Raw genomic sequence first — 72089 nt, forward strand, 5'->3', positions numbered from 1 at the left:
TGTAGGGTGTACTTTAATGTGCACTTGGTCTTCTGTGGTTTATACAACTGATGAAACAGTATTGGAAGGCTGAAGAAAACTGATCCAGTGTATTTTTTGATATATTTGATGCTTTTTCTAGAGGAAGTGACATCTTCCTCTGATTCCTTCTTTGCAAGCTGCTGCTATATGGATAGGGTTGGAAGGATTGGATTTTTATTGGTAGATGTTGATTTCACCGTAAACACAAAAAGAAAAGGAGTACTTGTGGCACCTTAGAGACTAACAAATTTATTAGAGCATAAGCTTTCATGAGCTACAGCTCACTTCATCAGATGCATGAAGTGAGCTGTAGCTCACGAAAGCTTATGCTCTAATAAATTTGTTAGTCTCTAAGGTGCCACAAGTACTCCTTTTCTTTTTGCGAATACAGACTAACACAGCTACTACTCTGAAACTGTAGACACAGAAACTGATGGAAATATTATGCTATCTATAATAATAAATAAATACAGATAAGCAAAGCAAGAAAAATATTGTTTGATTTAAGGGTATTTACTTTGTATGTTTTGACATGTGATGTTGACAATTTGTGTTTTAACTTTTTGAATCTCAGAATCTATTGTCATTAAATTGTCTGACCCCATAATTTCTTGCAAGTGTGAAAATTTAAACTGATAAACATAGGGTAAGCATTTTATCGATCTTTTTTGGTAGTTAGCAAAAAAAACCCACCAACAACTTGATATTAAATACTTGCTAGATAGCAAAAATCTGGGTTTAAAAGACAAAATTCTAGGTGATACACCTAAGACTGCTTAATACATCTAACCTAAACCAATCACATTTCTACCTAGAAGTGGCTTCCTTCCAGAACACAATTTTTTTTTATACACCAAAGGGAGTTTAATAGAGTGGGCACTACTCTTATGCCTTTCTTAGGATGGTATCTAAAGACTGCTCCTTGTGTAAACCTCTGCTAGGCCGTGCACGATTTCTCTTTTACATAAACACACAGTCAGGTGTTAGGGTCAGTTGTTATATCCAGCAGACACTATCTTTTCTTCACCTACTGTATTAACTTGTGTGTGTGTGTGTATTTTAAGCCAGGCCTTAGTGGCAATAAATCGGTCCAATTGAGTCACCATTGTCCAAGGCATCTGAACTACTGAAATATTGTAGATCCTACAGAGAGTGTGAAATCACTTGAGCCTAGCCTGTGTGTGTGTTGGTGTAAGTAAAATTAGTAAGCTATTTTTTTTAAAAAGCACAAATTAAAAAAAATACAATTGATTTAATACAATGGATAAATTACAATGGATTTAATTACCATTTACATACAATGGATTTAATTGCATTCAGAGATTAATTTGGCTGAAAAGTTGTGCTTGTGTTAGTCAGAAATACTCACCTCTACTCTTAATATCAGCATATCTTAATAGTTGCACCATGGTCTTCAAGCAGTAATGGTTTTATTGATTTATATGGTTTGCCTATGCTCACTAGCTTCATGAACAAAAATATAATTTTTTTTAAAAATGTTTGTATAAATGTCAATACAAATGCCAGTAAAAACAATTCCTCAATCCATTAAGGGCAAAAATAAATCCTGAAATGTTTGGCTCAATCCTTTTACTTGGAAAAACCCTGTTTAAAAATGCAGTCTATTAACTTTCCTGAATATTATTTTTATCTGCTGTAGTGTGTGGGCTGATTCTAGACATTAGGCTCCTAACCAAGATTTCTCTGTAGCCCTACAAATAGAGGGACTATCAGCTGTCCTCAACTGTTTGGGGTAACAGAGTAGCAGCCGTGTTAGTCTGTATTCGCAAAAAGAAAAGGAGTACTTGTGGCACCTTAGAGACTAACAAATTTATTAGAGCATAAGCTTTCGTGAGCTACAGCTCATCCGATGAAGTGAGCTGTAGCTCACGAAAGCTTATGCTCTAATAAATTTGTTAGTCTCTAAGGTGCCACAAGTACTCCTTTTCTGTTTGGGGTAAAGCACACAAGAAACCCATGATCCAAGCCAAAATTCAAAGTGAACACCTTGTGGTAAACTAAAAACCAGTGCAATCTTTGGAGTACAGATGAACTACATTAAATATACTTAATGGGCAGTTGTATTCTGCACTAGCTGAAATTTCAAAATGGCATTCAGTGGCCTCAAGTAAGGCACTTTGCAGTAATTGGTCTGCAGATGATAAAGGCATCAATAACTATGGTGAAGTTACAATCCCTTAGGCAAAACCTGTGGCTCCAGTGAAGAGGGGAAAAGGCTTCTGCTGCTCTGTGGATGTTTAGACTCAGCTAAGGCCCCAATAGGGACCCTTAGGTTATATATACCCTTAAGTGTTTGTAGTATATCTCCAGGTTGTAAAGAGCACCTCTCTGCGATTACTTTTGTTTAATTCCTTGCACTCACCAAAATCACCTCGATTTAATCTAAGATGAGTTTCAGCTAGTTAACTGATTTACACTTGAGCCCTAATCTTGGTCAGTGGAATAACCAAATTACACTTTGTCAGTGTCATGGATGTACATATGCATATCTCCAGCATATTAATAACACTGCAACCTAATCATCTCACTATCTGTCTAGTAGGTTCACATATACATTGAACAGGATGGGTTACGGATAGAGTACTGTAGTTTCCTACAGGAGAGTGTCCTGGGGCTAGGTGAGCAGTTCCTAGTACATTGCCCAGTATGATGCTCTACTCTGGGTCCTTTCCAGGAGGAAAGAAGATAAACTTAATCACAACTTCTCCTATCCCTGCCAAAGCATAAAACAACCTCATGGTCAATGATATCAAACTCAACAGAGAGAGCAAAAAAAAGTCAGCATGGACATCTGGGGCCCCATTGAAGTCAAGGGAAGTCTTGCCTTTGATTTAAATGGAGACAGGATTTCACCCATGGTTTTTAGTCACAAGGGAGATTTTTGTCCAACAAGAAATCAATCTCTATATCATAAGCCGGAATCGTTGGAAAGCATTAAGGTAAATTCACTATTACAGATAATGCCAGAGCTGGTTCACCACAGTTTTCTCTGAGTGATAATTGGTACAACTGTCACCACTGACTTCCTGAGGAAACTACAGTCCATTGGTGATCTTCCTAAAAACACCATCCTAGCCACTATGGATGTAGAAGCCCTCTACACCAACATTCCACACAAAGATGGACTACAAGCCGTCAGGAACAGTATCCCCGATAATGTCACGGCTAACCTGGTGGCTGAACTTTGTTACTTTGTCCTCACCCATAACTATTTCACATTTGGGGACAATGTATACCTTCAAATCAGCGGCACTGCGATGGGTACCCGCATGGCCCCACAGTATGCCAACATTTTTATGGCTGACTTAGAACAACGCTTCCTCAGCTCTCGTCTCCCAATGCCCCTACTCTACTTGTGCTACACTGATGACATCTTCATCATCTGGACCAATGGAAAAGAAGCCCTTGAGGAATTCCACCATGATTTCAACAATTTCCATCCCACCTATCAACCTCAGCCTGGACCAGTCCACACAAGAGATCCACTTCTTGGACACTACGGTGCTAATAAGCGATGGTCACATAAACACTACCCTATATCGGAAACCTACTGACTGCTATTCCTACCTACATGCCTCTAGCTTTCATCCAGATCATACCACACGATCCGTTGTCTACAGCCAAGCTCTACGATATAACCGCATTTGCTCCAACCCCTCAGACAGAGACAAACACCTACAAGATATCTCTCATGCATTCTTACAACTACAATACCCACCTGCTGAAGTGAAGAAACAGATTGACAGAGCCAGAGGAGTACCCAGAAGTCACCTACTACAGGACAGGCCCAACAAAGAAAATAACAGAATACCACTAGCCATCACCTTCAGCCCCCAACTAAAACCTCTCCAACGCATCATCAAGGATCTACAACCTATCCTGAAGGACAACCCATCACTCTCACAGATCTTGGGAGACAGGCCAGTCCTTGCTTACAGACAGCCCCCCAACATGAAGCAAATACTCACCAGCAACCACACACCACACAACAGAACCAATAACCCAGGAACCTATCCTTGCAACAAAGCCCATTGCCAACTCTGTCCACATATCTATTCAGGGGACACCATCATAGGGCCTAATCACATCAGCCACACTATCAGAGGCTCGTTCACCTGCGCATCTACCAATGTGATATATGCCATCATGTGCCAGCAATGCCCCTCTGCCATGTACATTGGTCAAACTGGACAGTCTCTACATAAAAGAATAAATGGACACAAATCAGACATCAAGAATTATAACATTCAAAAACCGGTCGGAGAACACTTCAATCTCTCTAGTCACTCAATTACAGACCTGAGAGTGGCTATCCTTCAACAAAAAAACTTCAGAAACAGACTCCAACGAGAGACTGCTGAATTGGAATTAATTTGCAAACTGGATACAATTAATTTAGGCTTGAATAGAGACTGGGAATGGATGAGTCATTACACAAAATAGAACTCCCCCCCCACCCCACCCCCTACTGTTCCTCAGATGTTCTTGTTAACTGCAGGAAATGGCCTACCTTGCTTGTTACCATGAAAGGTTTTCCTCCTCCCCACCCCCCGCTGCTGGTGATGGCTCTTCTTAAGTGATCAGTCTCCTTACAGTGTGTATGATAAAACCTATTGTTTCATGTTCTCTGTGTGTGTGTATAAATCTCCCCACTGTATTTTCCACAAATGCATCCGATGATGTGAGCTGTAGCTCACGAAAGCTTATGCTCAAATAAATTTGTTAGTCTCTAAGGTGCCACAAGTACTCCTTTTCTTCTGGCACAACTGTATAACTGTTTTCTTGATGCACTCAAGAACACTTTGAGGGCTCCCCATTTTTCATGGAATGGCTTGTGAAACGCTTTTTCTGCCTTAAAATTTTCCATAGATGTTCCAGGGCTACCATTTCTGTTTTTTATATTTATATATATATATATAAAACCAATCCTCCTTCCCCTGCCACTAATCTTGGGAATCTGATTCTCTGTCAGAATTTTTAAAAGCTGCTTACCAAGAAGGACCAAGTTCTGTTCCTATCTCTGCCACTAATTAATGTTTATAAAAATACTGCTCTAATATTGGATTAAGGTACTACTCAATAGGAGTTTGGGTGGCAAAATCAGGCCCTTTGAGAGGGAGGCTAAATCATGTTGCAGTTTAAAGTACCAAACAGCAATAAACAACAATGTTCAGGTATTGTTTCCTCCATTAACAGTGCTTACCTCCTTAGCTCTGTTCTTCTTTTTGGGGAAGAGTTTGGCTCAACTGTCACAGTATTTTTGCCTTTGTAAAAAAAAATTGATGCACACTGCTGCATTGTTGTAGAATTGACACATTTAAATCGTTACAGTTTTGCAGTGCTAATTCCACAGAGCACAGTAGTAATAAATGAAGATGAATCTACAAAATCTATGCGAGAGTCTGCAACATGACAGTCACTGTGATGCCCCAAATGTAGTTGAAGATGTGAATTATATATGTGAAATTATTCACTCTTAGCAGATCGTTTGCTTCACCATCCCTCTTGGCATTAGGTATAATTAATAAAGACTTTAGAGCCTCAGGAACAATCATCACAGTCTTTCAGACAGTGTTACATAAAGTATGTTGAATTGGTAAAAAGAGGTCAACATGTGGCATTGCAGTGCCTGGAAGTAAAAAATAGTACTTGATAGAGATACACAAATATTTACAGTGAAAGCTGTTGCAGTTACCTTCTTTATGATGATGGCTCAGCTTTTCCATTTTCCAGCAGTGTTTTATCTAGGAGGCTTATTAATCTAGTATAGTTCTATTAGAGATTTTTATTTCTGAACAGCAGTTCTGAAGAGATCATAGGTTTGTCCTACACAGTCTCTTGTGTGTGATTGCAAATTAACTAGCATTCCTTGATGTACACATTAAGAGATGTCGCACTGACTTTGGAATGAAGATCAATATTATTTGATCGCTGAATCCTTTGTCTTGTTGCAAGAGGAAAGTTGCCTAAAGAAAGCATTATATTTGCACAAGGAATACAAAGGATTGGAAACAGCAAAACACAGATCTCTAATAAGTCAATTTGCAATGAAGATAAAAATTTGAGAGAAAATCAGAAATGTTCCAGTTAAACTGTTAAATGTAAGGAGGCTATCTTTCTAGAATGCACTGTAGATAGATCCCTATCATTTAAGGTATTTTGATCTTTCTTGATTAGACTGTCTTACATGACTGAAGTGAATTATAATAATTAAAACCTAGGGTTTTTCCTTGCAAAAAATAGAATCACCCAATTGTTTACTTTTAGATTTACTTTGAAATCTCCTGGAACATGAGTTGACATTCCTGTCTTACCAAAAAGAAAGGATTGCGTAAATGGAGAGATTATCAAGGTACATGTGAAATGCTACTTAAACTCTCTCTTATACAATACAGATTTGAAAAGTTTGGCTTCTGAAGGACACAATACACTTTTTTAGAATTGCAAGGAACTTTTGATAACAGGACTCCCTATGACTTTAATGAGAATCTTCCATCTAAGTGTCCCTGCACTGCTTTGGTACTGGATTACTTTTGCCACAGCACCTATGCAAAATAATGAGTCAATTCTACCACCATTTTCTATACTGAGTAGTACTGTATTATAGCCCATATTCTAATATTCAGTTTTAGTATCCTACTCATTGATATATCCCATTGATTTCAGTGGGAATATTCAAGGAGTAAAGTACTATTTGCGATGAACTGAGTATCAAATATATACTTAGTCATCCCATTGAAATTGGTGAGTAAGTAGTGCATATACATTATGATTTTGGACAATGTGTCCTTGTCACATCAAAAATCCTACGTAGGTACAGTGGCAAATGTAATTCACTGTTATCAAAGAAATGCATAGATTTTTAGATGCAAAATTCATGTAAAAGTCATTGAGAACCTTACAATTTCTTTGCATCTCTTTAAAAAAAATATTGCTCAGTGATGAACTTTTCAGCTATGTGCTGTGTAAAAGTTAAAAATAGTATTTTAGAGTTACTTTATCAATCTCTTCTTTGAGAGCTCAGTACTTTCAATGGGACTGTTGGGATACTCACTATGTCTTACTATCCAAACAGTGGGTAAGATTGGCAGACTTGGGTCCAACAGTTGTAACATCCATAGGCTGACTTGTTGCTGGGCTTTGGCTGTAAGTCAGTAGTGCAGCAGTTAGTGGCTCTCCTAGCTGGAAATTAGTATTTAATTTTAGATTTTTTAGCTGATGCTTCTTGTGTTCTTCCACCATAATCACAGGTTTTTCCACATGATATGGCCCGGTCCGTAGCCCTGGTGTACGGTTCCTCTAGGAACCTGCAGACCAACAGATGTTCAATGGTTTGTGTTTCACTGCAGTCATGTGTCTGGGTTGTTGGACTTTTGACCTGCCAACTCTTGTTCGGAGGTGATTGAAACGTCTCCAGGTCAACCAATGTCAATGTGCATTTTTGACATCCTTATTGAGTATTTCGGGCTGTGTAGTGGTCAGTGAGTTTTTTGAAGAGGTTCCATTGCAGCTAGGAAGTTTGTGCACTATTTCAGATGGCTAATGGCCGCTGTGTGGCCCTGTAGGGGATATTTGGTATCTTCAACATGTCACAATAGTTCCATTTTGTTTATGACCGCTCTCCGATATCTGGGGGAGCAATTCCAGAAAGCACACACAGGCTGTTCACATTTTAGTTTTTAGAGATCTTGTGTTGTAGTGGCAGCTGTCATTCAGTACAGGTCCACTTTCTTTGCAAGAGCCAATTTTTTCCACACCAGAATGTGTATTTCAAAGTGACTGTGCAGCTGCTCTTAGTGTTGCTTGGTTGGTTCCCCACTTTGAATTTGCAAGGTTCCTAAGTATGTTGTTCTGGGTGCTAAATTTGCCTTTTGTCTTCTCCAGGTGTGCCTTGAAGGAGATAGTGGGGTCTAGCTTCACTCCAAGGTAGACAGGGTTTCAGTCATTGGCAAGTGGGCAATAGGCAATCCCATTCCAGATTATGTCAAGTTATTTATTGGCTTCATGATTCTAAAGATGGAAGAGACTCACTTGTGTTTTGGTTGGATTGGTGCACAATTGGATCTTGTAATAGACCGAGAGCCAGACAGCACTGATGTTAGCATAGCCTCTATCTGGGTGAAAACCTTGGCTTGGTCGTTGGCATAGTTAAAACTTTTTGTGCTGAGATGGATTGGTTGATCATTCTTGTAAATGTTGAAGAGTATTGGTCATAGGAGGAGTGTTCACATCCTGGCTCCTATCAGATCCTGTGAATTATGCTGAATACACTGATGATGATTTTAGCTGAGAAGCCAGTGCTTTGTTACACCATAAACACTGTGACAGATCATGTTTTACCACTGTATTATGAATAATTTCGTAATATGAAATAACCATTGTTTGAAAATATGAAGTGGTAGAAAGTTCAAATCTGGATATCAAGTACACTTTCTCAAGGCTACTTATAGGGATGACCATTATTAATTTGTGTTTTTCCAGGCTGATTTTGCCTTTCCAAACTGCATTTGATGACTGTCAAATCTTTCTTTTTCTCTGGAGATATATAAAGGATCAACATAAGCTTTGACATAAAGTCATGATGAACATTTATGAAGTCAGCCAGCTTCTTTAACGCTGTTTAATTAAACTAATAAAGCCACTGTTTTGGACCACTTGTATCTGTGTCTGTCATGAATATGTAAAAAAATCTATGGCTGGCCTCATGATCATTACTGTTGTACAGTGCAAACTGCAGTCATTTGAAATTTCATGGTGACCTAAGGGATAGAACTTTGATTGTCAGACAGGACAAGTCTCCTACTTGACCCAAAACGTTATGTCTGTTAGCAATATAGAGCCTGTCACATAGATGACCATTTCTGATTTTATCCAGTAGATGGCATTGATATACATTCACAATAGCATGTTCATTACAGTATCAACTCCATGACCAGTTCTAGCTTCTAGTTCTGAAAATCCTAAATGAGATACTATGTTGTCTGTGGATGATATAGTTTATCATAGTACTGATATTGGCCAACATTAGTTAAAACATTGGCAAACCCTACAAAAGATTTTTCTTGTTTTGAGGTGAAAGAGTAATATCAGTTAAATAACTTAGTTTGCACCACCACATTTCTAGAGTCTTTTTAGCAGGAAAGAATTATTCAGGCAGCTTTCCATCAGGGTGGAGTTGCATGTTTCTTTCTGAGTATAGCATAGGATCTGTAGTCTTCCACTGGCTATAACTTTCAAAGTACTGTTCCTGTTGGGGGATGAACATTCAAGAAAAAAAAATGGAAAAACACTGGTTGGAACTATTTTTGAAAATCTTTTTAGTCCAACAATGTACAATACATTTGTTAATACATTCAGATTTTCATGTCATTTCACTTACTTTTAGCTTCAACTTTCTGTTTTATGTCTTTCATTTTGGGCTTCTACCTTTTCCCCATCTTCCATCTTTATTCAATCTGTCTCTTTTCTTACCTTCATTTACACTGTAAAAAGAGTAGGTAACATTTTCTGTGATAAAGTGGATGCTGCCTAAACAGGACAAATAAAGGGTTTTTACTGTAATTATTTGAAGGCTACTAATTTTAAAAGTGTAATTCAAAACTTCCAGATTGTTTTCATTGAATAGACCTCCAAAGACATTACTGAAACACAGTCACCATATTGAAATATTTTGGAATTATTTGATAGGCAGATTTGATCATTCCTTGAAGCTACAGGTCAAAAAGTAATTCACTATCTTACACCCCCTATAGGATAGCTGATCCTGGTGGCTACTAAGTTCTCCCAGTTTCTAACTGGTTCTACACTCTGGCATGGAAATGGTTGCTTTGTGTGTATTACAATCTTGTCTGCACTAGGACTTTTTTCCAAAAAAAAATCCTATTCTAGTTCCCACTGATTCAACTCCATTGTCAGTAGCAGTGGTAGGAATACTAAAGCAAATTAGGTACTGGCAGGTGCTATGTTTTAAGCATCGTGCTCTCGAGGAAAAATTAGGAGTGTGGCCACTGGGTCTATGATTATTCAGATGTTATGTCTAGAAATCCATATATAATGGATGAACAGATCCATCCATCCATAGCAGATGTTGCAGCTGCTATTCTAGTTCAGAAAATGGACTAGCTACTAAATAGAGGCTGTGAAGTTCCTTTGAGCCCTACTTGTGACTTGTGGATTGCATTATGCCCCCACAATATTATTCCATCTCTCCCCAATCTCTCATTACAAAGTTAGTTGTATTATACTATAAGGTGCTTAGGGCAGGGATTGTTTCTCACTCCATTTTGGAAAGTGCTATTTAAACAGACCGTGCTATATAACTACACTGAAGGTAAAAATGTCATTGTGAGAGGTGTGATGAATTTCATATCCTTCATGCATTTATCTCACATACACAAGTGAATCTGTCACAGATAGTTTTTGCACTAGCTTAATAGATTTTATTAGTGAGTGGCACAATGAGGATTGTGAATTGCACTGCATGTGCAATGCCTAGATACCGTGTTGACTGCCATACATAAAAGACATCATGGACAAAAGTTGGGAATATTACAGAAATTTGAAAGCTTTGTCTGGGGAAAAAAGACACTGAGAACCATGCTATTCAGCCTCATACTGGTGGATGTTAAGTATCAACTGCAGACTGTAAAATATGAATGACTCAGTAGTTTGAAAATGATACAAGTAATATGTTAATTTATCTGTTTCATTGTTTGATCTTGTTACTTATGTAAGCAGGGTCTGAATGAACTCTCCCCTGACAGCTCTAGTTTGGGAGGGGGAGAGATTTCAGGAGCAAACTTTATTTACATGAACACACCTACTCTCCATAGGTATCTAGCAGACAGGAGTTGGGCAGTTCCAAGTGATCAGCTTTGGTTGGTGTTGGGTTACAAATCACTTTAGTATTAAATGCAGGGGTAGTGAAATGTTATCAATCTTGTTACCTTCATTGTATGATAAAAGGGGAGCAGAACTGTGCTGAACTTGTCCCAATTGAGGGGTCACTCTCAGCTGAAAGGGACTTGATAAACCGGGGGCTTGAATGCCAGACCTCTGTGAAAGTAAGAGGGGTGGGGATAGGTGTCCCAACCAGGAGGTAGGGAATCTCCCTAAGGTATCCAGGCTGGTTTAATCTGTTCCTCCCTCTGTTCAAAGACCAAGCTAAACAGGCTTCATTAGGAGCCTTCTTGTTATGTTAGTGCTCATATGAGAGCTGAAATCACATGCGATGGCACAGTATTCCTGTCCAGCCTGCACAGAGCTGAAAATCACTGAGACTGATGTGTGGAGGTCACAGAAGAGAGAGGCAGCAGAAGGTGACTGACAGTCGGCTTGTGAACAAGTGGCTGGTGGGGTGGTGAGCAGAACGAGCGGCTGGTGGGTCGGCTAGCGGAGAGGAACCACAGCTGGCGAACCAGAGCAAGTGCTCAGATGGCAAAGCAAGCAAGGTGCCTTCTTCCCCAGATGGGAGGTGAACTCACACAGATGCCCCTCTGAACCCTGGGTCCTCACTGACTAAGGACTACCACTTTATGAGTGGGGTATGGTGAAGGAGTAGAGAGGAGTACAGAAAAGGAACTTTTGGTTGTAGAACGCAAGAACATGAGGCAGAAGGCACTGCCCCACACACTCTGGGATGGGTGTCCTGCTCAGTTTTATAATTATGAATCCTGCTTGTGACATTTTTCCTCCTTTCATTAAAAGTTTCTTTTCTATTCTTAGACTCTGTGCTTGCAAGTGGGGAAGTATTGCCTCTCAGGGGCACCCAGGGGTGGTTTGTAATTTTCCAAGGTTACTGAGTGGGGGCTCAAACCAGTTCTGTGCTGTATTGTTGAAAAAGAACCCCTCGATATTGAACCCAGCCCTGGTTGCTGCCAGTTCCACCTGGCAGAAAGGTTACACTTACACACTATTATGTTTTACTAAGTGGAAAACTTGAGCTTGACTCCTTGACTTCAAATATCCCTTTCCAATCTAGGAGACACTAGGATGCTCTGAACTCTCTTCTAGTAGGCCTAAGGTGAGCTTTGATTTGCTCAATGGTGGCATTTATTGGCTGAAAAAATGCAGCATCAATAAAATTCAGAAAGAACTGGCTCGTTCAGGAGACTATGGATCCACCAACCCTGTATTAAATTTAGCGGGTTCATGTATGGACATGGAACCATTATTTTTTCTTGTCCTGAGCAGATTTTATGATTGGATACCTCAGTTATGGATGACAGTAGTAAAGCGGTTAGTGTCAGGAAAAATTTTCTTTGTTTTGAAAGTCCTTACTTTCATGCATTTGTATAAAACTGTTAATGTGCAAAGCTGTGTCTGTGTTTGCATATGCACATGTGAACGCACATGCTCACAACATGTCTGTCAAACGCTCTCGCAATTCTGTGTGTGTGTGTGTATATGTGTATATATAATGTGTATAAAATAAATAGACACAGATTCTCCCCTGAATCATAAGAATGGCCATACTGGGTTGGACCAATGGTCCATCTAGCCCAGTATTCTGTATTCCTACAGTGCCCAATGTCAGATGCTTCAGAGTGAATGAAAACAACAGAACAGGTATCGAATGATCCATCCCCTGTTGCCGAGTCCCAACTTCTGTCAGTCAGAGGTTCAGGGACACTCAGAACAGGGGATTACACCCCGATCATCTTTGCTAATAACAGTTGATGGACCTACCCCCCCACGAATATATCTAATTCTGTTTAGAAATCAGTTACACTTTTGGCCATCACAAAATCCTGTGGCAATGAGATCCAAATATAGACTGTCCATTGTGTGAAGAAGGTACTTCCTTATGTTTCTTTTAAATCTGCTGCCTATTAATGTGATTGGGTGACCCTGGTTCTTGTGTTATGTGAAGGAATAAATAATGCTTCCTTATTCACTTTCTCCATGCCATGATTTTTTTTCCTAAGATGAACAGTCCCAGTCTTCTTAATCTCTCCTAATATGGAAACTACTTCATGCTCCCTAATAATTTTTGTTGCCTTTCTCTGTACTTTTCCAAGTTTTAATACATTTTTTTTCTGAGATGGGGTGGCCAGAACTGCATGTTGTATTCCAGGTGTGGGCATACTATGGATTTATATAGTGGCATTATGATGTTTTCTGTCTTCTTATCTGTCACTTTCCTAATGGTTGCTAATCTCCTGTTAGCTTTTTTTTGAATAGTGCTGCACATTGGCATGTTTTCAGAGAACTAACCACAATGATTCCAAGATCTTTCTTGAGTGGTAACAGCTAATTTTAACCCCATCATTTTGTATGTGTAGTTGGGACAATGTTTTACAATATGCATTACTTTGCATTTATCAACATTTAATTTCATGTGCCATTTTCTTGCCCAATTACCTAGTTTTGTTAGATTGGGAAGAGTTACAATGCAATCAGCTTTGGACTAAACTATCTTGAATAATTTTGTATTGTCTGCAAATTTTGCCACCTAACTGTTTACCTCTTTTTCCAGATGCTTTATAAATATGTTGAACATCACTGGTCCCAGTACAGATTGTTGAGGGAACACACTACTTACATCTCTCCACTGTGGAAAACTAACAGTTTATTCCCACCATTTGCTTCCTATCTTTTAACCACCTACTGATCCAGTAGAGAATCTTTCCTCTTATCCAGTGACTGCTTACTTCGCTTAAAAGCCTTGTCAAAGGGTTTCTGAAAGTCCCAGTAGTCTATATCCACTGGATCACCCTTGTCTACATGTTTGTTGACTCCCCTCAGAATTCTAAAAGGTTGGTGAGGCATGATTTCCCTTTTCAAACGCTGCGTTGACTCCACCTTCCTCCCCTCCCCCCAATATTGTGTTCATCATTTTGTCTGATAATTCTGCTCTTTACTATAGTTTCAATCAATTTGCCTGGTACTGAAGTTAGGCATACAGGCCTGTAATTGCTAGGATCATCTCTGGAGCCATTTTAAAATATTTGGTGTTACATTAGCTATCCTCCAGTCATCTGGTACAGAGGCTTTTTTTAAGAGAGATGTTATGTGCCACAGTTAGTGATTTCATATGTGAGTTCCTTCAGAGCTCTTGGGTAAATACCGCTGGTCCTGGTGACTTATTACTGTTTAACTTATTAGTTTGTTCCAAACCTCCTCCTATTTACACTTCAATCTGGAACAGTTCCTCACCTAAAAAGAATGTCATGGTTGTGGGGAATCTCTCTCACATCCTCTGCAGTGAAGACTGATACAAAGAATTCATTCAGCTTCTTCGCAGTGGCCTTGTCTTCCTTGAGTGTTCCTTTAGCAACTCCATCGTTGAGTGGCCCCACTGACTGTTGGGAATGCTTTCTACTTCTGATGTACTTAAACATGCTGTAAGTTTTTGTGCCCTTTATTTGTTGCTCTTCACATTCTTTTTTGGCCGGCCTAATTATACTTTTACTCTTGCATAAACTCTGGCAAGTCTCTTTTCTATTTTCCTCAATAGGATTTGACTTCCATGACTGATGATATATATCTATGTCATGTATATGTATTGTGTAAAAGAAGTAGCCATATATTTTTATTTGTGAAAATAAAAATAACACATGACATTCAAAACATGGACATGGTGGTCCTATATTCCTATACAATTTATCAGAATTTTCAGTGGAAGAATACAATATGTGCTATTGACTTGACTGCTCCATGCATTCATACAAGATCTAAGGCTCCAATATTAGAACAACGGCATACCAGAATGAAATCAACTTGCAATATTTGAATGACACACAGTGAAAATAATTCTCAAAAGTTGCTATGGTGCTTTCACAATAGCCACTTTTTCAAGTGAAATAATTCCATTGTTGTTTAAAACACTGTTTTGTTAGCTACCATATATTGCACTGACAACTAACACCTAAAAAGTGACATTTTTGTCCTTTTGAACTAAACACATGCTTAACTTGTTTTAGGGGCTGGTCTAGAAAAAAAATCATGTAGGCTGAGAAGCTATGTTCCAATTAGTTTCAGCATGATGCAAATAAAAATGCCTGAGCTGTAAACCCCTCAAAACCAGACTTTATAGTGGAAAAACCTCAGACCTTTAATAAATACTGTGCAGTTATAGTACTCTTATTAACACTGCTAAAACAGAGAAAAAAAGTGAGTTTTATTCATAAACTGCTTCTGATTTTGTTGCATCTTTTCTTTTTCTCCATTTTTCTGTCCCATTTCACTGAGATCTGAAAGGTCTGTAGATTTATCTTGTGCCTGTCACTTTTCTTCACATGACTTAAAAATAATTAATTGCAGTGCTCAGTGATGATTTATGATTTCCACTGACGTAATTAATGATAGTCGTCAAATTTTCTTCTTAATTGAAGGAGTCACAACAAACTTTTCATATTATATGTAAAAGGAGAGCACAATAGCTAGGGGAAATTAACAATAGAGTTTTCATTTTATATAAGCAGGAAATGGCAAGAGCATTAGTACTTTAGAGTGAAGCAAAAGTCAGAGATGGAAGAAAGGCAAGAGCAGAATTACTACGTGTGATATGAAGAGCAATTTGGATAAAATAAAAAACTGGATTTATCATTAAAAGAGTCACTCTTTTTGAGGTCTGAAAAACAAAATGTTGGTTTAACTTTGGTGGTGGTATTCCATATCTTTTTCCCTTTTTCTCTTTTTATCAAAGGAATAGAATTGCAAGTAAAAGTAGAATTGTTAGTAAAGCTATTCTCAGGATGAATGTAACCTGACCAAACCAACGAAATATTTGAAACCTTTCTTTTTTTAGAGGCTGCTGTGGGGTATCCAACATGATTTCTAAACCAAAGCAGTTTGAATAGGCTTTGGATAAGCTTGGAGCTTTAGGATGTTTATTCAAAGCAAACATCAGAAAGTTCTGAGTCACCCAGTCAATAATTACATTGCTCAGAGCATCAGTACATTACAGAGGATGATTTGCCTCCCAATTCAGTTTCTCGCTAGGCTTTAAAAGTAGAAAATTAGAAAATGACATAATTTACATTACTGTATTCTGTGAAAAGCAGAGAAAATTTTCCAGGTGGTTGTGGTAATATTTTATATGTTTAATCCATTAGTGCTTAGGAAAAATTCATACCCATAGTACAAAAAAAGTTTAAAATGACATTTTCTCTCATTAGTCATTCATTAGAATAATATAATTATCTTGGAACTCGAGCAAAGTAACTATTAAATAGTTGGCATTTCTGTACATTCTACTTTTATAAGAGAATAAGTACAGTAGAACTATTTGAACACAAGTATTTTTTTTTAAGCAACAGTAGATGAGTCAAATGTTGCAAACTTGATTTGAGCATTTTATGGTACTCCAGTCAGCTGCCTATTAAAAGTGTGATCAGGTAGTTTAGACTGTGACTAGCTGTGTCAACAGAAGGAAAGTGGAGGATTAGTCTCTATGGCAACAAAAAAGTATCCCTGTTTGTAGACAGACAAATTCTGCTACATCTGAAAAAGATTGACAGGTCTATTCCTTTGCAACTGACCCATAGAAATTAGCAAGTAAAAGTTATTATACTGGGTTGTATTGAAGGGTCCTCAATATCTTAAAGTGCTCTTGTAAGTTTTTCTGCAGTATTTGCATGAGAAACCTGGTAGGAATTGTTTCTGAGGTTTATATCTATGGGTTGATAGATTCTTTGTGGCGGAGTATTGCTGTTGAGAATAACTTAATTTTCAGTTCTCTGTATGACAGAATTGTTGGAGTATGGATTGAGGGGAAAAATACACATCAAAGGACCCAGGCTGAATTATATGCCACATTTAAAAACCAACAGTCATTTTTGGAATATTATAACTGTATGTTCTCAATGTAAGTTTAAAATTTTCTTCTCCAATTAGCTAGAAGTAATTACAATCTGGAGTTAGATTTGATGCATTCCCAGAGTTTCTGTAACTTAACCAGGTAACCTTTCTGTTTTGCTTAATGTTCTTGAGTTGGAAGACAAAGTGCTGTAACTGAAATATTCTACTTCAGAATTAATAGTATTTTTTAAAAGAATGAAAAATTGATGCTCACATGTAATTGTTCATAGGTCTTGTTCTTAGATACTGGCTGCAGAAACTAGATCTCACCTTTAGGCCAATTATTGCAGAAGTATTTTTCAAAAACTCTTTTAATTTAATCAGTGTATTCATTGGCAAAACTCCCATAGACGTTGGATGAAGGATTGGGCTTATTATCCTATTTTTTGAGAAGAAATGTGAAATGGATATAGCTTTCTGTTAGTCACCACCTATTTTTAGGTGGATTCTGCTGCCATCTATAACACTGTATTTACAAATACAATAATTGGATTATATTTTAAAATTGTGATAAGAAAATATGCAGATGAATCATACTCCGGAATAGTTATGTAGACTAAAGAATTTTAAGAAACCACCCTTATGGTAGAAAGTAGCAATGGGTGCACGTTGAAACATTTTAAAGCTTAGCTTAGGTCAAAAAAGGCTCTATAAGTTGACTGATTGATCAAACTTTCTCCGAACTTCTTCATTCTACAGAATCTCAAGCTTTTCTTTATGAATTTCTGCTTCCAGTTGGGCTGGAAATACCACAAGAACAAATTTTCTTGTCATATTTTGGCACATTTCTAACTAGAAACAGAAAACGCAGAGGCTTTTGAACCTCATAGTGTTTGATTTGTATTCAGTAGTTTATAAATAGGGTAGTATCCCTTTAAATACTTTGAGAGTAGTCTACTGCTGCTCACTGTGTTCTGTTTTAGAAACTTTCAGAACTCAAGCAAAGCAGCAGTCTGTGTACATAGCTAGTCCTTGCATGTTGTGTATATTCAGTAAATGCTGTTATTTGGCCTCCACCCTCTGTGTGTGTGGTTCCTGGATATTATGTTTGCTGTGTCAAGAGCAAGAAGACAAAACACATTTGTTCCAAGATTTGGGAGAATATTTGGGTTACTTTTTGTATTTTCACTGGTGCATTCATGCCTATGTAGAAATTTCAGGATGATTTATATAAAAAATTGAATATAGATGCTGCTTTATTTCTAAAAGGAAGTGACCTTAGACTAGCATAACTTTTTTTGTTTCTCATTGAACCCACAAAAGTACAGTATTCAAGATGTTGGCTGCCATGAAGTTGAAGGCGGCTGGATAGTCAGAAAAGCCAACTTACCCATTAGCCTTTTTATGCTTCTGTGTTTGTAGAGACACAACTAAATTATTGGAGAACTATTTTCTATGATTCTTCCAATGTGTGCAGCTCCCACCCTATTCTTAGTCACCAAATAACCCTCTCATTCTGTTGTTTGTATTGTGGTAGCACCTAGTAGCCCTAACATGGACAAAGACTCCATTGTGCTGGTGCTATACAAACCCAGAACAAAAAGGTGGTCCCTGCCACAAAGACCTTACAGTCTTGATCAGGTGTCTCCACAAAACACATACCTTCCAGGGAATCTATCAGTGATAACTCATTAAGTATAGAAAATAGACTTTTTTTAAAAAAAAAAAGTCAAACACCACCTGAAGATTGACCTACATCCTGTGTTTTATATGTCTGATCTGCACTGGCTATTTCTAATTTAGATGTAAGGTCATAGCAGCAGGGACTGTATATTTCTTTTAAAGTTCAGAATATAATACTGTCTGTAACTAATAAGAAATAGTTATTATTGTGGTATTTGGATTTTCTTAAAGCCATGTCAGGCAGCAGGAATTAAAAAAAAATTGATGGCATAGTTCCTAACCCTAATTTTTATACATCACAAGGTCAAGATGTTGGGGAGAATTTTTTTTAAATTGGTATTTTAATTTTAGCCTGTATTTTTTTCTTTTTTCTACTCAAAATCACATGATACAGCCTTGTTAAGACATTGTTTAGAACAATAGCTCACTTCCCCAAAGTACTAATGAGTAAGAGATTTGTGGAGTGAGGAGTCACTTTTTTTAATTTGATGATCATCTTATTTTTCTTGCATTTAAACTGACAGTACAAACATGCAGATCCATATCACTGCTGCTTCTCTGTTTCTGAACAGGTATTTGCATATCCTATCAACGAGCTGATCAAACTGGAGACTGGGATTTTGTGGCTTTTGACACTGTCTGGTGTACTTTTCACCAGCCAATTATTGTTTTCAAGGAGCAGTCACTATCAGAGCTTTCAAGCTTCTTTTTCCACCCCACATCAGGATAGAAATGCTTACAGGGCACCTCCCAAGATTAATTTAGTAATACAAGAAATAACAGGAGTAACTTATAGAATGTACAAATTTAAAGATGTAGTTTGCTATTTGAGTTAGAGAAATATCATTCCTGAAGAGTGATTTATTATTTCAAATATAATGTCACCAGGCAAGATTTTGTATCTTTACCGGTTTTAACTAAAGTTGAGATGTAATCATATTATTTTAAAATGTTTTACACTTATAACCCTTGCAAAGGGCTTTTTTTCTGCTTCTGGTAATTCATAAAAGTAATGGTCTGGGACAGAATACAGGGAAGAAGAATCCAGATGTTGGGGGATTTCAATTTTTTTTAATCATACTGTTGCTATTCTGGAGATGCACGAAGGATTCAACCCTCTGTTAATTATGTGCTGGCCATATACATATACTACAACAAATCAGTTTCCCACATTTTCTTTGTTTAGTGAATTTATATGGGATCCTTTTGGTTGGGATGGGGAGAGGAATAGAAAAGGGAAGATTGTGGTCATTCAGTTTTTGGGTTAGTAGGACATTGGTCCTTTCCCTGAAGCCAAGACTGAATACTGGTTCACTATACTTGTCTGTGCTGATATCATGATACTTTGAGTTATTGATTTTGATTTAAACCAAAATCTCAGATCATGGCATTTTATCCAGGTGTTGATAGTTACATATTTTATATTGTAAAGACTGTAGGAGATATTGCATCTTATGATTACACCTAGACTTAGACCCACTGGAGGGTAGCTATTTCTGAAGCAGTTCCCATACAGCTTGATAGGAACAGATTAAAGCAAAATGTGAACTTCATCCAGAATTCAAATCAAACTAGATCTTGCACAATGACAAGCTTTGGGTTAGAAAAAGCATAATTACTGCTGTGTTAAATTACTTGCTATATTAAATGGCTGAGATTTTTTTGAGTAGATAGCTGGTACTAAAATGTTTACCCATTTACTACTTTCTGTGGTAGGAAAAAAAAATTATAGGAAACCTGTGAAACCTTGGTTGGAGGGGGCACAGAAAAGGACGAGGCAGCTATCTTGTAACATCCCCTTATTTACAATGTTGGGGCAAGTATTGTCTTGCACTGTTATGCACAACAAATAATTATAAAAGAAGCCTTGGAGCAGCTGTTCTTAACACTTTCCCTTCTCTGCAGTTTTACTTGAATGGAGTATGTGGACTCTAGTGTCATGATCTGCTGTAATTTTCAGGCTACATATCCTAGAATTTCATGTAATGCATTTGAGGGAGACATTCGGAAGCATTATCATTTTAGTTCTGCAAAATCAGTATTCTTCCATTAAGGAAATAACATGCATTCCACTTAGTTTTTCGGAAGGGTGCAAATCCATTCTTTAAAAAGTAGTGAATGTACAAAATGTAAAAAAGAGCACAATGATAGCTATTCTTCTATCTCTCTCAAAGAAAAGGAAAAAGCATGCAATTTTGAGAATGACATGCTAGTTAAACCTGGTCAGCTTAAAATTATGTGATTATCACTTATGCATGATTCTGCTAGAGGAATTCCTTGGCTCTCGTTAACATGGAACAATCTCTCTAGACTTCACACACAGCAGACATACACAAGCATATACACATACATGTGTACATGATAGTAACAGTCAGCTGCACATTTCTAACTGCAAAATAATGTACAATCTATAAAGACTCTTCAAGCAAAAGACTGCTTTATGCACCGTATAGCTATTTTATATAGCATTCTGCTGTGTTTTTAAATCATGTTAAAGTGTACTCCAAAAAGTTGTCTCCATTCAAAACAGTAAGAGTGATTATCTTTACTGTAGTACTATAGTAGTTTGTCAGCCAGTCACTACCACAGCACTGCAAGTATGAGTACAGAGCTGACTAGACTGTTCTTCCTATTCTACTGTAACATTGTTGAGTTGTTGATTCAGTTTATAGATATGAAGGAGGCATCACTGCAATAAATTCTGTTACTCCTGATGTAGCCATTTGGCTCAGTCAACTTCAGGTGAAATTGTTGTTGCTGCTCTACCCTAGCCAAAGAAAGAAAAAGAACTGTAACATTGTAGGTTAGCCATAAAGGAGATGGAGTTGGAAGGATGACACCAGAGACAGACTGCAGGAACTGAGGTTGAGGTTTTTTCAAAGCTGCCAAGGGGATTTGGGCACCCAATTCCTATAAAACACTCTGCCTGAAAATTAACTGTTGTCAACCGACAACCAGGCTGCATTTCTGTTCATAACCTCCAACTCCTGGAATTACAGTGCCAGTCACTAAAAGAGGCCATTGAGTAGCATTTGAGCTTGAAACATTAGCATTATAACTGATGCATGTTCAGGTACTTTCAGTATTCCCAGAACATCCTTTTAAGCTCTTGTAGAGGATCAGTGTTCACAGCCAACGTTCAGGGATGAAGAGAGCTGGCAGCTAGGATTACTAGGTGAATGTGAGTTTGAACCTTGCTAAGCTAAGGTGGTTTTTCTCATAAAACACATTATGTTCCCAAACTCCCCCAAATTGTTTCCCCCACATTCCTGCCCCCTTCCCATACACCACCCCTTTCCTTGTTCACCAAGCCAGCTGTTGTTTTGGTCAAAATTCTGTCTTACAAATACACTTCTCCCTACCTGGCTGTTGCTAAATCCTTTCAGCCCTGTAATGAGGGGGTGGGGTGGTAGGGAAGCACTCCTCCCCTCCCACATAAAGTTGCGGAAAGTTTCAGTTTGTGGAGAGAAAAGGGAACTTCCAGCTGTGCAAACATGGAGATTGTGGGGGGAAGAAGGGAAAGAGCCATGCAGCAGCACTGCTGGACATTGGTTCTGAGACAGGAGCAAAGTTATTACTCTTTGGAATTGTCTATGACAAATTTTCCTATCTGTATGTCAGGCTGGCCACTAGGAGGGATTTACTCCAGGGCTGGGGTAATTGCTATGGTCTAAGTCTTTGAGGTGTGTGGGGGGTGGGGGGGAGAAGGTGTTGGGGAAATCTGAACCAAATTCGGGGAATAAAGGAACGGGGAAGCCATTGTAATGCTTATTTGCAAGAGCTTTCCAGTCATGCAGATTCAGGGGAGATTTTTGGATTTGGATTTGGCTTTCTGCAGCAGGCCCAAAGTTCTCCTGAATATATGGATAAATAGTGGCAAGTAAAAGATGCCACCTCAGGCACAGTGTTGCTAAAAACTGCAGCTGTGCAGATGAGGAAGGATTTGAGTGCCTGAAGCAGGATGAGGTGATAATAGAAAGCCTCTGCCCTTATTGTCGTATAAAATTCTACATTAAAAAAAATTCAGATATCTTCCTTTCTTCCTCTCACATGCACATTTCTATTACTTTTTACAGCCACACTGATTTGACAGAAAATGGGTCAAGCAAAAGATGACAATTAAACATGTTGGAAGACTACATGTGACTACATTTTCGCTGAAAGTAAGTAAGCTGTGAGTCAAACTGTAAGCGAAGTATAAGCCTAAGTCTGTCACTCTCACTAGTGGAAGTCAGGAATAACTCTTTTATTTTATTTTAGTCTCTAAGGTGCCACAAGTACTCCTTTTCTTTTTGCGAATACAGACTAACACGGCTGCTACTCTGAAACCAGGAATAACTCTGAAGTCAGTGGAGTTACGCTGGCACATAATCCGCATAATAAGATCAGAAGCAGGCCCAGCACATACTGAAACATGAGTCTCCTGTCTGCTACTCTTCTCGGAATCTGGTTTGTTTTATGTTGACCAGAAGAGCGTCACCAAGTTATGGAACTAAATTGTTCAGGGCAAAATCATGTTCTGTGTTACGAGTGTACACAGAGCCTCATCCTCCCACCATCCCACAGCACATCTATGATAGTAGAATACACTCCTAACACACTCTTCAGTGTCAGGAGTTCAGCGAGGCATCTCGCCACCTGCTAGTGCTCCACGGCCCTACTGTACCATTCTGCCTATTGGCTGTGATGTGATTCCTAAATGTCTAATTATTTGCTGCACCTTGGAGCATCCTTGAGTTTGGGTGGGTTGTGCATTAAGTGTTAATCAAGGACATATGTTTACATGAATATATATAAGATTGTTGAAAAATTCAGTGAAACAGTGATTATTATTGCAAAACAATTATATTGTACTGAACAGGTTTGAGTAGCAGCCGTGTTAGTCTGTATTCTCAAAAAAGAAAAGGAGTACTTGTGGCACCTTAGAGACTAACAAATTTGTTTGAGCATAAGCTTTCATGAGCTATAGCTCACTTCATCAGATGCATTTGGTGGAAAAAACAGAGGGGAGATTGATATACACACACAGAGAACATGAAACAATGGGTTTATCATACACACTGTAAGGAGAGTGATCACTTAAGATAAGCCATCACCAGCAGCGGGGGGGGGGGGAGGAAAGGAGGAAAACCTTTCATGGTGACAAGCAAGGTAGGCTATTTCCAGCAGTTAACAAGAATATCTGAGGAACAGTGGGGGGTGAGGTGGGGTGGGGGGAAGAAATAACATGGGGAAATAGTTTTACTTTGTGTAATGACTCATCCATTCCCAGTCTCTATTCAAGCCTAAGTTAATTGTATCCAGTTTGCAAATTAATTCCAATTCAGCAGTCTCTCATTGGAGTCTGTTTTTGAAGCTTTTTTGTTGAAGGATAGCCACTCTTAGGTCTGTAATCGAGTGACCAGAAAGATTGAAGTGTTCTCCAACTGGTTTTTGAATGTTATAATTCTTGACGTCTGATTTGTGTCCATTCATTCTTTTACATAGAGACTGTCCAGTTTGACCAATGTACATGGCAGAGGGGCATTGCTGGCACATGATGGCATATATCACATTGGTAGATGCGCAGGTGAACGAGCTCTGATAGTGTGGCTGATGTGATTAGGCCCTATGATGGTGTCCCCTGAATAGATATGTGGACAGAGTTGGCAACGGGCTTTGTTGCAAGGATAGGTTCCTGGGTTAGTGGTTCTGTTGTGTGGTGTGTGGTTGCTGGTGAGTATTTGCTTCAGATTGGGGGGCTGTCTGTAAGCAAGGACTGGCCTGTCTCCCAAGATCTGTGAGAGTGATGGGTCGTCCTTCAGGATAGGTTGTAGATCCTTGATGATGCGTTGGAGAGGTTTTAGTTGGGGGCTGAAGGTGATGGCTAGTGGCAGTCTGTTATTTTCTTTGTTGGGCCTGTCCTGTAGTAGGTGACTTCTGGGTACTCTTCTGGCTCTGTCAATCTGTTTCTTCACTTCAGCAGGTGGGTATTGTAGTTGTAGGAATGCATGATAGAGATCTTGTAGGTGTTTGTCTCTATCTGAAGGGTTGGAGCAAATGCGGTTATATTGTAGATCTTGGCTGTAGACAATGGATCGTGTGGTATGATCTGGATGAAAGCTAGAGGCATGTAGGTAGGAATAGCGGTCAGTAGGTTTCCGATATAGGGTGGTGTTTATGTGACTATCGCTTATTAGCACCGTAGTGTCCAGGAAGTGGATCTCTTGTGTGGACTGGTCCAGGCTGAGGTTGATGGTGGGATGGAAATTGTTGAAATCATGGTGGAATTCCTCAAGGGCTTCTTTTCCATGGGTCCAGATGATGAAGATGTCATCAGTGTAGCACAAGTAGAGTAGGGGCATTAGGGGACGAGAGCTGATGAAGCGTTGTTCTAAGTCAGCCATAAAAATGTTGGCATACTGTGGGGCCATGCGGGTACCCATCGCAGTGCTGCTGATTTGAAGGTATACATTGTCCCCAAATGTGAAATAGTTATGGGTCAGGACAAAGTCACAAAGTTCAGCCACCAGGTTAGCCGTGACATTATCGGGGATACTGTTCCTGACGGCTTGTAGTCCATCTTTGTGTGGAATGTTGGTGTAGAGGGCTTCTACATCCATAGTGGCTAGGATGGTGTTTTTAGGAAGATCACCAATGGACTGTAGTTTCCTCACGAAGTCAGTGGTCTCTTGAAGATAGCTGGGAGTGCTGGTAACGTAGGGCCTGAGGAGGGAGTCTATATAGCCAGACAATCCTGCTGTCAGGGTGCCAATGCCTGAGATGATGGGGCGTCCAGGATTTCCAGGTTTATGGATCTTGGGTAGCAGATAGAATACCCCAGGTCGGGGTTCTAGGGGTATGTCTGTGCGGATTTGTTCTTGTGCTTTTTCAGGGAGTTTCTTGAGCAAATGCTGTAGTTTCTTTTGGTAACTCTCAGTGGGATCAGAGGGTAATGGCTTGTAGAAAGTGGTGTTGGAGAGCTGCCTAGTAGCCTCTTGTTCATACTCCGACCTATTCATGATGACGACAGCACCTCCTTTGTCAGCCTTTTTGATTATGATGTCAGAGTTGTTTCTGAGGCTGTGGATGGCATTGTGTTCTGCATGGCTGAGAGAGACTACTGAATTGGAATTAATTTGCAAACTAGATACAATTAATTTAGGCTTGAATAGAGACTGGGAACGGATGAGTCATTACACAAAGTAAAACTATTTCCCCATGTTATTTCTCCCCCCTACCCCACCCCACCCCCCACTGTTCCTCAGATATTCTTGTTAACTGCTGGAAATAGCCTACCTTGCTTGTCACCATGAAAGGTTTTCTCCTCCCCCTCTCCCCCCCGCTGCTGGTGATGGCTTATCTTAAGTGATCACTCTCCTTACAGTGTGTATGATAAACCCATTGTTTCATGTTCTCTGTGTGTGTATATATCAATCTCTCCTCTGTTTTTTCCACCAAATGCATCTGATGAAGTGAGCTGTAGCTCACAAAAGCTTATGCTCTAATAAATTTGTTAGTCTCTAAGGTGCCACAAGTACTCCTTTTGTTTGTACTGAACAATTTCAAAACAGAGTGGTGGACATTCATTCTTAAAATTCATCCTTACTGAGAGCTAGTCTATCAGAAACAAAAATTCTCCAAAAACAGGGATAATTTGGAATTAATCTGGATGTATAGAGCTAGGAGTAATGTGGCTGGAGTGCAAGTGCTCATGTTCAATAAATTTAGCAGATCCCTCTTTTATTTTAAACAATAAGAAAACCTTTAAATATTACATGATTTCTATTGCTGATGTATCCACTATAATAATCCACTACTTCTGAGTTTTCTCCAATGCAATTGTCATTGAATCTATTCTTGCTAAATTGTCACAATTTAAATGTTTTTTCTTTCTTTTAAATGTAGCCATGTGATTTAAATATTCTGGAGCAATAACTGTAGCAACAAAGGAATAAGGTTTCAATATTTTTTTTAATTTTATGATGTCTATACAAATTATTTCCTCTGTTTAAGAAATACTAAACATCTGACAACTACAACATTGTATACTATCAAATAATACACAGTTAATATTATCCTCCAACAAAAACTTTTTAGCCAGATTTTGTCAAAAGCAGACTTTCTAAATATTTTTTAAACAATTTCCTTTTTAAATTTTTTTACCATGATTTTACCATTATTTTGAAATTAAATATAAGTAAATATGTCATGCTTTTAAACACTGCATAAGGTTGAGAGTACAAAACACTATTCAGACAGAGAAGTCAATGTATTTGTTCTGTCCCATTTTTTGTCGCCCTGTCTGCTTTTTTGACTGTGACAAAATTATTCCCATTGGCGTTGATAGTTCATGGCCATTCAGAGGTCAGACTCAATTCCTCAGGATTTTGTTATTTTATCTATGCTTTAAAAAAGGTATTTTAATATTAAAAGTAGGAGGAAAATAATGCAAATCTGACCAGAAATAGCTGTGCTTAAGGACATACTGTAAAATAAACTGTATAAAACTCTGTGATAATATTTCTTCACACTTCATATCAGAAGGGGGCACTAGTGATCCACTGTAAACAGCCAGTGAAACACTGCTTCTGTTATACCATATTTAATAATCATATAACTTTCCCATTTAATATTAAGGACATTTTGTGAGCATATTAAAATTATAAATATTGAATGCTAGTTTTAAAAGTTAAATAATAGTTGATACATAAATATAATCTCTTGTCTTTTTACATTATTATTATTATAATAATACTAAAATTACAGTTCACTTACAGGCTGTAACTGTGATATAATGCTTATTGTTAAATTCCTAGTCTGGTGACTCCTGGTATAAAATAGCTTAGTTTCATATGTACAGCATTTTTCTAATTTAAGGGAAGTATATGAAATCGAGGTCCATTTTTTCTTTTTTAAAAATTTCATTTGCATATGCTATAACTTTATTTTTTGTACTTTTATTAAATAAAGTGTATTTGAAATCACTGTAAAAATTATTACATGAATTCTTGTTAGGCTAAATGGCTGAGTGAAAGTGTGTGCTTTACAATGCTAACTTTGTTCTGAGGTCAGTGTTATTTGGTCCTCTGCATTTTAGCATGGTGTTAGTGTTTCTTTGGCCTCTAAACTGAGATCAAGCTGAGATGGCTGGGTTATTTCAAATAAGCAACTTTGGTTGAGCCATCTGAGGAAGAAAAGGAAGATGAACAATTTTATGTTTTCTTTTCTTTATATTCTGACATATAGGATGAAATCTGGCCAAGTATACAAAATTAAGGAAGACTTAAGAGTCTTGATAACAGCAGAAACACCAGCTGAATGTTTGAATCTGTGGTTGATAAATGTTACTGTACATAACCAAATAAGTCCTTATTAGAGATACCATACATTTTGCACAAAAACATGTACTTGTGCAAATAAAAAGCTACATTCTCTCTAAAATATCCATCATCAGCGTGCAAATATAACTGGTGTCTTAGACATGCAATTGATTTTAAAAAGATCAGAATGATAAATATATTACAATCTCCATCAACTTACCATTTGCATGAAACCACCAATGGTCTTCAGAAAATCATTTTTGAAGGTTCCTGTCAGGGCACTGTATTTTCTACCCACGGAATTTGCCTTAGAATTCACCAGCTACTACAGAGTTGTGTGGCTAAATCAAAGTTTTCATTAAAAAAAATAGAATTATTCATTTGATTGCAAAGGAAATCTTCCAAACTGACTGTTTTACAGAGTTTTGCAAACAGATAGATAGTCTGAAACAATAGCTCAGAGAGGTCTCCATTTATCTCAATAGTGTGCTAATTCTAATGAGAGGAGCTTGGCATTCAAAGGAAAAAATGTTTTTTGGTGATAGTCTAAACTCCATTACTTGTGATGCCAAAGTGAGATACCACTGGGTAGGTTGTACAAGTATTCATTATATTTATATTCCTCCTTATTTTTGGTAGATTTGAACAGCAGTGGAAAAAGGTAACACTATTAACATATGAATAGTCACCATTACACTTCAGAGTTAACACTCAGTTTTGATAAATAGAGCAGTTCACATCTTTCCCTCAACATATTGCGTCAGGCTGTCTGAAGTCTAATGATATGTGAGTGGTGTTAATTGTTTCACTGCTGATGAAAGAATAAAGAAGGTATGGTGATATAATGAAAACTTGTGAATAGACTTTTTTTTTCTATATTAAATGGGCTGAGCTTGGTTTTGGGGTCAGAATTTACTTTTTCACCTGTGCAGTTCAACTTCTGGTTCCAATCAAACTCCTGATTTCAAATATTCTCTCTGACCCGGTCTCCCACCAAAAACTGAGTTTCATCGCAACCCTGCCTACACTAGAGGGAATGAAAAAGTCCCTTCACAGTACTGAAATCCAAACTACCCCCATTCCTCTTAAGTGCCAAAAGCCCCAAATGACACTTACTAAGCAGTTAAACCTTTAGTGTCCATGCTGATATCCTCTACGATGCAGTTGTATGTTTTAATTACAAAAGTGGTACTCTGAAAATTGGGAAATTTCAAGGCAGCCTAAAATAAATTTTGATTTAATTGTAAAATAAATACAAACAGCAGAATCCTGTTCTTACATTGTGATAACTCAGAGCAGAATTTGGCCCAGCTAGTTGTACAGACTATCATTTATTTTTGTATTTCATTCTCTGAACAACCTCCTATTTTTCTTTTTATTTACTCAAAGTTGCTATAGCATTGGCTGCAGAATTCAGAACCAGATAACTACAGAAAACAGAACAGGTTGCCAGAGAATTTGAGTTCAGATTTTCACAAGTACACATTATTTTAGTAAATGTAAAAGCCAGATTCTGGTCTAGTTCATACATGTGTAAATTTGAAATAATTCCATGGAAGTCACTGGAGTTACCCCAAGTTTACATCGGTGTAAGTAAGAACAGAATGTAGTGTATAGGTGTAATATGTAACTTCTAGAGAGATCTAATTATGTTAACTTCTGCAATGCCGAAAAAAATAAAAACTCTACGTGTTCTTTTGAACTCATGGATATAACAGATTTTTAGCATGCTGACAATTTTTTTCATAGCTGTACTTATCGCTTATGCCTTATACGAGGAGGGTAGAGCTGGAATATGATCTAAAGAAATCATGTGATTCGGAGGAAGGTTTTAGCATTAAGCCTGTAAGAAAAAGCTTTGTTTCCACATTATTTACTTGACGTATAGCATGTTTCTGCTAACCTGGGTCAAGAAGCAATTCAGTTAATGCACAGCCTAGGATTAACATAATTAAATTTACCATCATTTAAGCAAGCAACCTAATATAATATATTAATATATAAAAATAGCACATGAATTGGCAGAGGGCAACTATTCAAGTAAAGTTTCAACAGCATTGAGCTGGATCTTAAAAGTCTGTATAAATGCTAATATAGTAGTATAATGTGTAATACATAGTAGAAGTTGCTATGAGAAAGCCAAATATTAATATTGACTTCACCTTCACAAAGGAATAAGAGGAAAATTTTGTTTCTCAAAACCAACATTGAATCCTGTGCTAAACTTACATGAGGCCCTGATGTAACAGGACTTTTTCGGACTTGAAAAATACTACCTTGTACTTTTCTATAATATCTTTCATTCAAGGAATTTAAAGTACTTTACAAAGGTAGGTAAATTTTACAGATTGGAAAACAGAAGCACAGAGAGAGAGAGTAATTTTTTTCCAAAGTCACAAAGTGAATCAGTGCCAGTCAGAAACAGGTTATCGGTCTTCCATGACTCCCAATCTCTTACTCTAACCATTAGATTATCCTGTCCATCCACAGAAGACCTCCGCAAAATGTCTGTGACATGTCATATACCTCCACATTCTAGCTTATATTTCCTGAATTCTGATGTCTGAATTGTAGTCATTTCCCTCATCCCAAAAATCCAATGAGCACGGGAACAATGCATGGTTATTCAAGCAATAAGGGGGCTTCTGGAGGCCAGGTAGGAGCAGAAAGGGAAAGGTGGCAAGAAGGGCCTGGTGGAGATTTTCTACAGAAATGTGTTCAAAACAAACCCTTTTAGGCTAGGATTTACATAATTTTTCAACCAGTTGATATGTATTTAGGCCCAAGTATGAATTAGGTCATATAGTTTTTCAACTATTTCTGAAAGAGGATGGTGTCTGTGGTGACAAACCAGGAAAGAATTCATCATGGAACAGAGAGTTGTTTCACTGGTTGCTGACATGGATTTTTTGAGGGAATGTTGTTGGGAGTATTTGTGGTGTGATTGTGCTAGCATGCCCATTTATATGGTCCCTGATAGGTCTGTAGTTTTTCTTTTTGGAAGGCCAGTAGCTAATGGCTAGATAGGAATTGGAGAACAAACAAAGTCTGAGAATGGGCTTGAGCTTTTGAACTGGCTGTATGGTTTTGAACATGAGACACAGCAGAAGAAAGGAGACAAAAGTAAGACTTTTATATTATGTTATGGACTTTCCTTTTTCCTTTGTTCCTCCCCTTTTGTGTTTCATTATGCTATAACAGATAGAGTCCCAATCATTTGAAGTGTGGCTTTGATCTGAAAACTGACTGTAAAAATGCATGTCACTTCGCGGCCTCAATAACTTCCACATCAAGTGTGATCACTTGCGAAGTAAAAAGATGGTTTTTCTAATTGTCAGACCTGCAAAATCTACCTAGGTTCTGAGAATCAAGCTGTAGAGGTGGTCAAAAATTTTTGTTGGAATGATTTTTCTGACACCTCCCCCCTCCCCCCAAAATCCTTTTTTCAAAATCAAATCTTTCTGTGAGAGAATTTCGCTTTTGCTAAATATTTTTGATTTTTCCATCAGGAAAATTGAAATGATGGCTCCCAACTGTCTGCCTCAGAGGCTCTTGTCAGTTTCACTTTCTGCCAGTGAGATTGACAAAAGCTTTCCTGGAGGGCTGCCAGGCCGAGATCCCCAGGCTCTCACCAGGCCTGGGAGACAGAGAGCCAGAAAGCCTTAGGTGTTCCACCTCTACATTCCTCCCCTGCTCTTGGACCCAGCGAGCCCTGGGTATTCTGCATCTTGGGTTCCTGAGCTTGAGGGGAAGAGTGCAGGCAGAGCACTCTGGCTCTCTTCCTCTGGCTCTTGGAACTTGGGGGTGGGGTTTGCATGGTCAGGCTCTCTAAGTCTAAGGCAAGCATCCAGGAAGTCTGAAAATTCTGTCTTGAAACAAAATTTGTATTGAAATTCTTTCCAGGGAAATATTTCATGGCTTTTGACATTTCATTCCAAGTCAGGATTAAAATTCTTTCAAAAAAGTGAATTTTTTTGTTGGAACGAATTCCCGTTTTTCAATCAGCTACTAATCAGTGAAATTTTTGAAGAATATGTTGGAACTAGACCTTTTAACATTGCTGGTGATTACATCTGTATTTAAGCTTGCTGCTGAACAGTAAATCCTTTTTTTCACATTCATATAACTTTTTTATTAAAAAAATCCTGTTTAGGGCTTTGACCCATTGTTGGTCTCTGCCCATATTACTAAATCTTATCGAATCTTACCGTAAATAATCATTAGAGTCTTTTTCTCCAAGCAACTTCAGAAGCATGCTTAATATTTCAACCAATGCATGCAAGGCAGGCACAGTGTTTCTATAATTAGAGCCTGGTCCTTTGAGGTGTTGAGCACCTTTTATGCTCATTGAAGACCATGGCAGTCAAGGATGCTCTGCAGCTTGCATATCAGGCCTTGGTAGCTTTTGGATGGTGTTTTTTCATTTCAACCAAAATGCTGGTATGACCATCTTAGGCCCAAAATTTCAACTTCACAATTTTTTCTCTAGCTGTAATTGGTCAGATCATTTAGCCCCCTCATAGGGCTTAAAGTAGCCTCCCAGTCCATTAGACCCCTGACTTCCTGCCAAGAAATCAAAGAAAATATAAGTAAAATAAACAGAGTGTACTAACTTTAAATTGCCTTTTTAATTTTTTGTTTTCTGTTTCTTTATTTAGAATATATACCTAGAGGCAGAGGAAAGGGAGCAGGAAGAAGGGTAGTTGGGGCATATGGGTATGTTAGTGGAGGAGAAGGAAGACAGGCCTTTGGTGTTTAGGGGAGACAGTGGAGTAGTCAGGAAGGGCCCTCAAGTTTTAAGGAGCAATGGAAGAGAAGGGTACTGCTGATTTAACATATGGTTCCCTGCTTCAGTAGAACAAATAAGATTTCAGTGATTTGTATGATGAATTTGCTTCAAGAAGGTGTGATTAGCACTGTTGGCTTTTCATTGTGTACACTTTCAATGAGTAGCTTGTGTTAATATAGAAAGGGTTGAACACTCTTTTAACATAGGATGTTCTGACAGAAACATAATTTATATAAGACTCCCCCCTACCGCTAAAAAACTATGATAGGACACATCTGGAAACATCTCTTTTATGATCCCAATGGAACTTTGTCAATAATTCACCATGAATAATTTATTCATAAAAAAAATTCTTTGGTTTGTGGGAACTTGTGACCTGTCCATTGTCTGATAGTATAGTAAGGTTGGGCCTTTAGTACTTCTACCCAACCAATTAGCTGTGGTGTTGGTGTCATCTCCTTTTTTTAAAGGTCATTACACATGTGTGACAAATTACCCCCCATATAAAGAGCTATGTATCTGGAATTTCTTACATGTAGCTTAAGAGTAATAAACTACATCTAACCAATCCATAGCTTGATTTCTTTTCTTTAATATAAATAAAGCTTTGGCTCCAAAGAACTGAAAGTATGATTGAATAGGATTATCCTTGGAGAGAAACAATTGTACTTTGTGACTGAAACCAAACAGGCATTCTTAATGCTAAAAAAAAATCACACCTGATAGGATTCGAAATTGTTGGCAGCTAGGATTATAAAATGGTCTCCTGAAATGTAAAATAATGAAATTTATCCTTTAACTTGTCAATGCTACTGAACAGAAGGAAGACCTGAGACCTACCTATGCCTTTCCATCCACCTACCTGGTAATGTCCAGTACAGCATAGAAAAAAGACTGTGTTGAAATAGTCACTATGCACTTTTACCTGAAGATGCTTAAATATCATCAAAGTTTAGTAGTGTGGAGGATGGTCAAAGAGTGAAAAGACACACACGAGCTGCAAACAGAGTGTAAAGTAAGTCCAGTCTGTTAATACTTCTGACTACTGCGGGAAGAATACAATTGTAGTGTTGAAACATAACTGTCACTGAAATAAACCAAGCAGTTCCCTGAAGGGAGAGGGAGGCAGATGACTGTACTTCAAAAGGTGTGAAAGACCACTTTGGCTGGACTTCCCTGGATTCTGAAGCTTGCTGGCAAGAGCAGACTAGAGTATGGGAAAAGAGGGACTGACCAGGTACAAATATAATATGGGTATTTCACCCACCTTCTCCTGTGGCGGATGCAATACAAAGTTGGTATAAAAATGTGACTCTGCATGATGTAGTTAGTCTGGAGTAAAGGGAGCTGCTGGAAGGAGGGAAATTGCCGTTGCTTACCCAACCCCCATATATCTTGTCTAAAGGAAAGATGTGTTGGCTCATGAACCATGCTGGAGTATCTCAGAATTTCTCAAGCTGTGCCTGGTTTAAGACTAGTTTAAGGTATAGCTAGAAGAATGTTAATATCCAGACCAAGGCTGCTTCTGTCTGTGGAAGCCAATAAGGCCACCCGATGTTTGGCCACCAGACTTTCAGTTGAAATGTAGTAGTTGAATTTGGCTTACCAGAAAATAAAGCCATTACTTGACCAGTTGATGATTTTTTTGGCCATCATTACTCTCTGAGATCTCTGTAACCCATTGTGCATCCTTCACCATCATCCCTTGAAGAGTAATTTTTGTACTCCCCCTGCCCCCCCGCAAAAGAAAAGTTAATATTGCTTTCTTCTTTTCTATATGTTTCAGAGTAGCAGCCGTGTTAGTCTGTATTCGCAAAAAAGAAAAGGAGTACTTGTGGCACCTTAGAGACTAAAAAATTTATTTGAGCATAAGCTTTTGTGAGCTACAGCTCACTTCATCGGATGCATTCAGTGGAAAATACAGTGGGGAGATTTATATACACATACAGAGAACATGAAACAATGGGTTTTATCATACACACTGTAAGGAGAGTGATCACTTAAGATGAGCTATTACCAGCAGGAAGGAGGTAGGGGAAGGAGGAAAACCTTTTGTGGTGATAATCAAGGTGGGCCATTTCCAGCAGTTAATAAGAACATCTGAGAACAGTGGGGGGTGGGGTGGGGGAGAAATAACATGGGGAAATAGTTTTAATTTATGTAATGACTCATCCACTCCCAGTCTCTATTCAAGCCTAAGTTAATTATATCCAGTTTGCAAATTAATTCCAATTCAGCAATCTCTCGTTGGAGTCTATTTTTGAAGTTTTTTTGTTGAAGGATAGCCACTCTCAGGTCTGTAATCATGTGACCGGAGAGATTGAAGTGTTCTCTGACTGGTTTTTGAATGTTATAATTCTTGACGTCTGATTTGTGTCCATTCATTCTTTTACGTAGAGACTGTCCAGTTTGGCCAATGTACATGGCAGAGGGGCATTGCTGGCACATGATGGCATATATCACATTGGTAGATGCGCAGGTGAACGAGCCTCTGATAGTGTGGCTGAAATGATTAGGCCCTATGGTGGTGTCTCCTGAATAGATATATGGACGGAGTTGGCAACGGGCTTTGTTGCAAGGATAGGTTCCTGGGTTAGTGGTTCTGTTGTGTGGTGTGTGGTTGCTGGTGAGTATTTGCTTCATGTTGGGGGCTGTCTGTAAGCAAGGACTGGCCTGTCTCCCAAGATCTGTGAGAGGGATGGGTCGTCCTTCAGGATAGGTTGTAGATCTTTGATGTTGCGTTGGAGAGGTTTTAGTAGGGGGCTGAAGGTGATGGCTAGTGGTGTTCTGTTATTTTTTTGTTGGGCCTATCCTGTAGTAGGTGACTTCTGGGTACTCTTCTGGCTCTGTCAATCTGTTTCTTCACTTCAGCAGGTGGGTATTGTAGTTGTAAGAATGCATAATAGAGATCTTGTAGGTGTTTGTCTCTGTCTGAGGGGTTGGAGCAAATGCGGTTATATCGTAGAGCTTGGCTGTAGATGATGGATCGTGTGGTGTGATCTGGATGAAACCTAGAGGCATGTAGGTAGGAATAGCGGTCAGTAGGTTTCCGATATAGGGTGGTGTTTATGTGACCATCGCTTATTAGCACCGTAGTGTTCAGGAGTGGATCTCTTGTGTGGACTGGTCCAGGCTGAGGTTGATGGTGGGATGGAAATTGTTGAAATCATGGTGGAATTCCTCAAGGGCTTCTTTTCCATGGGTCCAGATGATGAAGATGTCATCAGTGTAGCGCAAGTAGAGTAGGTGCATTGGGAGACGAGAGCTGAAGAAGCGTTGTTCTAAGTCAGCCATAAAAATGTTGGCATACTGTGGAGCCATGCGGGTATCCATCGCAGTGCCGCTGATTTGAAGGTATACATTTTCCCCAAATGTGAAATAGTTATGGGTGAGGACAAAGTCACAAAATTCAGCCACCAGGTTAGCCGTGACAGTATCGGGGATACTGTTCCTGACGGCTTGTAGTCCATCTTTGTGTGGAATGTTGGTGTAGAGGGCTTCTACATCCATAGTGGCTAGGATGGTGTTTTTAGGAAGATCACCGATGGATTGTAGTTTCCTCAGGAAGTCAGTAGTCTCTCGAAGATAGCTGGGAGTGCTGGTAGAATAGGGCCTGAGGAGGGAGTCTACATAGCCAGACAATCCTGCTGTCAGGGTGCCAATGCCTGAGATGATGGGGCATCCAGGATTTCCAGGTTTGTGGATCTTGGGTAGCAGATAGAATACCTGGCTATCCTTCAACAAAAAAAACTTCAAAAACAGACTCCAACGAGAGATTGCTGAATCGGAATTAATTTGCAAACTGGATACAATTAACTTAGGCTTGAATAGAGACTGGGAGTGGATGAATCATTACATAAATTAAAACTATTTCCCCATGTTATTTCTCCCCCACCCCACCCCCCCCCCACTGTTCTCAGACGTTCTTGTTAACTGCTGGAAATGGCCCACCTTGATTATCACCACAAAAGGTTTTCCTCCTTCCTTCTGGTAATAGCTCATCTTAAGTGGTCACTCTCCTTACAGTGTGTATGATAACACCATTGTTTCATGTTCTGTGTTTGTATATAAATCTTCCCACTGTATTTTCCACTGAATGCATCCAATGAAGTGAACTGTAGCTCACAAAAGCTTATACTCAGATAAATGTGTTAGTCTCTAAGGTGCCACAAGTACTCCTTTTCTTCTTTTCTATATGGGATTAGAAAGAGAAATGATTTGAGACTGTCACTGTAAAGAAAAGTTCCGTGATTTTGTCAGTGGGCAGAGAAATAACAGTGTCAAGTCACAAAAACAAAACACCAAAATAAAAAATTTATTGTTCTTCTCAGTGGCTGGTGGGTAGCGTGTATGATTCTTTGTTAGCATCCGTCACTGTATAGTTTCGCAGACAGTTGCTTGGCATCCTAGTGAGCACAGACAAGCCTGCTCAAAGCAATGGGGCCGGTCAAAACCTTGTCTTTTTCACTGTTTTATGTCTAAAGAAAAAAAGGAATGCTCTTCAGCTGAAGAGAATAAAGAGGCATCTTCAAAACACTAAATCTAATCCAAAGCATTGAATTAGTCTATGGCTTGGAAATGAAAGATATTTTCCTTTCTTGAGTTTAGTGTAGTGGTGCTACACGGTGAGGTGAAAAGAATGCACATTCTCAACCTCTGTCTTTTATTCTCTCCATTACTGTCTTTCCAAGTTTTCTTTTAGTCTCGGTCAAAGGTGATTTGTTTTGAAATGTTTCAACAAAAATCTGTCAGCCCATTTGTGAATTGTATAAGTTTTACCTATTTACCTTTTTTTGTGACTAGATAACTGAAACACAATTTACTTTTAACAGTTCAAATTTGCCATTGATTTGATTATCAATGTAATGTGAGAAATCCTAGAAGCAGTAATCTGGCACACAAATGGATATAAATATTCCATAGCGCTTCACTGGTGTACCAAAACTGCCTATTATGCCAACCAATATCTATTTACTGTTTTCTTGTACTTCCCCCATCCATGTGCCTATATCCATCTGGCTTCTCTTGTTTTGTATTTAGATTGTAATCCCTTTGGGGCAGAGACCATTTTTTTGTTCTGTGTTTGTACAGCTCCAAGCACAGTGGGGTTCTGGTCCATGAGTAGTGTTCCTAGGGGCTATGGTAATAATATTAAAAAAAATAACTTTGCCAAACAGCCAAACCAGGAAGCAGCAATACAGAAAAGATTAAGTAGATATGTACGAGCATATTCAACCCTTAATATCTTATCTAAAAATGAACAAAAACAAGAGGCTGCTTATTAGCCACCTCCATCATATCCTCTTGTTCCTTAAGGTTAAAGAAGCAGCTTTCTGGAGACCTATCAGATAAAATTTGCACTTGCAGGTCCTATAAGAACTAAAAATGCAGCTCTCCCTGACGAGCAGGAGGGGGCTTGTAGGGATTCTTGTGAGATCCTTGTTGATTCTCACATGAAGGAGAATCTCATTTTCATTTTTAAATATTTTTTCAGCCTTTTTTCCTGATGAAGATAGCCTAGAAAATGTAAACTGATGTAACAGGAACAAGCAGCGGGGCTCCAGGTCTGCAGGTGGCAGGGATTCTGATTCTTCAGCAGAAGGCTACACTGGCACCCTGTCACACATTTTATGTAAAACGACTCAGTGAAATCTGTGGTGTATCCCAAGGAATCATCTGGCTTTCCTGTCCCATAACTGGGCATGTGAAAAGCAGGGTGATCATAGCAGTGGACTACCTCGGGGTGGGGTTGGCAAAAATGTGTTTTTGGGGCTTTCTCCAAAATACTTAGGCCAGCTCTCCTATTTTTGATTCTCTCAGAGGCTGGAATTGAGTTCGCAGTTGCTCATTTAGCCAGATGCTGTGGCATAGGTGTGCAGGCCACTGCCACAGCAGCTGCTGCAAGGGGAGCTCCCTTCCTTCCCCACCAGTGCTGCTAGGTAAACATAGATACATCCCATAATCCCTGAATTCCCCTTCCACTTCACTGACTGCTCCAGCAGTGGATGAAGGCAAGGAGAAGGGGAGGTGGGACAAAGCTGCTTTTGTGCTGTGGGGGGAGTAATGCAATTGCTGCAGCTTGTCTCTCTCTTCTGCCACAGACTGGAGTTTGAAGAACTAGTACAAGGAATAAGCCTTGGTTGCCTTCTCCAAGGGCGAAGGGGGAATCACCGTTTCTCACATGAGCTAGAATGACCTCTCCAGCTGTCAGGTGAAGACCCATTCCACAAAAAACAACCAGAGAAGACCCATTCTCCTCCTGACAAATTGCCTCACAATCAAAGGCCACAGAACAATCTACCTGCCATCACTACCACTGTGAGGAACATCTGTCAGGGGAGCTGCCAACAGCAACTAGGGATGGAGAAACATGGTGTTAGGGAAGTGATTGCTGGTTTTATGTGGTGGGGGGCTATTACTTTACCCGTGGAATATTGCATGCATCATCAGGTGAGGTAGAAAATGTTCAAGGGACCCCTCGTTAAAATGTTGGTAGCACATCACCAGTAAATCTTGCAACATATGCATCCTATAGGAACCCCAGGGACAAATTTGACATAATCTGGGGACATCTATATGACAAAACAGGATGTAGGTTATTAAGAATTCACCAGCACTTCATGCCTATTCTCCACCATTCTTATTCTCATTTTCCCCCTTTCTTTATCTGTTTGTTTGTCTTTCAAGGTGTCAGCAGTATTGGGAGGTTTGTCAGGGCTAAAGTGGGAGGTATTGTTATATTGAAAGGTGTTAATGGATGCCATAGACCAGTTCTTTTATTAATAGACAATTTCAACAGTGGTGGGAATTGCTGTGTTGCTAATCAGATGCTAGGGGCTCCAGGCACTCCTCCCTCCATTTTTCCCTTCCGGTTTTCTGATTTTCACCAAGGTTATGTCCATTGATGCCTAGAACATTTCCTTTAACTTTGGATGTTGTGTTCAAGTTATTGTGGCCCATCCACCAGAGAAATGCCATCAAGTTGAGTGTAAAGCCTTGCAAGCTTGGCCAACAATATTAATAAAGGTATTCTATTGCTGCTGGAGGCCTATATGTATTCCTCAGCCCGCCCCAAAGAGTATCTTTACATCATTTCATAAATCACCCCATTACTTTGCATAAGCTTTTGTGTCTGAAATTGTGTGCTAGTTAGAGCTGGTCAAAAAATTCAGACAAAACATGTTTTTATTAGAATTTGCTGATTCTTCTAAATTGTAACACTCTGCAGAGATGGGTTGATTTCAATGAAGTTCCTCCAGAAACCAGGCAGGGTGTCTGTTTGGGTCCTCAACAGCTAACCTGAAGGCGGGAGACCACAGGGCAGCCCATAATGTGGACTATCTCAGAATCAGGATCCCCAGGGTTTTCCCTTTTACAGAGAATTTTAAAATTTTAGGATTTTGTTCCGAACTGAAATGAAACCAAATTTCAGAATATCAAAATCCTTCATGAAATGGAATTATGTTTCTCCATACAGCTCTAGTATTAGACTCTGCATAGTGACACAACGGCTCCTAGTCAGTGTACAGAGTGCACTAGCTAGCAATTGAATTGTTATGCTAGAATTGGATTTTATTACGTGCCTTTCTCCTCCTCTTCACATCTGAGCATGCCCCTCGTGCCCTCCAGCTCACTCAGCTGACCCCACTAAACTAACCCCCTTGCTTTCCCTCAACAGTTAAAAAAGATCCCAAGAGAAACACAAGAATTGATCTGAATTCTTTGAAAATAACACTCTCCCTCGAGCACTTTCGTTCTCTTGCATTTCTTTGTTTCCTTTCTTCCCCCATGCTTAGTTTTCATTTTTGTTGTGTTACTTTCTAATGTAGCGCCTGATCCGATGAGCTGCTGCACACTTTCAGAGTTGGTTGTGCACACTCAACTTCCATTGAACTCCACTTTGTAGAACCTTGAAGGGCACAATCAGCATCTCACTATATTGAGCCCTTGGTGGATCCCTTCCAAACTGGCACAGTTATGTGCCCAAAATAGAGGGTTTATACTGCAACCCACATACACAAGGGTGAATCAAGCATCACTCATGGATGAAAATATTTATGACTGATTCTGGAATGCTCCCAAAGTCCAACAGCAGTGCATGGGTTAAAGTACTTAAGAGTGTGTGGTTCAGAACACTAGGAAATGATCTAACTAAAACTTGTACATCATAGTAATTTAGATGTCATTGGTCAGGAATCAGCTATTGACCATTACATATTTCATAAGAGACTAAAATGATAGGCAGGTAGAGTTTTAAAGCATTAGGAGCTATCAAACTGTTTATTGAAAATTCACCAATGTATGATCATGCCTTAACTTTATGATTTGTTTTCATAGTACATTAAAAACAAAGTAAATCACCTTTCAAGTTAGATGAAGATATCTTACCTTGCATTAGACATTTTGGCCTGGTTCTGCCTGATGATATTTGCCTTTCTATCTCATCCTCATTGATCTAGAAGTTAATCTCATAGAAATCAATAGTTTCATGTGCATAAAATACAAACAAGATCAAGCTCTCCCAAGTCAATCCTGAGATACAAAGGAGAGTATCAATGAAGGTGGGGAAAGTTTTTAAGCAAAAGATTAAATGCAATGAATAGAAAAACTGCACAGTATGTATTGGTCCTGCTGTACTACTCAGGTAAAACTCCCCTTGAAACTGTGAATAAGGGCTGCAGGATTGAGCTCTCTGTGGCTGTTGTAAAGATGAACCTTCTTTCATTGAAATTTTCTCTTGAAAAATTTGCACAGTCCTTGTATGATCTGGAGTCTTTGCATTTGGCTAATGGCTTTCAATAAATCTACATTCATGGTCTTCCATATTATTTTCTCTGTCACTGCTGTGTTTTCATTACTGTAAATCTTTGCATGGATGGTCATAGGCAGTGTTGTCAGAAACTTTTCCATTGCAAATACTCTGCATGATTTAAAAAAAGCTGCCCAGAATATGCCTGTTTATCATTATCTTTTATGTTAGCATATAGGAAAGATGATATTATTTAACTTTCTATTTCTTTTGCATTTTACTCACTCAAATCCATTTTGAAGTATGGTGAATTACTTGATGATTTCATGCTAACACATTCCAGTATCTAATAGTGAGCTTCTCAGGGACTAGAATTGTTTTTCCTCAAATGGTTGTGTTAATAGGCATAGAGGAACTGATTCACTTTAAATAAGATCAGAGCCTTCATTCTTCACTTCAGCTAAACACAGTCTGAACATGTCTTGAGTTTGGGGAAACTTTAACTAACTCTTACTCTGCTCCTTCACTTTTTTGACAGCAGAATCTGCTGCTGTGTACTTTGGGGAGTCAAGAATGGGAACTGCCTAGTATGTAACCTATGAGAAGAGCAGCAGTAAGTGCCTTGACCTTAAACTTTCATTTTGCTTCTCCTTTCACGTCTCTGTACTACAACTATCACAGTCACTGCAATGTGAGTCACATGAAATAAAAATGTTGTTTGTTCCACTATTACTGTTGGAAAAGATAAGAAGAGCCGCAGGAGGCCAATTTGGCTGCACAAGGAGATTTTTAGCTATCTAAACACCAAAAGGGATACATGCAGGAAATGAAAGGAGGGGCACGTCACAAAGGAAGTATACATGGGAATACAAGGTAAAGAAAGAGTTACAGCCGGAAAGAAATTTTAGAAACAACAGGAAGGGATTCTTTAAATGTGTCAGACAAAAAAGAAAGACCAAGGATGGTGTGGGGCCGCCACTCAATGGAGAAGGTGAGCTGGCAAGATGATAGGAAGGCAGAGCTGCTCAATGCCTACTTTGCTTCATTCTTCCCACAAAAAAATAATGTGACTGGATGACTTGCGAAGTTACCACATACAATAAAGGGGAAGAGATGCAGATCAGGATCAGTAAAGAACATGTCAGAGAACTTCTGACCAATTTGTTGAATTCAGATCAGTGGGGCCAGATGCTAGTCACCTGAGGGTGCTGAAGGAATTAGCTGAAGAAATCTCAGAGCCACTGGCAATAATATTTACAAACTCATAGATAACAGGAGAGGTCCCAGAAGACTGGAGCAGGACTAATGTAGTTCCCAACTTTAAAAAGGGGGAAAAGGAGGAGCCAGGAAACTATAGATCAGTCAGTCTGACCTTGATAACTGGGAAGCCACTAGAGCAACTGATTTGATGGATGGGGGAGTGCAGTGGATATAATATACCTGGACTTCAGCAAGGCTTTTGACACAGTCCCACATGGCATTCAGATAAGCTGGAGAATGTGAGCTTGACAGAACTATCATTAAGTGGATACATAATTGATTAAACAACAACCTCAAATACAGAATAACTATTGATGGAATGATGTCAAATTGGAGGGAGGTTGTGGGGTTCCACAGGGATCTGTTCTGGGTCCAGTGTTTAACATCTTTATTAATAGCCTGGATGTAGGTGTAGAGAGCATACTGATAAAGTTTGCAGATGATACAAAGCTGGTGGAGTTTCCAATACTTCAGAAGATTGAGCTAAAATTCAGAGGGATCTTGATAAATTGAGAGAACTAGACTATAGACAGCAAAATGAAATTCAACAAAAACAAATGTAAGGTGCTACACTGAGGGAAGAAAAAACAAATGCACAAATACAGAATGGGGGAAAACTGGCTTGGCAGCAGCACTGCTGAGAAGGATCTGGGAGTTGTGGTGAATCACAGCGTCACCATGAGTCAGCAGTATGATGCTGTTGCAGAAAAGCAAATTCAATTTTAGGTTGCATTAACAGAGGCATAGCATGCAAGTCATGGGAGGTGATAGAACTGCTCTACTCAGCACTGGTTAGGTCTCAGATGGAGTACTGTGTCCAATTTTGGTCACCAAAATATAGAATGGATGTTGAGAAACTGGAAAGGATCCAGAGGTGAGCGACAAACATGGTCAAAGGGATGGAAGGCAAGCCACACGAGCAAAGGTTGAAGGAGCTGTGTATGTTTAGTTTCAAAAAGACGAGATTAAGGGGGGGGGATATGATATTTGAAAGGCTGCCACAAAATAGATGGAGAAAAGTTGTTCTTTTGCCACAGAGGGTAGGACAAGAGGCAGTTGGTTCACACTACAGGATAGCAGATTTAGATTAAATTTCAGGAAAAACTTTCTAACTGTACAAACAGTAGGACAATGGAACAGACTGCCTCGGAATGATGTGAAAGCTTCTTCACTGGAGGTTTTCAAAAGGAAGTTGGATAGCCATCTGTCTTAGGCCTTATCTACACTACAAGGCTAGGTCAAAGTTAGTTGTGTTAGGTCAATATTATAATTAATGCATCTACACAACCAACCCAGTTCCGCTGACCTAAAGGGTTCTTAAAATCGACTGCTGTACTCCTCCCTGATGAGGGAATTAGCACTAAAATCCACCATCCTGGGTCGAGTTTGGGGTAGTGTAGTCACAGGGCTGTGCAATTCGATGGTATTGCCTCTGGGAGCTATCCCAGAGTGCTCCAGTGTGACCACTCTGGACAGCACTTTCAACTCTGCTGCACTAGCAAGGTACACAGGAAAATCTCTGGGATCTTTTGAATTTCATTTCCTGTTTGGTCAGCGTGGTGAGCTCAGCAGAACAGGTGGCCATGCAGTCCCAGAATTGTAAATGAGCTCCAGCATGGAGCGAACAGGAGACACTGGATCTGATTGCTGTGTGGGAGAAGAATCTGTGCAGGCAGAATTCCGAACCAGCAGAAGAAATGCTGATATATATGCCACCATGCCCTGCATGATTTTGGAGAGAGGCTACACCAGGGATGCAAAGCAGTGCCATGTGAAAATTAAGGCGCTCAGGCAAGCCTACCAAAAGAAAAAGGAGGCAAACGGTCGCTCCGGGTCAGAGCCCCAGATATGACGCTTCTATGATCAGCTGCATGGCATTCTAGGGGGGACTCTACCAGTACCCCAACACTCTCTGTGGACACCTGCAAGGTGGCAGCCTCAGGCAATACAGATGAAGATTTTGTGGATGAGGAAGAGGAGGAAGAGAATGTTCAGCAGGCAAGCAGAGAATCTGTTCTCCCTGACAGCCAGGACCTTTTCCTCACCTGGAGTCAATACCCTCCCAAGGTTGGATCCATGGCCCTGAAGGCGGAGAAGGCACCTCTGGTGAGTGCACATTTGTAACAACAGTGCAGGGGTTAAAAGCAATTGTGTTTAATGTTTGATTTTTCCCTGAAGACTTGGGATGCATTTGTGGCCAGTACAGCTAATGGAGAAGTCTGTTAACGTGTCTGGGGATGGAGCAGGAATCCTCCAGGAACATCTCCATGAAGCTCTCCTGAAGGTACTCTGAAAGCCTTTGCAGAAGGTTTCTGGGGAGGCTGCCTTATTTTGTCCTCCACAGTAGAACAGTTTATCACACCAAGCCAGTAACAAGTAGTCTGGGATCATTGCAGCACAAAGCATGGGAGCGAATGATCCTGGGTTTTGGTTGCATTCATGCAACATTCGGTCTTTACCTTTCTGCATCAGGCTCCGGAGAGTGCTATCATTCATGGTCACCTGGTTGAAATAAGGGAAGTTTTGTAAGGGAACAGTAATCCCCTCTGTTTGCTGATCCCTGAGACATTAGATACTGGGCATGCTGGGCGTTTGCGTTTGGCTAAAAGGGAGCATTCCAGAGAATAGCCACTCTGGGGGTAGGGGTGCGTATGGAATGCACGCAGACAGTGCACATGCCGCACATCCACCCCAAAACCGCAGCCCCTCCTTTTAAACAGCAAACACAACTGGCATTGGTTGCTATGGGAAAGGAGGGCGCTGCAGTTTGAAACCATTCCCGCATGTTATGAACGCAGAAGAAGCCAACCCCATGTACCCTTTTGCTTACCATGGCTGCCTGCAAACCGAATTTTGTTGCCCAGCAGTGTGTTGTGTCGCCATAATGCAGGCGCTCAATATAAAAAGCAACATGCGAGCTTGTACCTAAAACGCATGTGATGTCTGCTGTGAATTGCTTGATTCACTGTGAAAGAGTCATATTTCTGAGAACAAAAGGGAATCTTGTGTAAAGTTTACTCTTCCTCCTCCCCCTCCACTGCATCTGCAAATGTTTCTATACTCCCCGCATCGACTCCGGCCCTGAGGTTATTGCAGATTAGAAGGTGAAAAAAACTCACTCACAATGACATGTTTTCAGAGCTCATGCAGTCCTCCTGTACTGATAGGGCACAGCTGAATGCATGGAGGCATTCGGTGGCAGAGGCCAGGAAAGCATACAGCGAGCGTGATCGTAACACACAGGAGGAGATGCTGAGGCTAATGGGGAGCAAAAGGACATGATGAGGCATCTGGTGGAGCTGCAGGAAAGGCAACTAGACTACAGACCCCCACTGTAGCCATTGTGTAACTGCCTGCCCTTCTTGCCAAGTTCCATATCCTCCTCATCCAGATGCCCATGAACAGGGGGTGGGGTGGGGCGCGGTGGGGCGAGGAGGCAGCTCCGGGAACCCTGCCACTCAACTCCAGGGGATGGCCCAAGCAACAGAAGGCTGTCATTCAAACAGCTTTGATTTGTAGTGGGGCTACAATAAGCAATGTGGCCTTGCCCTTCCCTCCTCCTCTACCCCACCCCATTATTAAACCCTTGTACACCTGGGCTTCTTTTTACTTGTCAGCGTTGCCAGTGATCTTAAGTTTTTTTTAATAAATAAAGAATGAATGGATTCAGAACAATAGGGACTTTATTTCCTGTGCCAGCTGTGGTCAAAGGTGGGAGGGGAATTGGCTTACAGGGAAGTACATTCACCAAAGGGGGGTGGCTTTGCATCAAGGACAAATACGTACAACTGTCACACCGTAGCCTGGTCAGTCATGAAACTGTTTTTCAAAGCCTCTCTGGATGCACAGCACACGTCAGTGTGCTCTTCTAATTGCTATGGTGTCTGGCTGTTCAAAATTAGCCTCCAGGCAATCTGCCTTAACCTCCCACCCCACTCTTACTCACAGATATTATGGAGTGCACAGCAAGCAGCAATAACAATGGGAATATTGCTTTTGCTGAGGTCTAACCTACTCAGAAAACTGTGCCACCGCCCTTTTAAATGTCCAAAGGCACATTCGACCGCCATTCTGCACTTGGTCAGCCTATAGTTGAACTGCTCCTTACTGCTGTCTAGGCTGCCTGTGTACGGTTTCATGAGCCATGGAAGCAAGGGGTAAGCTGGGTCTCCAAGGATAACTATTGGCATTTCAACATCCCCAACGGTAATTTTCTGGTCTGGGAAGAAAGTCCCTTTTTGCAGCTTTCCAAACAGCCTGGAGTTCCGAAAGATGCGAGCATCATGCACCTTTCCCGACCATCCCACATTGATGTTGATGATATGGCCCTTGTGATCCACCAGTGCTTGCAACACCATTGAGAAGTACCCCTTGCGGTTTATGTACTGTTTGACAAGGTGGTCTGGTGCCAAGATAGGGATATGTATTCTGTCTATTGCCCCACCATAGTTAGGGATCCCCATTGCAGCAAATCCATCCACTATGCCCTGCATATTTCCCAGAGTCACTTCCCTTCTTAGCAGAAGGGTATTGATTGCCCTGTCAACTTGGTCACAGTAGCCCCCACGGTAGATTTGCCCACTCTGAATTGATTCCTGACTGACAGGTAGCAGTCAGGTGTTGCATGCTTCCACAGGGCTATCGCCACTCACTTCTCAGCTGACAGGGAAGGTCTCATCTTGGTATTCCTGTGCTTCACAGGGGGGAAAAGCAACTCACAAAGTTCTATGAAATTGGCCTTATGCATGTAAAAGTTTTGCAGCCACTGGGAATTATCCCGTACCTGCAATGCTAGGCGGTCCCACCAGTCTGTGCTTGTTTGCCAGGCCCAGAATCAGTGTTCTACTGTATCAGCATGCCCCAACGCCACCATGGTATGCCAATTACCACATCCCATGCTTCCAGGAACATCTGTGTCCATGTCCTCCTCACAATCTTCCTTGGACTCTAAGTCAGGTTCTGCACATACTGCAGGATAATGCGCGAGGTGTTTACAATGCTCACAACAACAGGGCTGAGCTGAGCAGGCTCCATGCTTGCCATGCTATGGCATCTGCATAGATAACCCAGGAAAAAAGGCGCAAAATGATTGTTTGCGATTGTTTTCAAGGAGGAAGGGGAGACTGATGGCATGTACCCAAAACCACCCATGACAATGTTTTTGCCCCATTAGGAATAGGGAGCTTAATGCAGAATTCCAGTGGGCAGTGGGAACTGTGGGATAGCTATCCACAGTGCACCACTCCATGAGTTGATGCTAGCCACAGTATTGAGGACACACTCTGCCGACCTAATGCACTTTATTGGGGACATGCACGATCGACTGTATAAAATTGATTGCTAAAGACTGACTTCTATAAAATCAATTTAATTTCATAGTGTAGACATGCCCTTAGACACAACAAATGTTGCATCTTGAAGAGCATTAGGCTAGATGATCCTTGTGGTCCGTTCTTACCTTATGATTCTATTGTATCGTGCTACTTGTTGTTTGCAAATATTTGGTATTTAGTTATGAAAATGTTCAACTCCCCACAAATCCTAGCATGAATGATTATTCTGCTAAAATAATTACATTATCATTAATAATAATATTTATTATTATTACCATAAGCACGTAGGAGCCCCAGTGATGGACCAAGACCCCATTGTGCTAGGTGCTGTCCAAATACAGAGCAAGAATATGATCTCTGCCCAGAGAGCCTACAATCTAAGTATAAGATAAGACAACAGTGGAGGGGAGTGCAAGAAAACAATGAGATGTTGTATTATTATTTTCTATCTCTCATGCATTAATCTCCTGTTTAGATTGGTTTACTGAACCTATCTGGGAATTGAAACAATAACATGTGACTTTAGTGCCCAATCATAAACCACTATTTGTGAATAGTCAAAGTGAAGTGTTCATGAGCACTCCTCAAACTGAAATGTTTTCATAAATAGTTGGTTAATCTTCCTGAATGACAAATGTTTTGTAATTGGGAGCAGCTCTTTCCTTTCAGTTTCGTTGGTCCCAGAAAGAAAAGGAGTACTTGTGGCACCTTAGAGACTAACAAATTTATTTGAGCATAAGCTTTCGTGAGCTACAGCTCACTTCATCGGATGCATCTCTCTAAGGTGCCACAAGTACTCCTTTTTCTTTTTGCGAATACAGACTAACACGGCTGCTACTCTGAAGTTAGTCCCAGACTCCACTTTACCCCATCCTACAATCTCATCACTGTTGGTACAAGGGCCCTCTTCTCTGCAGGGACCATCTTCTTCTGCCAGTTGGAAGAGTCTTGCTGTGTCTGCACTTTGTGAGTCTCTCTTCTTCCCACCTCATTTCAAATATCAGATGCAAATATTTCTCCTATGTAAGACAGGCTGTGAAATTTCTATTAAAAACAATTTTTTCAACGAAAAGTTGACCAACCTTTCAGCAAAAATATTTATGAAATTTCATTTGTGCTTTTAAACTAAGTCTTCTCTTCACCCTTGATTTACCCTGCCTAATCTCTCTACTTGGGTAATCTGTGTAATTATAGAAACCATACAAAACCATACAAAGCATTTCAGACTTCAATTTGTGTAAACAACACTATGCAAAGTAAAGTTGTATGGTGTAGTTGGTGCTGTTGTGGAAGGATAGGGAGCCTGGGTCAGAATTTTCTCCTGAACAGTGTAGTAGGAGGGCATGACATCTTCACATAGTCAACAAAGAGCATGTTTAACACTCCCCCCCCAAAAAAAGGTTAGGTTCTTAACTCAAGTTAGCTAACCAGAATTTAACACCTTTTTAGCTCTGTAGACATCCTAGCTATGCTGGGGAGTCATTTCAGCCTCTGGAGCTGATCTGAATGCCTTACATCCACTTCTGCTCTCCATCCCTCAGGATTGTGCCGGAGGTGGATCACAGAATTCTCCTTTCCCCCTTCAAATCTTTTGGAGGCTTATCTGATTCACTTGTTACTATTAATTAATACTATTAATAGTACTTGTGTCTGTATTTATATCTAGCTATCCATAATGTATTTATTTTATATTATATTTTATATATAATAGTGTATGTATCATTAAATATGATTATGATTTCTTATTTGCAAAAGCAGTATATGTAAATGGTGTGGGGTTTTTTTTTCTTTGAAGACTTGCTAGCTAATGCATTGGTATTTGGTGTTCACATATTTTAATATGCTGCATGCCTGAATGACAGATGATTATTTGACAAAGGAAATCTGGTCTTAAGCAAAATGGTCTAGTACTACATTTTGAAATAAACTATTATCATCACATCAGCTAAGTATATGTATCATGTTTTATAAATTTAGTAGCTGCCTATTGCCTATATTGTCTTTGTCCATGCTGACAACAAAAGGATAAATACAATGCATACAGTAGGTCCCTCTGGTTATACCATGAACATGACACATGTCATCCTATGATAAATTGGCTCTGTCTGTTCAATTTCAAATTCAAAGCTCTGGAGGCAGAGGTGTTAGGAAGCAGGCATAATTCTGACGAACAGAGGCCTCAGATGCACAAAATTAGTGTGCATGGAACAGATAACACAAAGTGAGAGAGAGACAGAGAGGAAGTTTGCACAGGTTTGTCGACTTCCTGGGGTTTAGGTAGTACTGGCAGATGTTAGGTGTGAAAAAAACATCTGCAAACATGATAATGAATATTACCAGAATTTGAAGTGACAACTGTATCGAGCACAAATGTTGTCTTGTTTCCTCATTTGCATACCAATTAAATAAAAAACAAATATTAGGCTCTAAAATTTGTTTGACAAATAATCTGTGGGGCTTACTCAGTACATCTGGGTCAAACATGTTGGCTGCTTGACAGATGCAGTATCAAAGGAAGATTTCAGCAAAAAAAAAATTCAGATGGTTACCATGTACTGTACTTGCAGTAGAGATTAGAGAAGGGTCAAACTTGCTCAGAAATGTAGCTGCTTATCTCTAGGCATTTTGTTGTGCATTACTGCCATGTCTGATAGGTTACTTTTTTTTTTAACCTACCATAATAAGAATTGGAAGGTAGTATTAATATTATATATAGAGCCCGATTCTGCCTCCTTTACATGGTGCGGTCTCTTATCCCTCAAGTAGCCCCATATTTTAATTGAGATATTCAAAATAATGTACTACTCAGTGTGAGTAAAGGAGTCAGAATAGAACTTTTAATATTTAACCATTTACATTTTTCATGCTATTCTCAAATATTAACTAACTAACTAGTTCACCTTTGATGAAGGTTCACGTCAATTCTTGTATTATCCTGATGAGTTCATCTAGCCCTGATTGTAAACTGAATTTATTAGAGCCTAACAAATACAGTTATTCACTCTGAATGCTAAATACAAAAATAGAGCTTTGTTGAACTGAACTCTGGCTAACTTAAATGCCATCCTAACAGAACTTGGGGCATGTCTCTCAAGATGTACTCTGCCTTCCCTGTTGATGTGTTTATTCTCATTGCACTCCGGGTCTCTCAAATCCAGACAGCAGCCAGTGACACCTTCCACTAAACCAGGCTGCCTCTCTAGAAAGACCCAGTTTGGATTTTATAATTGGCAGATTCAACATCCAGCTGTTCTTACTGTACAAGCTTCCAATTATCTTAAGGTTTTTACTATCCCCAGAGACCTTCCTCCCCAATAGTGTATTGACTATTTTAATTGAGAACGTACCTACTTGGTCCTTAACTTAAAAACTTATATAATGCCCCAAACAAGAGCTTTGTTGGTGAAAGAATCACTATGCTCTCAAATGCACTCACATCGAAAAGTGATAAAAGACAAAAACTATCACTTTTCACAAAGCAATCATTCCATATCTGACCTCTCAGTCCTTGTCCTTAAAGGAAACCTGCACAACACTTGAAGAGATAAGACAGTGAATTGAAAATCATAACTCTGCTAGATCCTAAACAATGCACTTAATAGAGACACTGGTTTCTTGGCTTATTATGACAATTTGTAACACTCCAGTCTGCTAACCCTTAATTGCACACTTAAGTGCATGTGTGAACCTCCTATGCTTAACAATCTGTCCCAACTTGTATTTAACTCAGACACTTTGTTTATCTTCCTTGGACCTCAAGAAGAAGTCAGTGAAGCTTGAAACCTTGTCCCGTCCATGAGCAAAAGTTGGTTCAATAAAATATATTACCTCACCTATCTTGTTGCTCGTATCTTGGGATCAACATGGCTATAACACTGCAAGCAATTTATATAATGTGAGTTGAAAGCATTAGGCAATGCTGGCATCTCTGAACTGAAATATTTGTTTTAAGTTTTGTACCAAAAATCTGAGATTTTCTATGGAACCCACCCCCATTTTCTAGCTCTTCAATAGTTCTTTAAATCAATAAAACTGTGTAATACTAAAAATAAAGGTAAATATCATTATCCCCATTTTATAGATGAGGGAATGGAGTCACAAAGACAATAAGTGACTTGCCCATGGTCACACAATAGGTCAGAGGCAGAACCAAGAGTAGAACCAGGTCTCCTGATTATAAGCCAGGTACCTTACCATTAGACCATAGTATCCCAATAGAATCACTTCCATAGCATGTCTGTAATTGTAACATCTATATGAAAATAGAAGCTTTTCAAATAAATCAAGTTTATTTAATATAAATGGTGTGTTATTAAATGGAATATACCTGTTTAGATTGCCATTTTCCCTTCTTTGGGCAGCATACTTGTTGTTATTGAAGCTGAAGAGTTACACAGGCAAAGGTGGTATTTATACATTTAAATTAAGAAAATCCTCCTGGATGCACCTGTATGAGTCTACTTGACAGATGAAAGTAGGGCAATAAATTATATATTTAAAGAAATTAAACTACTCACTCATATGGAAGTTTACTAACCTGTACAGTGAATTGGCAGTTACCAGTGAAAACTATGGCAGGAGTATGCCATACATAAATCTACTGTATAACGTAAAACATATGCTAACATGTTGGGGCTGTGTGCTTGTATGTTTGGAATTGGGAATTGAGGAGTGGGGAAAGAATGCCATTTATACAGAAATAAGAAGGGAAAAATTAGTTTTATGTATATGAGAACTGCCAATTTAGATCACAGAAAATCCTTATAAACACTGGGAGCAAAATCAGAGTACAGTAGGGTATGCTACAATGGGGGAAATATAGATAGATAGATAGTTAACTTGGAACCAGGAAATGTTTCATATTGCAACCAAGGGATGCATTTGGAAGGATGAAATTTATCAAAGGAAAATGTGGGCTTAGTACCAGGAAATGGTATCTAGTAGAGATGGTGGAGTAATCTTCCAAGGGATGTGGTGGAAGCACTGTCACCTGAGTCTTCGAAAACTGGACTGGAGAAATCACCAGTGGTTTTATTATTGGAAAATAAATGCTTCATTGGCAATGGGATGCACATGATAACTTAACAGAACTTTTCCATATCCAACATCTTCTGTTCTCTGATTCATTATCAGCATGTCATACATTCCTAACTCCTTTATTTTTCTTGGACTGTATTCAGATTTTGATGTTTGATTTCCATTGCATGAGAAAAGTAAGCAAGTCCTAAAATACTGTAGTTCAGTATCCATTCTAGTTGGCTTTTTGTATACAATAAATTGAGGTTATATTATGCTTCCATTATCTTTGACTCTATTTTCTGTCTCTTTTTTAATCCTTTCACTTTTTGCTATTTTGTTTCCAGGGTGTATAACTAGCCAAGCTCAGCAGAGTGGTATATGAGTTGAGGAAACACTCGGGGAGAGGGATGTGAGAGGAAGAATTCCATTAATATTGGTTCAAATTTTTAAAAGAATTTGCTTCAGCCATCCCATGTCCCCCTTTTGGGTTCACTTTCTGGGATTATTTATGCACTCAGACTGTTTATAGAAAGCAAAATTCAAAGACACATCCCTGAGAATCAGCAGAAACTGAGTGTTAAATTCCCATGCTTCAAATATTTGTGACAAAAGTGCTCTTCCAATAAAGCAAAAGAAACAATGCCAAGGAACTATCTGACCAGTCGTGAACGACAACACAGTACAAATGCCAGTATTCTCAGTTCACAGTCGTTCTACAGAATAAAAAAAATGGTCATATTCTGAATAAACTGTAGGAGTTCCCTGTGATCTTTCTTTAAGCAAAAAAAAAAGGCGGCTAAATTTATGTGGAAAAATAGTCATTGTGAATGATTCACTCAGCTGTAGTGGTAGCACAATAATACACTGAGAATTAACTTGCTTGGCATGAATTAATATGAATTACAGCAGTTACAAACCAAAGATATATGACCTACAATATACAGTTCAAGGCTTAATGAAACCTACTGGATAATTAAACAATGGATTGCACCACCCACTAATTAGTCACATAGCCTGTCTTGCTGAATGATGAACATTTCCTATAATAATATGATTCTGAAAGAAGTTATGAGTTTATAGGTAATATTACTTTACTGCAAGTTAACAAGGGCTGTGAAGGAAAAAGGCCTTTTGGGATTTGTGGAGTCTTCTTACATGTACTTGATGGAAAGAAAAATAGGAGGAACTCCATTCAACTCGATAGAGTTACACTGTTATAAAACTGACATTGGTTGAAGACTTCGAGATTGATTCTCCTCTCTCTGAATCCCTAATCAATAATGGCCAAGAGACAACTCCTTCTCATTGAATAGCTTAGAAATTGCCTATATGAAAGGAGTTGGTGGGCACCTGTCCAGTTCTTGCTGGAGAAGTGTCTACAATAAAAGTGTCCCCCATAAAAGCAGTAATTGGAATCTTTGTTGGCAATCTTAGCAGGGAGTACAATGACTGTATGGGCAGGAGAGCTAAAATAACCACTACCAGAGAAGGAAGGATCCGCCTTTTTGTGGAGCAATGACTGCTCACTGTTGAGTCTTGTGTTTGAACTTAGCAAACTGTGTTTGAACTGTGCTTAAACAGACGGTTTTACTTCCTGGGGTTTTATGTAGCAGCTTTTACAAGATCAGATTCATTTAAATCTAGCTATCTATCAGATCATTAAAAATGAAAACTAATAGTTATTCTGTGAATGCTCCAGATGGCTTCTAGCATGGAATGAAGAAATGTTTAGCTGCAGCTGTTGCAGAGCAATAGGAAGTATTAACTACAAAACATTCATGTGTACATAGACTTTGTTGGGTCAGCTTTGGTCCCAAATCTGTGTTTTGCAAAATGTCAGAGTGACCAGGGAGAAAGGAGAGGCAGAGAGGGGTAGGAAAGAAGCCTTTTTCTTTTGAACAAATAGATATCTCTCTGCACTGTTTGCAAGCCTAAATATAAGTGGTTCAGTCGGTATTGCTGATGTTTCCTGAACAAAATAGAAAAGAATGTTTATGAAAATGTACGTCAGAACAGCTCGTCTATGTAGCCATCTGGGCACAGTATTCTACCTGCATGGTGTTTGATGTAGAGTTAGGGATATGGTCTTATTACTCTTACCCTCATACTCTGTCCTCACATCCCTCTTGCTTTTAAAGTTGCTTGTTGTGTTCTGTGTTAAATTAGACAATGTTATGGTCCTTCTCCAGGACAATGTATATATTTGTACAGCACCTAAAACAATTGATGCAATCCTCATTGGGGCCTTTCAGTGCTATCACAAATACAGTTATAAATTAATTACTAATGATAATTTCATCATTTTGCTAGGACTTGAGGCACTGAAAATTAAGTAGATTATAAACAAAACTTTATTTTAATTGTCCAAGCTGAGAGAAATGCAACAAGTAAATGGCATAAACAGGGAAAGTCAATTATATCTTAAAAAAACCCAGTTTTTAATAATTTCAGGTTTTGTTTGTAATATATATGAGCATGTTGTTTTCCCCTTTTTTGGTTTAAAGAGACAGGGTTGTTTTAAATAATATATTTCAGGAAGTTCAATTTCAATACTAAAACTCTCCCCTTTGTGTTCTTCATTGTGCCCTGGTATTGATTCACACAGGACTAGACATAGTGAAATTAGTGGGAGATTTGCCAGTGGTTTTGATGGGAGCAGGTTCAGGTTAATGGAACTTGGGATCAGAGTTTTTCATGTTTGGTGGGGATAGGGAGGGTATCAACACTATAAAGTGATTCCTAGTATTTGTCAGTTTGTAATTTTCTCGAAATGTAGTTTTGATATTTCGTTGCATTGTATTCAAAGTACAGTATTTGCTCTGCTTCTGTATCAGTCATCAAAGTGTAACTAATAGAGTCCTACTGCAACAAAGGCAACAAGCAATTTAAGCAAAAGAAATGTCATGTAATTGATTTGGGCATGATCCTGAAAGTTTTCATACAGCCCTCCCAACCCCCTCTCCAAATGCTTTCAAGGAGAGGTCTGCTCATGAGGGAACTGCATGATTGGGTCTCTAATTTTTATCCCAAATGACTTTTTAAAACTTTATTTTCCATCATGAGAGCATGTTTTGCAAATACTAAGGAGCCAGTCCTACACAGGGAACCCTCTTACATCCTTGCAGAGTCCTATGGGGTTAATAGAGCTTATTTTGAGGCAAGGTACTAAGGGATTTAGGTGTCCCTTGGCTGAGCAAATCAATGTCTCACCCCTAGGTGGCCTGCCTCTAAAGAGTTTCCAGTTTTCAGGTTGATGGCTCTGTGCTCCCTATATGGTACACAGAGATAGTTAAGCACCTAAAAAAAGGATTGTCAGAAGCCGGCCAGCTGAGCAGACAGCCACCTGGATTAGCCAGGAGTGAATTATTGAGGAGATGACCAGGGAGAGAAGAGGGGCCTAGGTACCTAAGCAGCTGGCCTCGGGTGCCTGGCTGATGGGCCAGAGATAGGCACCTTTCTTCACTCAGTATCCTCAGTCACAAACTCTCTCCTGGAGTTGGGCATCTAAGCCAGGTCAGCTGCTTAGGTAGTCTATGCCCTAACAGTGAAAACTTGCTCTCTCTGTCTTCTACTTACGTTTGATACCCCTGTCACTCTTGACCTACACTTCTCTGTGACCCCAACTTTCATTTGTGAGGGTGCTGTGTTGCCTCACCACCTATCAGTGGTCTGCTTCTGGCCCTCCTACTACAGAGTCTAACAAGTCTTAGACTTGCTCAGAGAATACCTATGGGATCCAGCCTTGCTAGTAACATCGGCCTATTTTAAAAATGCCACTTCCAGGGCCTCTGGGGCAGTTACTTGAGCCTGGAAGTATACCCAACAATGAAACAACCCCACAGTGCGAGCCCCGCAAGGCCAAGTCAGCTGGTACAGACCAGCTGTGGGTTTTTCTTTGCTGTGTAGACATACCCACAGACTTGCCTTTAGTTAGATGCCATTGTCAACTTTTCAACCAGAATTTATAGAAATGAAGTTGAAAATGCACCTATTCTTGAATACTCAAAGTTCGTTAAAATGTCTATTCAGCTCTCTATTCTTTACTCCCACATAAAAGGTTAGAATTTGTTCTCATGCATGTTTCATTGTTGTTTCTTTAGTGGAGCCATTAATTGAGAGTCATTTAGAACATGTACAACTAGAAGTATGACACTAACAGTTGTCAATTTAATTTCAGTTTGCTGCTTGAGATTTGCTAGGTAGCCACATGAAGGTCATTCAGATGTTTACAAAGCACGATTTTAAACTTCACTGAGATCTTGAAAAGTGTTACCTTCTCTCTCTCTCCTGTTCAACTTTGTTGCATAATTAGTATGAGTGCCACCTAACATTTAGGAATGTCATGTCACAATAAGAAAACAGCAGTTTTTAAAAAGCAAATTGAAAGAGAACCCCATAGTTAGGACCTCATAGTAAATGGCCTATGCACTAAAAAGATGTGATGTAGAACTTGATTTTAAAAGTTGTCTTTGTACAAATCTGTGAAGAACACTCAATCCAGAATTAAGTTGTTCTCTTGTACCCTCTCATTAGATTGCTTGGACAGTGCTCCTGAGAAATATATGAATTATTTTACTTGCTGCCATCTAAATACATGCATCTGCAGGGCTTCCTCTTTACACTGAAAGGTATCCTGACATTCGAAATAAGCCAGTCTCCCTATGTTTTGTGAGAAGCATCAATTCAGGATCATTAAGGCAAGTGGGGGAAAAAGAAAAAAATAACATATGGGAGTGTCACAGCTACAAAGTGAGTAGTGCTTTGACTCCTTTTAGTTCCTCTTGAATGCACTCCTTGGATGATAGGCCTGGCTTCCTGCACCTCATTCTGAAGGTACTTTTACATTTACAGCTGCAGGTACTAACAAGGGTATAAATAGCAGTGTAGACAGTGAGGCACAATTTCAGCAAGTAGAGTAGAGTGCCATATGTGCCTGAATCCCATGCATATATACACTACATGGTCTCTACACACATAAGCAGTGCCTCCTACATTTACACTTCTATTTTTAGCAGTGTGGTGTACAGCTGCCTCTCTGCTGCTGGAGCTTTTCCCTGATATAGTGAAAGGCTCTGGCAGGAGGAAGGGAGAAGGAGGCTCCAGCAATGGGGAAAGGCTCTGGCAGCTCCCCTAGTCAGAGCCTTTTGTGCCACAATGAAAGGCTCTGACAACAAGGAACTACTGGGGGCTTTCCCTCCCTTCTGCTGCTGGAGTCTTCCACCATGGCAGGTAGCTACACACCACAGTGACAAGTGTGGATGCAGTCTCTTTGTCCCTGCAGGATGTAGTTACATGTGTAGTTCCAGTAGTCTACAAACTACTGTAACATGAGATCCCATCACCCAGGCTGAATCTGTGAGTGCAGTCCCCTGATTCCAACTGTGTTACTGAGTCCAGGACAATTTGGCTTGGCACCTGTGACTAGCGAGCTGATTAAAATGACTTAAAAACAATGTTTCAGAGGGGTAGCCGTGTTAGTCTGTATAAGCAAAAACACCTTTAAAAAGCACCATAGAGACTAACAAATTTATTTGGGCATAAGCTTTTGTGGGCTAAAACCTCCTTCATCAGATGCATGGAGTGGAACATACAGTAAGGAAGTATAAATACACAGCATATGAAAAGATGGGAGTTGCCTTATCAAGCGGGGGGTCAGTGCTAACAAGCCAATTCAATTAAGGTGGAAGTGGGCTATTCTCAACAGTTGACAAGAAGGGGTGGAACTCACTTTTGTAGTGCTAATGAGGCCAATGTAAACAAGGTGACCCATTTCAAACAGTTGACAAGAAGGTGTGAGTATCAGCAGGGGGAAATTCGTTTTTGTAGTGACCCATCCACTCCTAGTCTTTATTCAGGCCTAATTTGATGGTATCCAGTTTGCAAATTAATTCCAGTTCTGCAGTTTCTCGTTGGAGTCTGTTTTTGAAGTTTTTTTTTTGTTGAAGAATGGCCACTTTTAAGTCTGTTATTGAGCGTCCAGGGAGATTGAAGTGTTCTCCTACTGGTTTTTGAATGTTATAATTCCTGATGTCTGATTTGTGTCCATTTATTCTTTTGCATAGAGACTGTCTGGTTTGGCCCATGTACATGGCAGAGGGGCATTGCTGGCACATGATGGAATATATCATATTGGTATAAAACAATGTGTTCAAAAAAAGCATTTATTCATTCCGCAAGGTACAAAGAAGATAGAGCAAAGGGTAAAACAATAAATACCGCCTACGACTGGTTCTGTCTTACACCTTAAACTTTCCTTGCCAGCTTTGGTAAGTACCCCTCAACTGAGTTATCTCCATCTCTGGCAGGGAGAAGCAGACTGTCCTGCTCACAGTGTGTCTCCCTTTTTGTGTCACTCTGTTAGCATGCTGATACCTAACTCTCCACTTTTTTCTGCCTAGGCTAGCATCTTAAAGGTTGAGTCCTATGTTTTAGCCTGGAGAAGTGCAAATGTTGGCCAGGATGGAACCAGATAGGTCATTTGTCTTCACTTGATGGCCCATCCATTGTTATCTTAACTTCATTGAAGCAGTTTATCTCAGGTGCCTTATCTTTGCCATTGTTTCATTTCCATTTTCTCCCTTATAGCTTCCTTTGATAACTCTATGCATTCAGGATAATATCACCCAGATAAACTGATTTGTTATAAAAATATAATACCAGTATTTCCCAGTCTTCCACAGGGAGTATTTTCCTCCGTGAGTAACCTCAGTAAACCTAGTTAAAGCTGAAACGATGTTCTAGTAAAACCAAGGTTTCTCAAATGATTGCTATGTCTGGGTACCCATCAACAGCTGAGATAAAGCACACCGAAATAAAGCATCCAGAAGCTTTTAAAAGGACACTAAAGCTAAGAGGAAACACTGTGTATACAGAGTTTCCATCTTTCCACAGCACTTTGAGAGATCTCTAGAGTTAGCAAAAGGCCAGGGAAGGTCCAAGGAGTCTCATGAGGCAGTTGAGATCCATATTGCTTGTGGGTAAGTGATGGCTATTGCAATGGGTCTAGATTCAGGGATTCAGATCTTACCTTCTCCACCTATACTATTTTTAGGAATTTGGATCTGTGGCTCTGGTTCTGGTCCATCTCTACCATCCAGTCTAGAAAGAAAATTGTGACTTCTGACAGTATCTGACAGGATTTTTTTTTTATAATGCTGAGTCAGAAGAGGACAACTGTGTACTTGAGTGTTGAAATTTTTCTCCAAGCTATTCCCATTTAGTTTTTAATTACACTAAGCCAATTCCAAAGCTGCCACACACAGTCTGGCTTAACAATACCAGAGGAGAATATCTCTACTTGGGAAGGCAAAATAAAGACAGAAACTATGATTCAGACCTTGAAAAAAAGCTCACTTGGATACCTGAAACATGTAAAGCTTCTGGAAAAGATATTAAGGGACTCTTCAACCCTTATAGCAATGTATGCTTCAGAGACTGAGAAGCCTGTGTATTTCCCAGAGCCCACTACCCCACATACAATAGACATAGTGACATGGCTGAATTACAGTGCTATTAGATTGTCACATCTTGCAGATTTTAGCTATGTAATGTATCATCAGAATAGTTATTTAGCTGCACCAAGGATGTGATATATGGGAAAATGTGATTGTTTGTTCCCTGAAAGTACAAAGAAACTTGTCCATGTGAAATATTTCAAGTAGCTCAGTTGGTTTTCATAGAATGGATTAATTTTTAATCAACAATTTGTAACTAGTGTGTTTTAGTCTAATGCAATGCCCAGTGCAGTCAATGGAAAGGCCCCTTTTCACTTCAGTGGCTGCTGGATCGGACTCAAAGCATAAAACTATTTTTAGAGAGCTTAGGCCTGATTCTCACATACACAAAGGCCAGTCTGTACTGCTCTAGCTGTTTAAAGGTATCACAGGCCATCTTAGGCATCTAAATATGATTTATATCCAGTGTTAAGGCCTGTTCACACAGCCAGAGCAACATAAATTGGCCTTGGTGTAAATAACAATCAGGCCCCAATCTCTACTTTACATGCTTTATGTATGGCCTAGCTATTCAAAGCTGGGTGCCTAAAACTGGGCTCCTACATCCTTATTTTGGCCTTTATCCTACAAAGACTCACACATGCACTGAACTTCATGTAACAATGCATAAAGTTAAAGCACATTCATAAGTCATTGCAGGACCAGAGCCTTAGGCTCCTAAATAAGTGACCTGATTTTCAAAAGTGCTGAATATCCAGAAACTCCAATGGAAAATCAGGCCACTTTTTCAGACTCCTAGGTAAGGTTTTAGGACACTAACTTCAGGAACACAGCTCTGAAAATCTTGGCCCAACTCTGGCATTGTAAAGAAAACTATTAGAGTTTTGAGATGTGCTGTGTTCATAAATGTGCAGTGTTCTCTCTTGTAGACTGCACATGATTGTTAAGAATAAATTCATTAATATATATGAGATGATCAATACTGCAGTGTTGGGAGCCATATAAGAAACTACATAGATTAGAGATGTAATAGATAAAATTGCTTGCAAGTAACATTTCAAATAAATAATTTGTTTTATAAAAATTGTGCAACATACTGTCAAAACTGAAATTCTATTTAGAATTCAAAGATTTTTTTTCATGTAATTATTTAGTATCTGATTGTTCCAAAAGAAGTGGATTGGTCACAAACCTATAATTAAAATTAGTACTAAAACATCAGACATTTCTTGTTGTTATTGCTGCAATAAATAATTAAAACAAAGGTCATCTTACAGACATTGTACTTCCTTAACATATTGGTTTAATATTGCAGATTAGAGAACAGAAGAAAAAATCAATGACATCTTAAGGCCTTCCTGGGTTTGTATTACAACAAGTTAAGTTGCTATTGAAAAATATTAAACAATATAAATACTATTTTAGAGTTTTGCCTGGCCAACAATAAATGCATCACAGCTTTTGCTATTAGCTAAGATACGATGGGCATGATTAAGTACGGGCATTTACCACATCACTGTATTTCTATAGTATTCTTGATATTTAGAAAACACAATATGGCAAATGCAAATGCTATAGATGATAAATAAGCAGATTTTAATAAAAAGAAAAGGAGTACTTCTGGCACCTTAGAGACTAACAAATTTATTTGAGCATAAGCTTTCGTGAGCTACAGCTGTAACTCAGGAAAGCTTATGCTCAAATAAATTTGTTAGTCTCTAAAGTGCCAGAAGTACTCCTTTCCTTTTTGCGAATAAAGACTAACACGGCTGCTACTCTGAAACCTGTCATTATGCAGATTTTAATGACACTCTGAAGTTTACATAAAATGGTGTGGGTTCTGCTTACAGCAAATCACTTCTAACTTACTGTAGCAAAAATGCACGTATTGCAGTATTTACTGGAACAGCAACTTTTTCAAAGCTCATAAACTACTTGGTGTGTGTCAGCTGACAGAGTTCCCAACCAGTGTGAAATTCTCAATCTCTAAGGATAAAAACATATATGATATAATGTACATAATCATATTCAGAGTGAAATAACCACAAAAAAGCCAGGCTTTTGTAACTGACAACCTAAATCACACGTTTGGTGTGACTTCAGGCTTGATCAAATCCATGTCCTTCCAAACGTATATTTCCTTGTGTTGGTTTCAGTTTGTAGGGACACTCCTTTCAACAGTGCTAAAGAACAGGAACATGAAACTTTATTTTACATGTTAAATAATTGACTGACTAACTAAATGTCAATGCATTTGCTGTTTCGAAAATTATGACAATTGTATCTCATTGAGCTGTTCTTCTTAGCAGTCCGATTGTCATTCTTAATATATCAGGAAATGCATTTTGAATGACGTGTTTATAAAATTTCTTTCATGTTTTACAGGGCAGAAATAGACTTTTACCTTCCTAAAAATCTTAGTACAGGAAGCAAAAGTAAGTTAACGTTACACTAAGCACTAATAATGTTACCCACATTTGATGATAAAAGTAGCCCTAGTGAAGCCATCTGAAATATGAAGGCAAAGTTATTTTAATTTATTTATTTGTGTGTTTTATATCAGTGCATAGCCAACTGAGGCTAATTGTGCTAAGCACTGTACAAACATAGAGTAAGAGCCAGGCCCAGGCCCAGGCTCAGGCCCAGGCCCAGCCCCAGGGAGATTATGACGTTTGTTACGATAAGAGGGTTTACAGCTTTACCCTAATTGTAAGCTCAATTGTTAAAAGTATATGAAAGTTCATAAGATGTTATAAAAACAAATACTGATGGAAAGTAGGTCAAGTTGCTTTCAATAATGAATGTTATAAACAGGTATAGCAGAACCAGACAGAGACTCAATTAGTCCAAACCAAAAAACGGCTATATTGATATGTTTCAAGGACTATGTTTGGTAAAAGCAGAAGATATGGAACCAGAAATTAATGAATCAAAATTGGTATCTTGGATATTAGGCCTAATTGGTGGACAAAATAACAAGGAGATGAGCTATTCCACTCAACACTCCCTTTTTTGGGTCCTTAAAGAGAGAAACTTTTTTTGGAGGAAAATAAGAACAGATGGAGGCTACTGAAGCAAGCTTCACTATCATGTCTGCTACCCCCATCATCTCCTGGGACCCGAGACCTTCGTCATCTTTTTCTTGAGAGATGTCTTGATCAGACTGGACTAAAAAGTGACCCAGATAACATCACCATCTCTACTGGCTCTACCTGAATCCCAAACACCACCTGGGATGAAATGAGATCAGACTTTAAAAGCAACAATAACAATAGTTCCAGCCTCTCTCTACTAACTTCTTCTTTTTCACCCAAAACAACAGTTATTACCATCTTTGGTAGCATCTAAGACGGTGTCAAATAAGGCAAAACGCTGTCCAGCTAAAGGAAAAGGGAACAAAGAATGTGGTTAAAGTGAAAGCCTTATTTAACACTTTACATTTCAAATGTTTTAACTGTTTTTCCTTCTTTTCTTTATCTAGAATAAAAGCGTAAAAGAATATTTCATGATTCATGTGCTGGGGTCTCTGTATACCATACCCTGGACACTGTTTAATGTTGGACAGTGACTGGGTTATGTTAATATTTTTGGACCCCTATATTCCATCTAAATGAATAGATGTCTAGATTGTGCCTTTTTGAAACTTACAGTATATTTTGTATAAAGATTTTTCATTAAGAATGTAGGGCCCAAAGACCCCAAAAGGCCCACTTAAAAACTGTCACTCATGGAGTGTCCTTCAGATAATTCCACTAGAAGAGGGTGTTTGTCCTGCTGAAATCTTGAGGGGTTCTGGCTATTAAACCTATGGATATCCCTGAGATCCATGCAGATCTCACGATACCCAACAGAGGCAAGTACCATCCATATGGAGCTGGTCCCTGGCTCTCTCCATAGATTACATGATGCAATTCCTATGCCCATAACCCTAGAGAGCTGCCATATAGCAGAAGGGGGGAACTCATGAAAGTTAGTGTAGACTGGACTAGGATTAATTTATAATTGTATTCTCCATGGATTTCATGGATGAAAAGGGATGATGCTGCAGAGTATCAGTCTTCCTTGCTTTATCTCCTCTGACCTTCACCAACCTGAGAGCAAAAGGTCTTCATGCAGAGAGAAGCTTAGTGGGCTCTGGCTCTTTAGGGAGCACATCATAGATGGACTACTGCCCCCTTCTTACATATTCAGTGGTTTTGAGAGTGTTCCCCTTTGCTCTGTTTGGAGATCTGTATTTAAGCTGCAAAAATCACTTTCCTAGTTGTTTTTCTGTGTATGACATGTTTTCTACTGCTTGTCATCAAGGAACTGATGGGCAGGATCCCCTGGGAGAATAACATGAGGGGGAAAGGAGTCCAGGAGATCTGGCTGTATTTTAAAGAATCCTTATTGAGGGCACAGGAACAAACCATCCTGATGTGTAGAAAGAATAGTAAATATGGCAAGCAACCAGCTTGGCTTAACAGTGAAATCCTTTCTGATCTTAAACACAAACACAAACACGAAGCTTATAGGAAGTGGAAGCTTGGACAAATGACCAGGGAGGATATAAAAACATTGCTCAGGCATGCAGGAGTGAAATCAGGAAGGCCAAATCACAACTGGAGTTGAAACTAGCAAGGGATGTTAAGAGTAACAAAAAGGGATTCTACAGGTATGTTAGCAACAAGAAGGTGGTCAAGGAAATTGTGGGCCCCTTACTGAATGGGGAAGGCAACCTAGTGACAGAGGATGCAGAAAAAGCTAATGTACTCATTGCTTTTTTTGCCTCTGTCTTCATGAACAAGGTACGCTCCCAGACAACTGCACTGGGCAGCACAGTATGGGGAGGAGGTGACCAGCTCCTGGAGAAAGAAGTGGTTCAGTATTATTTAGAAAAGCTGTACATGCACAAGTCCATGGGGCCGGATGCGCTGCATCCGAGGGTGCTAAAGGAGTTGGCTGATGTGATTGCAGAGCCATTGGCCATTATCTTTGAAAACTCAGGGCGATAGGGGGAGGTCTCGGATGACTGGAAAAAGGCCGATGTAGTGTCCATCTTTAAAAAAGGGAAGAAGGAGAATCCGGGGAACTACAGGCCAGTCAGCCTCAGTCCCTGGAAAAATCATGGAGCAGGTCCTCAAGGAATCAATTTTGAAGCACATTGAGGAGAGGAAAGTGATCAGGAACAGTCAGCATGGATTCACCAAGGGCAAGTTATGCCTGACTAACCTAATTGCCTTCTATGATGGCTCTGTGGATAAGGGGAAAACAGTGGACATGTTATTCCTAGACTTTAGCAAAGCTTTTGATACGGTCTCCCACAGTATTCCTGCCAGCAAGTTAAAGAAGTATGGGCTGAATGAATGGACTATAAGATGGATAGAAAGCTGGCAAGATCGTTGGGCTCAATGGCTAGTGATCAATGGCTCCATGTCTAGTGGGCAGCTGGTATCAAGCAGGAGTGCCCCAAGAGTTGGTCCTGTAGCTGGTTTTGTTCAATATCTTCATTAATGATCTTGAGCATGGCGTGGATTGCACCCTCAACAAGTTTACAGATGACTTTAAACTGGGAGGAGTGGTAGATATGCTGGAGGATAGGGATAGTATACCAAGGGACCTAGACAAATTAGAGGATTGGGCCAAAAGAAATCTGATGAGGTTCAACAAGAACAAGTGCAGAGTCCTGCATTTAGGATGGAAGAATCCCAGGCACTGCTAAAGACTAGTGACCAAGTGGCTAGGCAGCAATTCTGCAGAAAAGGACCTAGGGGTTACAGTGGATGAGAAGCTGGATATGAGTCAATAGTGTGCCCTGGTTGCCAAAGAAGGCTAACAGCATTTTGGGCTGTATAAGTAGGAGCATTGCTAGCAGATCAAGGGACGTGTTCATTCCCCTCTATTCGGCATTGGTGAGGCCTCATCTGGAGTACTGTGTCCCCATAGTACTTGGGCCCCACACTACAAGAAGGATGTGGAAAAATTGGAAAGAGTCCAGTGGAGGGCAACAAAAATGATTAGGCGGAGACTTATGAGGAGAGTCTGAGGGAACTGAGATTTAGTCTGCAAAAGAGAAGAATGAGGGGGGATTTGATAGCTGCTTTCAACTACCTGAAAGGGGTTCTAAAGAGGATGGATCTAGACTGTTCTCAGTGGTAGCAGATGACAGAATAAGGAGTAATGGTCTCAAGTTGCAGTGGAGGAGGTTTAGGCTGGATATTAAGAAAAACTATTTCAGTAAGAGGGTGGTGAAGCATTGGAATGGGTTACTTAGGGAGGTGGTGGAATCTTCTTCCTTAGAAGTTTTTAAGGTCATGCTTGACAGAGCTCTGGCTGGGATGATTTAGTTGGGGATTGACCCTGCTTTGAGCAGGGGGTTGGACTAGATGACCTCCTGAGGTCCCTTCCAACCCTGATATTCTATGATTCTAAGTCTCCATTAACTTTTAAAGAAGACAACCAAATACTATTGCATAGACCCAGCCACAATCTTTAATGAAAGATAGCAGCCTCCTTTAACTAATTGAGCAGTGTCCTTTTCCTCTGAAATCGTTTCTTGTTAATTATCCCCTTGACTTCTTTCCACAGTAATTTCTAATTTTACTGTGATCTTTCATTCACCCGTAGCTTTACAATGATATTTCCAAGATATTTTCCCCTCATGATAATTTCAGCTGATTCCTCTTCAGTGACCCCACCAAACACAATTGGATACAGCACTGACAAGGCTTGCTTAAATTGGAAATAATATTGCTTTTTCTCTTCTATTGCCCTTTTTTGCTAAGATCTTAAAGACCTTTGCAAACATTAATTAATTAAGCCCAGAGAAAACTACTGTGAGGTAGGGGAACATTTTATCCTTTTTACAGTTGCATAGGCTGAGGTACAGAGTAGTTAAAAGTAACTTGTCTAAGGTGTCAAAGCAGTACAGAAATCTAGAGCCAGGAATAGAATGTGGAGGCCCTGACACCCACAACATTGCTCTAACCACAGGACAACAATGGAATCTACAAGCTCAGAAGTCTGGGTGTGAGGTCAGATGTCAGTCTTTGGTCCATCTCTACCAAAAGTCTTCCAAAACTCTACCAAAAACTAATTTTACCTTCTGGAGGTTGGTGAAGCAACTTTGGAGTCATCTAATCTGCAGGTTTCCTTGTTCCCATTCAATTTGATTAATGACCTGGGTTTGGCATGAAGACTGCACTAATTGACGTAGATCTTGATCTTCTCTTAAAAATGGACAATAGTTAGAAGCCCATGGTGATTCTTTGATTCAAGGGAATACTTCATAATGTAATGTGTTCAGAAATATTAGCCTCCTTTTCTTTATGTTAGTAAGCATCTTATGATTGTCTCAAATTTATTTGTTTTAAATTATTTGCTGAAAACTATTTTGCAAGCAACTCCAGTCTATAGATAGCTCACAAAATGTTCACTGTGAGTGTTTGAAATAGAAGATGATAAATTTTATCTGTGTTGGTTAGTTTTGATTTGACATGCTGTTACCCTGAAAAATTTTTGAGGCACTGCTGTAATAACCTGTCTATTGCCCCCTTAGTCTGTTCTTCCTGAGGTAAAAGTTCCCGGGGTTGTTAAGGAAACACTAAAGAACATGGATATAACCCTCTGATAAAGTAATTGACACAGGCAGTACCCTTTCCAAAACAAAGTATGTTTTTATTGATATAACTAAAAATCCCTAATACAGTGTATCCTAAAAATCCTAAATAAGGCACAAAATTCCTGAGACACAAATCCCTTGTTGCAAGTGAAAGAGAACTTAAACTACAATAGCATATAGTTTAAATGATTCTAAGCAAAGCAATTTATTGCACGGGGCCAGTTTGCAACAAATTGCTGACAGCAGATATTAAATTGCTTTAAAGTTTACATAGATATGTTGCAACCTGTCATAAATATAAAGGGAAGGGTAAACACCTTTAAATCCCTCCCGGCCAGAGGAAAACCCCTTTTACCTGTAAAGGGTTAAGAAGCTAGGATAACCTCGCTGGCACCTGATCAAAATGACCAATGAGGAGACAAGATACGTTCAAAGCTGGAAGGGGGGGGCAAAAGAGTTTCTCTCTGTCTGTGTGATGCTTTTGCCAGGCCCGGAGCAGGAATGTAGGTCAGAACTCCTGTAAAGAGTTAGTAAGCAATCTAGTTAGATATGCGTTAGATTCTGTTTTGTTTAAATGGCTGATAAAATAAGTTGTGCTGAATGGAATGTATATTCCTGTTTTTGTGTCTTTTTGTAACTTAAGGTTTTGCCTAGAGGGATTCTCTATGTTTTGAATCTGATTACCCTGTAAGGTATTTACCATCCTGATTTTACAGAGCTGATTCTTTTACTTTTTCTTTAATTAAAATTCTTCTTTTAAGAGCCTGATTGCTTTTTTCATTGTTCTTAAGATCCAAGGGTTTGGGTCTCTGTTCACCTATGCAAATTGGTGAGGATTTTTATCAAGGAAAGGGGGTGTAGTGCGTGGAGGGATATTTTGAGGGGGGAGACATTTCCAAGTGGGCACTTCCCCTGTTCTTTATGTAACACTTTGGTGGTGGCAGCGTTTAACCTCAGCTGGTAAGAATAAGCTTAGGGGGTCTTTCATGCAGGTCCCCACATCTGTACCCTAGAGTTCAGAGTGGGGAAGGAACCTTGACACAACTAATAACAGAATTTTATGCATTCTTATCAACACACGCACACACATACTATCCGATATACTATCCTAAACTATACTTATACTAAACTATAATTAAAAGAATATTAAGATCACTCTATAAATCTGTTGCTGCTTTCTTTTAAAAATCACTGCTGCTGCTGTTCAGTTCCTGGTCAGTCATCTCTGCTCTGCTTCACTCCAGTTTTCTTTTCTCTTCCTGCAGCAGTTTTTCTTTGGCTTCTCTTGCTGGGTTCCCGGATCTCCCCAAATCTCTCTCTCTCTCTCTTCTCAGATGCAGACTCCAGACTCTGCAACTAGTGCTGGCAGATGGCCTTTTAAGCTACATTGTAGCTCTTTCTTTATATACCTTCCTTTTCTTAGAAACAGTTACCTCACTCACATATGCCCAGTTTTGACCATTACCTCAGAATTCTGATTGACAGCCCTGACCTTTAAAACAAGTTGTGACCGTATGAGTAGGTTCTGACCAGCTAACTGCTCAGCTAACTGACCTTTCTGTCAGCCCTTGCTACACATGCTCAGTAGCTACCAATCTTTCATATGCTCCCTGTTGTCATTTGCCCCAGAGCTGTGATTTTGCCAATCTACCCATATACTTGGTTCTCATCCTTTAAAAAAATTTTTTTAAAAGAAATCCTATGTTCTTACTGGGCATGGTCAGAATCGGTAGAATTTTCTTTAGTAATAATACTGGTCACATGATTTTGCTTTTGTCCTATTAATGGATGAGAATATTTTTTATTAGAATCAGGAGTTTCAGGTGAATATCCATGTTCTCTTCATGCTCCAGTCCTTCAGTTCTTCCCACTGCCCATGTTTCTGGAATATTCTAGCTATGAAATGCATAGGCCATTATAACCATAGAGAGTAAGCACTAAAAAAGCATGAAAACAGCTGAAATTTTTTTCAGATTTTTCTTAGAGTGAATGTTTGTAGAAAATGTCTTTAGGTATTCCTTCCACCATCTCCTTTGATTCTTTTAGACCTCTTAGCTTTTAATCACAAGATTTTCTCTTTCACTCCTTAGCTGGGGTGGACAGTACAGCTCTTGACTAGTTGCATTCTTTCCACTCTGAAAGGTCACAGAGGATGGGTTAGGGCATCTCTTCCCCAAGGAATCTCTCATGTGGAACTCTAAGGACCTCTCTATTTGGTCACTCTTTTGGTTGAATATATATGTAAGACTCCTAGGAGGAGAGAGTGAGGCAGTTTAGGCTACAAAATCATCAGTATGTAGGTTTCATCAGACCTGGACAGTATGTGGTCTGTTTTTTTTTTTTTACAGTGTTGAAATTTTGAATTTGATAAAAAAATTTGATTAATGTTTAACCAACAAGACAGATATGCGACTAGTTGGGGGAAGGATCTTGAGGGTGTCTAGTAATGATTTCTGCACATTTTGACAAGGTTTGACAAAGTTTCACAATTTAGGGATGCTTTGACCATATTCTAGCGTAATCACATATTGTCAAATATCTGAAAGAAGAAGGTCCATTTAACCTATCAGACAAAGGCATAATAAGATTCAATGTATCTTGAAACTAAATATTCAAACTAGAAGTGAGACACAGTTTTTTAACTATGAGGATAATTCACCATTGGATCAACATACATAGGAATTTGGTGGATTTTCTGTCATTTTAAGTCTTTAAATCAAGATTGAACATCTTTATGAAAGAACTGTTCTAGCTCAGCAAAAAGTTATGGGTTTGGTGCAGAAATCTGTTGGTGCAATTGTATGGCCTGTGTTTTGCTGTTCAGACTGGTCCCTTCAGGCCTTAAAATCTGAGTCTATTTATTTTTGCCTTTTAAACAGAAAAGCTTTCTCAAAACATAACCAAAGGAAGGATGCAATAAAAGCTGCTTGTTAGTGGACCTATTTATACAGCACTCATGCCCTTGAAAACTATACTGAATTTATAATTAGTAGAGCCCATTATTCAACTTGTGGAAATTGAAAGGTATGGGCTTGGATGTTTGGAGTTGAAGATCTTATAGGGTGCACTAAAAGAGAAGTGATATCCTTCCTCCCTCTTAAAAATATCAGCCTTTCGGGCACAGTCTGTACATTCCAAATGCAAAGTATCTGGTCTTCAGAAGTATTTTATGACCCTCAGGTATAAGTTGTCTCTGGCAGAGTTGCAGTAGCAAAATCTGAAGTAGGGGGACTCCATCAGATGCAAGGAAATCACCACAACCTTCCCTTCAATTTTGATAGGTTTTTAATAAGGGGCTACCAGGAGCCTTCAAGAGTCCCCTCCAGCACATCATGAATTAAGGAGATGACTGAGCACATAACTGAGGATTTTGTTATGGAGGATTCTTTTTTAATTTTACATGAAACTGAATGATCAACTAACAAATTACTATGTTCCTATATAGGGGCAATTGCAAAGGGATTTTCTTCTTCGACTGCAGTAATATACTCATGAGTGTTCTATATCATCATGCATTAAGGTCACCTAGCACTGTAATATCTGGCTCAACATCAGTTCCTACGCAAGACGCTCACTTTCTTGATTCACAGGGGAAAGGAAGAATGAAGAGTTGCATTGCTCAGTAATGACCTTTCTGACTAGTTGCAGAGTGAGTTCTGAAGTGAGTCCACCTTCAATCTTCAGATACAAGAATGGTGGTAGCATCTGGGGAACTTGAATGTGATGGGTTAAACTGAGAAGAGGTAGATCGATGGGACTTCAGGAGATATGCAGACTTACCGGATACATATATGTAGTGTTGTGTGTGTGTGTGTGTGTGTGTATATGCATTCACACACCTGTTCCACTGTACAAACACCATACAAATATGAATATCTGCTTTTGAATCGTCTCTGTCTAATGTAGTCTACTGTAACTCAGTCAAAGATATTTACAAGAGTAAATTGTGGAAAGCCCATGTAACTCTATGAATAAAGCTGATTAATTATGTTTAAATTTCTATAATCTGTTAACAGGGTCAGCCCCAAAATTAGTAGAGTTTCTATGTTCCTATTATAAAACATAGGCACACTGCCTCAGCTAAATTAATTTTTTTAAAGCAGCCTCAAAAAAAA

General features: G+C 39.4%; 1 long non-coding RNA gene across 1 annotated transcript; it reads left to right on the plus strand.

Annotated features, from left to right (window-relative positions):
- The first annotated feature begins 22544 nt into the window (after nt 1-22544).
- Nucleotides 22545-39304, plus strand: LOC119855759. Its single transcript, XR_005293025.2, has 3 exons — nt 22545-22631; nt 33380-33574; nt 38661-39304. It is a non-coding gene; the product is annotated as an uncharacterized LOC119855759 (long non-coding RNA).
- The last annotated feature ends 32785 nt before the right edge of the window (nt 39305-72089 follow it).

The sequence above is a fragment of the Dermochelys coriacea genome, chromosome 5 (genome assembly GCF_009764565.3).
Source record: "Dermochelys coriacea isolate rDerCor1 chromosome 5, rDerCor1.pri.v4, whole genome shotgun sequence".
NCBI lineage: Eukaryota > Metazoa > Chordata > Testudines > Dermochelyidae > Dermochelys > Dermochelys coriacea.